This window comes from Oncorhynchus clarkii, unplaced genomic scaffold (assembly GCF_045791955.1).
Source record: "Oncorhynchus clarkii lewisi isolate Uvic-CL-2024 unplaced genomic scaffold, UVic_Ocla_1.0 unplaced_contig_780_pilon_pilon, whole genome shotgun sequence".
Lineage (NCBI taxonomy): Eukaryota > Metazoa > Chordata > Actinopteri > Salmoniformes > Salmonidae > Oncorhynchus > Oncorhynchus clarkii.
Genome location: NW_027260895.1, coordinates 90,001 through 160,777, shown reverse-complemented (window position 1 = coordinate 160,777; position 70,777 = coordinate 90,001). Strand labels below are relative to the sequence as shown.

Genomic DNA, 70,777 nt, shown 5'->3' with positions numbered 1-70,777 from the left:
ACCTAACCTCTAATGGTTTGGTGTTTAACCTAACCTCTAATGGTTTGGTGTGTAACCTAACCTCTAATGGTTTGGTGTGTAATCTAACCTCTAATGGTTTGGTGTGTAACCTAACCTCTAATGGTTTGGTGTGTAACCTAACCTCTAATGGTTTGGTGTGTAACCTAACCTCTAATGGTTTGGTGTGTAACCTAACCTCTAATGGTTTGGTGTGTAACATAACCTCTAATGGTTTGGTGTTTAATCTAACCTCTAATGGTTTGGTGTGTAACCTAACCTCTAATGGTTTGGTGTTTAATCTAACCTCTAATGGTTTGGTGTGTAACCTAACCTCTAATGGTTTGGTGTGTAACCTAACCTCTAACGGTTTGGTGTGTAACCTAACCTCTAATGGTTTGGTGTGTAATCTAACCTCTAATGGTTTGGTGTTTAATCTAACCTCTAATGGTTTGGTGTTTAATCTAACCTCTAATGGTTTGGTGTTTAACCTAACCTCTAATGGTTTGGTGTGTAACCTAACCTCTAATGGTTTGGTGTGTAATCTAACCTCTAATGGTTTGGTGTGTAACCTAACCTCTAATGGTTTGGTGTGTAACCTAACCTCTAATGGTTTGGTGTGTAACATAACCTCTAATGGTTTGGTGTGTAATCTAACCTCTAATGGTTTGGTGTGTAACCTAACCTCTAATGGTTTGGTGTTTAACCTAACCTCTAATGGTTTGGTGTGTAATCTAACCTCTAATGGTTTGGTGTTTAATCTAACTTCTAATGGTTTGGTGTTTAACCTAACCTCTAATGGTTTGGTGTTTAACCTAACCTCTAATGGTTTGGTGTTTAACCTAACCTCTAATGGTTTGGTGTGTAACCTAACCTCTAATGGTTTGGTGTTTAACCTAACCTCTAATGGTTTGGTGTGTAACCTAACCTCTAATGGTTTGGTGTGTAACCTAACCTCTAATGGTTTGGTGTGTAACCTAACCTCTAATGGTTTGGTGTTTAACCTAACCTCTAATGGTTTGGTGTGTAACCTAACCTCTAATGGTTTGGTGTGTAACCTAACCTCTAACGGTTTGGTGTTTAATCTAACCTCTAACGGTTTGGTGTTTAATCTAACCTCTAATGGTTTGGTGTTTAACCTAACCTCTAATGGTTTGGTGTTTAACCTAACCTCTAAGCCCAAAAAGAGTTTGTATTTGAAAATAACAATTTCATACCTTGATTAAATTTAGACATGATCTCATATCTCTTCTTTTAATTTGTGGGAATACTGGGAAACAGATTTTCTAAATTATACATATATTTTTGCTGAATTCCAGGTGATCTTACAGTCTTTTTGTCACAACTTCCTCCGAAGTCGGGCCCTCTCCTTGTTTCGGGCGACGTTCGGCGGTCAACGTCAACGGTCTTCTAGCCATCGTCGGTCCACCTTTCAGTTTCCATTTGTTTTGTCTTGTCTCCACACACACCTGGTTTCAATCCCATCAATTACATGTTGTGTATTTAACCCTCTGTTCCCCACATGTCCTTGTCCGGTATTGTTGATTGTAAGAGTTTGTGCACGTTATGTCTGGCGTGTGAAGGGTTTCGTCCCATTGTATTTATTTTATTGTTTTTGTTCACAGTGATTTTATTATGAAACTGCACCGTTGTAACACAGTCTTTGCCATCCTGCGCCTGACTTCTCTGCCGCCAGTACGCACGCATTACACTTTTTGACCAAAAACTAAAATCCCCCAAAACATTGGGGGTTCAAAAACATCACTTGGGACAGTTGTGGCTCGAGGCTGCCTGTTCCCAACCCCTGCTTTAATGGTTTGATCAAAGAATCTCATATCAATATTGACTAATTGGATTGTCCTGATATCAATCAGTGACCACCAGAGGTGATAGGTGATCAATAGCCATGACCCTGGATGGGCTCATCGATCCTGATTCACAGCTAAGAGAATCATGGTTATATTCCATCAATCAAGCACTTGTGAGGGTATGTGAGGGTATGGGGGTATGGACAGTAGGCTATTCAGAAATTGTCTGGTTTCAACTTCTGCATATAACACTGTTTATCACACTGCAGTGTTGTCATTCAAAAAGTGATGTGAAGCATTCCATGGCTAGTGTTAAAAACAGGTGGATGGGCAGTATTTATAAATGATCTGGTTATGACTTTTAGTTGAATATCACAGACAAAATACTAGGTAAGCACGGAAATAGAGCAGTGACACTTGCAACTTTACTACTCTGCTCCTATCTGCTCCTATCTGCTCCTACCTGCAGTGAGGTGTGGTCATTTGGACACATAATTCCAGATATGCTGCAGTGAATTTAGTTTGGGATAACTTTTTCTGTCAGCACCGCACTTAACCGACCCAATGTGCATTCTTTCCTAGTTATGTTTCCACATATCCTTCTGCCTCAGTGAGAGAATGAGAGGGAGACTCGTGTTTGTGCTAGTTTTATTTTGCCGTCATGTTTGGATTTTTGCACCGGCTGGTTATTATGGTACAGATTATGGGAGGTCAGTTTGAGGGGTTGCCATGGAGACAGTGTGCCCTGCGCTGGCGGAGGATGATTCGGCAGCTCCTTGGTGTGTCAGTAGCCTCTGAGGTGAAATAGATTTCACCTGAATAACACATCCAACCATTTACACATAAACACAGCTAGGCCTCCCTGCCTGAGAGCAGGCAGTTCAACCCACCATTCCTTCTCCACTCCCCTCTTGTTTTATTTCCATCTCTCTAATCTGTCATTTTCACACAAAAATGACATGCCGGGCATTCAGTTTGTGTTTCTGAAGTATTTGCTTATAATTTTTATCTATCTGTCTGTCTGTATCCTAGTCATCCCCCTCTTTCTGCATTTCTCCTTTTCCTCTTCATCTCACTCCATCCCTCTCTCTTCTTCTCTCCTGATGAGGTGGGTGGAAGTGAGGACATCCTCTCTCCATCTCTTTCTCCATATCCCTCACTCCTCTCCCTTTGCTTTTTGAGAGTGATATAGGCAGTCATCCTTTCATTGTCAGTCCTAAATTCTCTCATCCAACTCTCCTTCTCTCAAATGTCTCTCTCCCTTCTCCCCTTTCATTTCTATTATCACTCTTCCATTTATTCTCTCCATACCTCTCTCTCCTGTGCTCTCTGAGAGGAGTGGAGGCGGCTGGAGGGAGGATGTCATCCTGAGCATCAAGCCCACAACGAGGCTTTGAAGCTGGGTTGGACTCCACTCACTGGCTGCCTCTCCTCCCTCTCTGCCTCCGCAGCTCCTGGCTCTGGAGCTATGGCTAGGCAGGCAGGACTGCAAACGCAGCAAAAACACACAGAGAGAAAGAAAGCTAATGAAAAAGGAAAGAGGGAGGGAGCAGAGAGAAACAGAGAGCTGCTGGGCTTTTACTCAGAGCCTGTGTGGGGCCTGATTCCTGTGGAGGGGCCATCTGCTTAGAGGGAAGGAGAAAGAGAAGGGGGGGGCAGGGAGGGGAATTCAGAAAAGAGCAGTAGTAACAGTACCACACACACACTTATCTAACCTCTATTATCTAACCAGTCTCCCCAGTATCAAGACTCCTCTGCAACCAGTCTCCTCTGTAACCAGTCTCCTCTGTAACCAGTCTCCTCTGTAACCAGTCCCCCCTGCAAACCAGTCTCCTCTGTAACCAGTCTCCTCTGTAACCAGTCTCCTCTGTAACCAGTCTCCTCTGTAACCAGTCTCCTCTGCAACCAGTCTCCTCTGCAAACCAGTCTCCTCTGTAACCAGTCTCCTCTGCAAACCAGTCTCCTCTGTAACCAGTCTCCTCTGCAACCAGTCTCCTCTGCTGTGTTACTATGACAGAGGAACAGTACAGTAAACATCACCTACAGCCTCTTACCATCACCTGGTGTCCTGAGGACTCTCTCTCTACTGCTCCGTCTCACTCCACCATTATGTTACACTACTAATGGTATTAAGTGGTAATAATGCTCATTTGTGTGTGTGAGACAGAGGGTGTACTTTCATGCTCTATCCACCATGTGTTACAGTACTAAGTGTGAAGGAGTAAGCCCTTCACTACAAGGACATTGTTTTAATTGTGTCTATTGCTTTATTGGATAAAACTAAATGTATGCAGAATCCCTATCATGATAACCATTCATCATTCCATGCAATATTATAGCTGCACCTCTTCTGTGTTAATTCATTATGTAGCTCCTTATTGGATAGTTAATTGAGTTGTTGTTTGAACACAGGTGTGGTCCCTCAGACCAAATTATTGAAGGAACCGCTTTTAACAGAGAGTGTGTTATTGTTTGAGAGATTATTGTGTGTGTGTATGGTGAGCCACTGTTTTAGCCATCCGTTTTGTCATTTTTACCTGGTTTATCTTGCCCTTTTACAATAAATGTAGCATTATTGCACATCTTACTTGTCAGTCGGTTTTAAAAGCCTTATGTGCAAGAGTAGGCCAGCTGTTTCACAGGCACAAGTGATAATGATATGTGATAATGGGTAGTAGTGGAACAGCAGCCTCAGACGAAAGGTAATACATGACTCTGGAGGAGAGTCCTCTGGCCTCACTACTAGATGACTGACAGGTGACATAGTGTGTGTGTGTGTGTGTGTGTGAGAGAGAGATGGAGTCAGGGTCGTTAGACAGACAGTCGAGTGACATTGCATTACTGCTTTTACTGTCACTTGATGAATGGCCCTCTGATACAATCTATGGACGGCTCTCCCACTCAACCTTCACTTGTACACTACTGACTATGTGTGTGCAGGTGACAGGGAGAGGGAGGGAAGGAGGAGAAAGAGGGAAGGCAGAGAGATGACCATCCATCCCCATTATCCTTTTTCACTCAAGTTATTTATGCCTCACATCCGGCTGACTCTCTCCGTTTGTTTTTCTATCGCTCCCTGTCATTTTCACTTGTTCATGACTGTCCCCTCTCCCGCTTTCTCTGTTCTCTCTTTCTGCCCCGCTCACTGAGGAAATACCAGGGTCCTAATGACATGCAGAAAGGTTGAGGTAAGAGAAATACCAGGGTCCTAATGACATGCAGAAAGGTCGAGGTGGGAGAAATACCAGGGTCCTAATGACATGCAGAAAGGTTGAGGTGGGAGAAATACCAGGGTCCTAATGACATGCAGAAAGGTTGAGGTAGGAGAAATACCAGGGTCCTAATGACATGCAGAAAGGTTGAGGTAGGAGAAATACCAGGGTCCTAATGACATGCAGAAAGGTTGAGGTGGGAGAAATACCAGGGTCCTAATGACATGCAGAAAGGTTGAGGTAGGAGAAATACCAGGGTCCTAATGACATGCAGAAAGGTTGAGGTGGGAGAAATACCAGGGTCCTAATGACATGCAGAAAGGTTGAGGTGGGAGAAATAGCAGGCTATTGACATACAGAAAGGTTGAGGTAGGAGAAATAGCAGGCTATTGACATACAGCAAGGTTGAGGTAGGAGAAATAGCAGGCTATTGACATACAGAAAGGTTGAGGTAGGAGAAATAGCAGGCTATTGACATACAGAAAGGTTGAGGTGGGAGAAATAGCAGGCTATTGACATACAGAAAGGTTGAGGTGGGAGAAATAGCAGGCTATTGACATACAGAAAGGTTGAGGTGGGAGAAATAGCAGGCTATTGACATACAGAAAGGTTGAGGTGGGAGAAATAGCAGGCTATTGACATACAGAAAGGTTGAGGTGGGAGAAATAGCAGGCTATTGACATACAGTAGTGTGTGTGACACTGGTCAAATGTCAGTGATCTTATTCTCAATGATCCAGTGTGTGTGTGTAAATGACTGTGCGACACTCACTAGCAGACACACACACTCCCCTCTCGTGTTCTGGCACATCAAAAGCCTTTGGGGTAAAAGTGACACAGCGCAGTTACACACTGACCCCTGCTGCAAATATTGGGTAATACAACCAGCACATACACGACTACTTCAAACAGGAAGATGACACTAAGCATGATGTTGCATTGGAGCCTCTGGGCTGGTAAAGCTCTTGTGACATCACATTTACATGTAGGCTGTTTTACAACAGCAATGCAATTTGGTCCTTTACTTTTTTCTGGAGAACAGTGATCTGACCACTAAAACAGAATTGAAATACTATTTACTCATACTCTGCCGAGGTTAAAGCATAGCAGTGAAACAAGTTGAAAGAGACACAGACGTTCCATTCCAAACTGCAGCACACCTGCTCTCATCACCACTTGTATTGTGCTGCAGAGGAGAGTCAACCACAGCCTTTAACTCTGTGGACCAGGGCCAATGTAGTAGAGCCAGACTTCAGAACCTGTATGGGAGCTTTACCAAGACATTTCAGTCTTCAAATTTACAACCTTGGCCGGGACTCAATCCAGGCCACATCTGCAGTGTTTACCTAGAATACATTGCCTTTAAACGGTGCATTGCATAAATCATGGTTTAATGAACTGATACAAAAAACACTTCCAACACTGAGTTTTTCCATTTTAAATTATGATACAAATTTTCGCCACCAACAGAATATATATATATATATATATATATATATATATATATAGGGAAAATAAGTATTTGGTCACCTACAAACAAGCAAGATTTCTGCCTCTCACAGACCTGTAACTTCTTCTTTAAGAGGCTCCTCTGTCCTCCACTCGTTACCTGTATTAATGGCACCTGTTTGAACTTGTTATGAGTATAAAAGACACCTGTCCACAACCTCAAACAGTCACACTCCAAACTCCACTATGGCCAAGACCAAAGATCTGTCAAAGGACACCAGAAACAAAATTGTAGACCTGCACCAGGCTGGGAAGACTGAATCTGCAATAGGTAAGCAGCTTGGTTTGAAGAAATCAACTGTGGGAGCAATTATTAGGAAATGGAAGACATACAAGACCACTGATAATCTCCCTCGATCTGGGGCTCCACGCAAGATCTCACCCCGTGAGATCAAAATTATCACAAGAACGGTGAGCAAAAATCCCCGAACCACACGGGGGGACCTAGTGAATGACCTGCATAGAGCTGGGACCAAAGTAAAAAAGCCTACCATCAGTAATACACTACGCCGCCAGGGACTCAAATCCTGCAGTGCCAGACGTGTCCCCCTGCTTAAGCCAGTACATGTCCAGGCCCGTCTGAAGTTTGCTAGAGAGCATTTGGATGATCCAGAAGAAGATTGGGAGAATGTCATATGGTCAGATGAAACCAAAATAGAACTTTTTGGTAAAAACTCAACTCGTTGTGTTTGGAGGACAAAGAATGCTGAGTTGCATCCAAAGAACACCATACCTACTGTGAAACATGGGGGTGGAAACATCATGCTTTGGGGCTGTTTTTCTGCAAAGGGACCAGGACGACTGATCCGTGTAAAGGAAAGAATTAATGGGGCCATGTATCGTGAGATTTTGAGTGAAAACCTTCTATCAGCAAGGGCATTGAAGATGGAATTTCTTCCCTTCTTAATGCATTTGAGCAAATCAGTTGTTTTGTGACAAGGGTGGTATACAGAAGATAGCCCTATTTGGTAAAAGACCAAGTCCATGTTATGGCAAGAACAGCTCAAATAAGCAAATAGAAATTACAGTCCATCATTATTTTAAGACATGAAGGTCAGTCAATCTGGAAAGTTTCTTCAAGTGCAGACACAGAAACCATCATGATGAAACTGTCTCTCATGAGGACCGCCACAGGAAAGGACCCAGAGTTACCACTGCTGCAGATGATAAGTTCATTAGAGTTAACTGTCTCATGAGGACCGCCACAGGAAAGGAAGACCCAGAGTTACCACTGCTGCAGAGGATACGTTCATTAGAGTTAACTGTCTCTCATGAGGACCGCCACAGGAAAGGAAGACCCAGAGTTACCACTGCTGCAGAGGATAAGTTCATTAGAGTTAACTGTCTCTCATGAGGACCGCCACAGGAAAGGAATTCACAGAGTTACCACTGCTGTAGAGGATAAGTTCATTAGAGTTAACTGTCTCATGAGGACCGCCACAGGAAAGGAAGACCCAAAGTTACCACTGCTGTAGAGGATAAGTTCATTAGAGTTAACTGTCTCTCATGAGGACCGCCACAGGAAAGGAAGACCCAGAGTTACCACTGCTGTAGAGGATAAGTTCATTGGAGTTATCAGCCTCAAAATTGCAGTCCAAATAAATGCTTCACAGAGTTCAAGTCACAGACACATCTCAACATCAACTGTTCAGAGGAGATTGCGTGAATCAGGCCTTCATGGTCGAATTGCTGCAAAGAAACCACTACTAAAGGACACCACTAAGGAGACTTGCTTTGGCCAAGAAACACGAGCAATGGACATTAGACCGGTGGAAATCTGTCCTTTGGTCTGATGAGCCCAAATTTGAGATTTTTGGTTCCGACCGCCGTGACTTTGTGAGACGTAGAGTAGGTGAACGGACGATCTCCACATGTGTGGTTCCCACCGTGAAGCATGGTGTGACGGTATTTCGCCGGTGACACTGTCAGTGGTTTATTAAGAATTCAAGGTACACTTAACCAGCATGGCTACCACTGGTTTGCACTTAGTGGGACTATCATTTGTTCTTCAACAGGACAATGACCCAACACACCTCCAGGCTGTGTAAGGGCTGTTTAACCATTAAGGAGAGTGATGGAGTGCTGCATCAGATGACCTGGCCTCCACAATCCCCCGACCTCAACCCAATTGAGATGGTTTGAGTAGGACCGCAGAGTGTAGGAAAAGCAGCCAACAAGTGCTCAGCTGTTGGAAAAGCATTCCAGGTGAAGCTGATTGAGAGAATGCCAGGACTGTGCAAAGCTGTCATCAAGGCAAAGAGTGCCTACTTTGAAAAATCTCAAATATAAAATGTTTAATGCTTTTTTGGTTACTAGAAGATTCCATGTGTTATTTAATAGTTTTGATGTCTTCACTATTATTCTACAATGTATAAAATAGTACAAATGAAGAAAATGAGTAGGTGTGTCAAAACTTGACTGGTACTGTATATAGACTATATAGAAATATCCTCTCACTGTCAACTGCATTTATTTTCAGCAAACTTAACATGTAAATATTTGTATTTACATAACTGAACAAGTTCCACAGACATGTGACTAACAGAAATGGAATAATGTGTCCCTGAACAAAGGGGGGGGGGGGGGTCAAAATCAAAAGTGGCAACCAGCTGCATCAAGTACTGCAGTGCATCTCCTCCTCATGAACTGCACCAGATTTGCTAGTACTTGCTGTGAGATGTTACCCCACTCTTCCACCAAAGCACCTGCAAGTTCCCGAACATTGAGATCCAGGCTCTTCGCTGGCCATGGCAGAACACTGACATTGCTGTCTTGCAGGAAATCACGAACAGCACGAGCAGTATGGCTAGTATGGTATTGTCATGCTGGAGGGTCATGTCAGGATGAGCCTGCAGGAAGGGTACCACATGAGGAAGGAGGATGTCTTCCCTGTAATGCCCAGCGTTGAGATTGCCTGCAATGACAACAAGCTCAGCCCGATGCTGCTGTGACACACCTCCCCAGATCATGACGGACCCTCCACCTCCAAATTGATCCCGCTCCAGAGTACAGGCCTCGGTGTAACGCTCATTCTTTCGACGATAAACACGAATCCAAACATCACCCCTGGTAAGACAAAACCGCGACTCGTCAGTGAAGAGCACTTTTTGCCAGTCCTGTCTGGTCCAGCGACAGTGGGTTTGTGCTCATAGGCAACGTTGTTGCCGGTGATGTCTGGTGAGGACCTGCCTTACAACAGGCCTACAAGCCCTCAGTCCAGCCTCTCTCAGCCTATTGCGGACAGTCTGAGCACTGATGGAGGGATTGTGCGTTCCGGGTGTAACTCGGGCAGTTGTTGTTGCCATCTTGTACCTGTCCCACAGGTGTGATGTTCGGATGTACCGATCCTGTGCAGGTTTTGTTACACGTGGTCTTCCACTGCGAGGACGATCAGCTGTCCGTCCTGTAGCACTGTCTTAGGCGTCTCACAGTACAGACATTGCAATTCATTGCCCTAGCCACATCTGCAATCCTCATGCCTCCTTGCAGAATGCCTATGCCACATTTACGCAGATGAGCAGGGACCCTGGGCATCTTTCTTTTGGTGTTTTTCAGAATCAGTAGAAAGGCCTCTTTAGTGTCCTAAGTTTTCATATCTGTAAGCTGTTAGTGTCTTCACAACCGTTCCACAGGTGCATGTTCATTAATTGTTTATGGTTCAATGAACAAGCATGGGAAACAGTGTTTGAACCCTTTACAATGAAGATCTGTTAAGTTATTTGGATTTTTACTAATTATCTTTGAAAGACAGGGTCCTGAAAAGGGGACCTTCCCTTTTTCGCTGAGTTTATGATTCCGGCCCTTGTCTCTGTGATAAAACCATTGCTATCAGTGTTTAATGATAGTGTTATTAGATATGGTTTTGAATTGTTTAATCAAATATTCTCAATTGCTAATACTTTATGGCCTGCAGGTCACTTGGTTTGGGAAACCTTTTGGCCCTAATCACGATTTATCATCAATCGGGCTACAAGCTCCAAGCCCTAGACCCAATTCCCCTCTGTAAGAGGCAGGTGCAGTCTACACCCAGTACAATCACTTGGACCTTGGCACTAATCCTTAAGCAGTTGGCTGGGCTCCAGTGGTCACTCAGACCAGCCACAGGAGGCAGGCACAAACCCAGCCTGTACACTGACCCCACCACCCTTAATTATTAATTACACTGCTCTGATCATGTCTAGAAACGCCCGCTGCGTTGTCTAATTGCCTGCTGGGTTGACAAGGTCAGTTCTGAGACTGAAAAGCCGAAATCACACCAATAAAAAGGCGCGACTAAGCCAAACTAGGCTAATGGGGCTGGCCTCGTTACACATTCACTAGAAGTTATATTCACTATAGTTGCTGAGCCAGCACAGTGGGGTTTAGGTCGGCCCTAAAGTGTGATCCAGGGAAGGGCGAGAGGCTAGTGAAGCATCCTTATTAGGACCATAATCAGACCAAACTCCCTCAGTTATCTAGCTCCCATCTTGCTGCTGGATGGTAGACAGGGAATACCTAGCCAGTTGCTTAACCACTAGGCTACCTGCCGTCCCAAAAAGAGAGAGCAAGTGAAAGAGACAAAGATGGAGTGAGAGTCAGCTACCGTTGATGAATGAAAATCTCTGGGTTTTATACAGAGCCAGTGGGGCTCATCCTCGAAGTAGATTCTAATGAGCCGGGGTCTGTATTCACAAAGCATCTCAGAGTAGAAATGCTGTTGTCGGGATCAGTTCCAACCTCTTATTTATTAAGACTTAAAAGGCCAAACTGACCCTAAATCAGCACTCCTAACACAAGAGGCAAACAAATCCACAGACATCATTCAAGCTCTCTTTTTATTGATCAAGATGAACAGGTTTAAAAATCAGAACAAAAAAAGATCAATTCAAATCTCACTATATTTTACAGTAAGGGCTAGAGAGATCAGTCAGTGGGTGTGAGATCTGGTGGGTGGGAAGGAGAGAGGAGAGAAAGAGATGCTCCTGACTAACATTGTACAAACACTTCCCAAACTGATTTCCCAAAAAAAGTCAAACCGTGAAAGAGTGGAAACCTGACATTACAAACCAAAACAAGCACGGTTTTTATTTGTCCTAAACTGCATGAGCAACAGAACATAGATAAAAGCCTTAATGTACCATTCTACCTCAGCAGCTACTAGACAAGGTCCTTTATATCAGAAACGATGAAGGAAAGAAATACAACAGAAAACTGAATGAAGAATGTCTGGTCCTGCGCTAAAAATGTGATCTTCCAAAAAAAACAACAGGAGGACAATAGAGGGCACCTTTACACACGTGTCTTTTGTTGTGATTTAGATGTCACAGTTGTTTTAATAAGCCACTACATCTGTGGTTCACCTTGTTTTAAGCAGCGCAGAGACAGGTTCAGGGTGGAGCGACAGGTGGTCTTCAGATCTTCCTCCTCCAGATTTCCCAGCGTCCCCTGGGGTGCACAAACGGTCAAAGAGGTGACACATTAGCAAAGATCCTGGTAACACAGCTTGTAGCAGCCACAAGCTGTTATCATCAACTATACATACAGAAATCCCCCTATAGACATGTCACAGAGGAATGGTAACTAATCTAACGAACTGGAAAATAAACTAAAACTAACACTAGCAAACATTGGGGAAAACTAAATTGCATTTTTGGAGCAGGGAACATCCTGGAATTTTGTGGACGTTTCTCCAACAGCCCTTTAATGTTAGTGGACATTAGCTGACGATGGCCGCCCTGCTCTTCACACTCAGTTTGGGACACAGTATAAGGCAATAGAACTCAACTTTAAAAGCTTTAACCATCCTATTTTGAGATTATGGAACCTGCTTGATATCCCCTTTACCATAAAATGAACTGTAGACAAACCTAAACTGAGGAATGTTAGTTGGATGATAGATATAACAATCAATATCAAACATGGGCCAAAATTAAGTGTTTTCAATTAACAGCATGTAAATAATAGAAATTGGTACACTTTCAAAGTCAATGAAGTCCTGAAAGGCAGGTCCACTAATAAGTACCACATCTAATTAAACTAGACAGCTGGAGGATATCAAACAAGTTCACCTGTACCTCTTATCATCATCATCATCACTTCCTGATAATAAATACTTCAAAACAACCTTTAAAAGATGAAAAAAACACCAAAAAAAGCAAAGGAGAAACCAAAAAACAATACACATCAAGCTTTAGTCATGATAAAGAGCAGTAAGCTCACAGGCAACAGCATTCAGTAGAAATGGATGTGGGTAGAGAAAGGAGTACCTGGGTGAGTACCTGAATAGTTTGACAGTTTGATCCTTGAGGGTTTATTAATTTGCCTTTTTCTTTCATGAGGTCGCTCACTCACTCAACACCAACGCTGTGTGAGGTATGGAAGTCAGCTGCAATCATTCATTAACCCCTACCCTTCCATCATCAGCCCAATGCTAACCAACACACTGTGTTACAATACATATCAGAGAACAGAGAGCTGTATATAGAACACAATATCCATGGCAGTGGGAGAAAAAATGGTTTTAGACTGTGCATTCAGTAGGTCAAAGAAATAGTATGGATCCTTCCATATATAGCTTCACTTTACTTAAAGTATCTGTAAAATGCAGTGTGTCTATGTGTGGATACATGTCCACATTTCTAGACAAACAGTCACTTTAATTTAATTTAATTTAATTCCATAGGCTATGAAAATCGACATATTAAAAGACATGGTTACTGCCACCATCACTGAAGAGAAAAAAAATATACAAGAGGCAATACAGGCAGAAAGAAATGCTTGGATTTAAATTTAGAAGAGATTTTTGTCCAATAGACCAAATATAGAGATATATAATATGTATGCATGTATATAACCGATACAAAACGAGGGGTACCTCCAGGTATGTTTTTCAGGACTACACTGGTCTTTCCCTCTGGGCTTTGTGACCTCTGTTTCTACCTTCTTCTCTCATCATCGGTCTAGCTCCATCTTCAGTGCATACTTACGATGCACTATATCCAAAACAACAGGATAAAGATACAACATACAAATCAAAGGCAATAGAACTGAAAGTAAACAGGGGGAGAGGAGAACAGGAGGGGGAGGTTTGAGAGGGAAGATGGGGGAGGGGTGTGTGTTTTGAGAGCCAGGATGACGGGGGAGGGCGCACTTACCTGAGCCTGATCTGAGGTCCTATCAGATCAGTTTTAATTGGACTGAGTGTCACCTTCAGAATGGAGTTCGTCTTGAGCAGCCCCGTTGACCCTGGCCAGAAGGGCCAGGCCCAGAGTGGAGGCAGGAGCCTCAGTCTCCACGGGCCCAGGCTTGGCCACGTCAGAGGAAGGCTTGTCATCCTCTAACACCTCGTCCTTCTTGGAGCTGCTTCTCCTCTCCTCCGGCTCCTTACGCTCTGGGAGGGATGGAGGTATGAAACAGTCATGACAAAGACTTCTAGAGTAGGACACACTTCAGATCACACTGAATTCAGTAGGGACCATTATGGTCCAAATGTTGTTGCATCACCAGCTCAATCACAAGTGTGGAGTCACTAAACCAAACGTGGGTAAAAGGTCTAGTCAGGGATTTTTCTGCCGTTTAAATCTTTGGGCGGGCCGCCTAAGTGTTTTTCAGGCCACCTAAGTCCAATCTGTAAATTTTAGGGATGGAAACCGCTTCGGTGTAAACTTAAACGACAAACCAAATAGAGTATTTAGAATAAATAATAGGGAAAGAAATGGTAGTCTTTGAGATCTAACAATCACCAAAAGAAAAGCTAGACAGTCGAGGAGAATTTAAAAAATATGAATTTAGCAGTATTGATTTTATGTTTGAGTAAAAGAGCACCGCATTAGCAATGGCAAAATGAATAGAATTGCAAGAAATTAGCTTTAAAACAAACATTTTCTCGCAGCTCAATGGGGAAATTTGTATAACTAAGAAATTCACTTAAATTCAAACATTTCTCTACACCGCCTCTAAAATATTCTCTAAAATTCAGCCACGCCGACGGATGGACCGCACGCATTGCCACGTCCACCACCTAAGCCCCTTTTAGATTCAGAAAAAAAACCTGCTATTGCTGCAAGAAACCTGCAAGATCTGAGTTGTGATTATTCTAAATGTGTTTGACAACTTTTGTCCCATGTCTCACCTTTGTCTCTGGACGTCCTGTCCTTGTCCCGGCTGCGGCTCCGGTGGCGGTGAGACTTGCGCTCCGAGCTGCGGGACCTCTTCCTCTCACGGCTGCGGGAGCGCCGTTTCCTGTCCGAACGCTCCCGGCTGCGCCGCCTCTCCCGGTCCCTGTCCCGGCTTCTGTGGAAAAACACAGGACACAGGAACATGTTAATCCACGACACACTCAAGAGCAGAGCAGTGGAACGTTCAACGAGTGAGAGTTTTTCACAAACACATGAACTGTGATACCTGATTAACATTATAGGGCCAGGCAGAACTGTACTGGGCTGGTTAACCCCCTAAGGTCGATGTCCGCACCCCACGGAAAACTAATTAGCATAATAATAATAATAATATCTCCATAAAAATATTTCAGATTAAGGTAGAGATATGTTGTTTTTGCAATGGATGTGTCTCAATCCACTGCATCCACCTATGTTAACACTTCTGCATCTGCAGTGATGCGGTGTTTGTCAGACCATGAGACATCCCGAAAAATCACTCTTCTCGCAAAATCGTCTGTAGCGTCCGAACTACTATGACCCCTCTATGGAAAGATGAGACTGGCATGAACACGATGGTGTTCTCCGTTTTGCTCTACGATCCCCACAAGCGTCTTGGGACTCGTCAGAAGTCATTACAGCCAAACTGCCAACTTCTGTCTGTAGCATCCAAACAGTTTGGGGTACACACTAATATGTAAAAGGTGAGCCTCAAGAACATGTCTGTTGTTCTGCTCTAAGGCCTCAAGACTGGTCTGAAGGACCACCGGTACCAGTTGAAAACATTTATGGAAGTATATATGGACTGTTAATTGGAAAAAATAAGGGGTTAAATACATGTTTAAAAATAAAATAATAATCTCTCAATGTAGGACAGACACTTCAGTACAAACTACCTTCAGATGTCTTTTTGGGACCATTTGTTTTTCCATGTAGTGAATCTGTTATTCAATGCGTTTGTATAGGCTAATAGGAGTAAGGCCAAAAAATGTTTTCATCAAATATGTTTAACATTTATTTTAAGAAAGTGTGATACAAGGAGTCTTAAAATACCAAATCAAATAGCAAAATAATATTTGGTATGACCTTAACACAATTCCTTATAGCTTAGTAGACCCCCTCCCCCAGCTTAGACTCTTATGGGTTAAGCATCCACCGTAGTTGCTGGGACCGTGCTGGAAAATACCATTTGAAAGGAAAATGAACGAGCCAGCACAGTACAGTTGGGGGTCGACCTATAGTGTGAATCAGCCATAAGACTAGTCTACGTGCCATACAGTACAGTACCTGCTACGTTTGCGCTCCCTCTCCTTGCTCCTGGACCGCCGGCGTTCCCGGGAACGACTCCTCTTACGGTCCGACGCCCGGCTGGAGTGGCGGCTATTCGAGTGGCTCCTCCTTCCTCTCTTCTCCCTCTCTCGCTCCCTCTCTCTCTCCCGCTCCTTCACTCGCTCCCTCTCTTTCTCCTTCTCCTTCTCGCGCTCTTTCTCCTTCTCCTTCTCTTTCTCCTCCTCTTCCAACTTGCGCTTAGTCTCCCTCTCCTCCCTCTCACGCTCCCAGTCCTTGCTTTCTAGCTCTCCCTTGTCTTCTCCGGCGGGGTCTTCGGATCGCCGATTCAACTTCTCCTTAACAGAAAATCATTCATTCATCATTCATGATGAACAATTAAATTATATGACCGAATGTTTTTCTGCATCAGCAATATCAACATACTGGTCTTTCAAAACAGCAACAGTCAAAATGATTAAATTATACTTCCTTTTCATGGGTATTAAAGCATACAGTACAACAAATGGCATATATGGAATCTTGACAAACAAACATTGACTTGGGAGTGAACAATCCTTCAAACCTTACCTTGAGCTCCTCCACAGTGGATTTGATCTTGGCGTAGCCCATGTGCTGCTTGCCCATCAGGTGGTCATCCACCCGGGACTGGGCGTCTCCCACAATGAGGAACGCCCCGCACACCTCACACACCTCCATCTGTTTCTCCTGGGCCGCAAAGGTCTCAATCGTCTGGAATCAATCAGGATAACTTTTAGTTTTACAAGTACAGTACTTTCAACCAAAAATGCATTCCTCCCCGGGTGTTCACAGTATTGAATTCATACTAAAGGCTTACTAAATAGATAACTGAGTTGATCTCAATGCTGATGGAGTGAGAAAGAACCGGGAGTAACTCACCGAGGGGGTGGAGCTGAGCAGCTCTCGCTCATCCTTTAGCTGTTCCACCAGTTTCATCATCCCCTGGGCCTCCTCCACTCTGCCCTCAGAGCCCAACTCCTCGATCTGAACACAGTACATACAAACGGCAACTTTGTTGACATAGAAAACAACTTACTCACTCCAGAGTATGTGTCCTGCATGAATGTAGGCCTTCACATGATGGATGCATGTACACTACATTTCAAAAGTTTGTGGTCACTTAGAAATGTCCTTGTTTTTGAAAGAAAAAATAAAAGCAAACAATGTCTACACTGTATTTCTGACCAATTTGATGTAATTTTATTGGACCAAGAACTAGGACATTTCTAGGTGACCCCAAACTTTTGAACGGTAGTGTAGGGTCCATGTACAGTTGAAGTCAGAAGTTTACATACACCTTAGCCAAATACATTTAAAATCAGTTTCACAATTCCTGACATTTAATTATAGTAAAAGTTATTATAGTAAAAGTTAGGATCACCACTATATACCACTATAAACAGTTCTATTTCCGTTTCATCAGACCAGAGAACAATTCTCCAAAAAGTATGATCCTTGTCCCCATGTACAGTTGCAAACCCTACTCTGGCTTTTTTATTGCGGTTTTGGAGCAGTGGCTTCTTCCTTGCTGAGCAGCCTTTCAGGTTATGTCGATATAGGACTCGTTTTACTGTGGATATAAATACTTTTGTACCCGTTTCCTCCAGCATCTTCACAGGGTTTATTGCTGTTGTTCTGGGATTGATTTGCACTTCTCGCACCAAAGTACGTTCATCTCTAGGAGACAGAACGTGTCCCCTTCCTAAGCGGTATGACGGCTGCGTGGTCCCATGGTGTTTAAACTTGCATACTATTGTTTGTACAGATGAACATGGTACCTTTAGGCGTTTGGAAATTGCTCCCAATAATGAACCAGACTTGTGGAGGTCTACATTTTTTCTGAGGTCTTGGCTGATTTATTTTGATTTTCCCATGATGCCAAGCAAAGAGGCACTGAGTTTGAAGGTATGCCTTGAAATACATACACAGGTACACCTCTAATTGACTCAAATTATGTCAATTAGCCTATCAGAAGCTTCTAAAGCCCTGACATCATTTTCTGGAATTTTCCAAGCTGTTTAAAGGCACAGTCAACTTAGTGTATGTAAACTTCTGTAAACCCACTGGAATTGTGATAGTGAATTATAAGTGAAATAATCTGTCTGTAAACAATTGTTGGAAATATTACTTGTGTCATGCACAAAGTAGATGTCCTAACTGACTTGCCAAAACTATGCTCTGTCAGGTTGGAGGGAGAGCTTCACTGCACAGCTATTTTCAGGTCTCTCCAGAAACTGTTAACTTCTTTGGGGTAGGGGGCAGTATTTTCACATCCGGATGAAAAGTGTGCCCAGAGTAAACTGCCTGCTACTCAGGCCCAGATGCTAGGATATGCATATTATTAGTAGATTTGGATAGAACACTCTGAAGTGTCTAAAACTGTTTGAATGATGTATGTGAGTATAACATTACTCATATGGCAGGCAAAAACCCGAGAAAAAAATCCAACCAGGAAGCAGGAAATCTGAGGTCTGTAGGTTTTCAAGTTTTTGCCTATCCAATATACAGGGTCTGTGGGGTCATATTGCACTTCCTAAAGCTTCCACTAGATGTCAACAGTCTTTACAACCTTGTTTCAGGCTTCTACTGTGAGGTGGGAGAGAATGAGAGCTGATTGAGTCATGGGTCTGCCAGAAGGCCATGTGCTCAGTCAGGCGTGCGCCCGTGAGAGTTAGCTCCGTTCCCTTTCATTTCTAAAGAGAATTCTCCGATTGAAACATTATTGAAGGTTTAAGATAAAAACATCCTAAAGATTGATTATATACATCGTTTGACATGTTCTAAGAAACTGTAATATAACTTTTTTGACATTGTCTGGACCTAGTGCCTGCGCATTTGGATTACTGTACTAAATGCGAACAAAAAGGAGGTATTTGGACATTTATCGAACAAAACAAACATTTGTGGAACTGAGATTCCTGGGAGTGCATTCTGATGAAGATCAAAGGTAAGTGAATATTTATAATGCTATTTCTGACTTTTGTTGACTCCATAACATGTATCTGTATTGCTTGTTTTGGTCTCTGAGCACTGTAATCAGATTATTCCATGGTGTGCTTTTTCCGTAAAGCTTTTTTGAAATCGGACACTGTGGTGGGATTAACAACAAGTTTATCTTTAAAATGGTGTATAATACATGTATGTTTGAGGAATTTTAATTGTGATATTTCTGTTGTTTGAATTTGGCGCACTGCACTTTCACTGGATGTTGGTCAGGTGGGACGTTAGCGTCCCACGAACCCTAGAGAGGTAAACAAGACATTTGTGGAGTGGTTGAAAAACAAGTTTTAATGACTGCAACCTAAGTGTAAACTTCCGACTTCAACTGTAATTGTGCTCAATGGAGGAATGTAATGTTTTAGTAAACCCAGGCAGCTCACCTGCATGACTAGGTCCTCGATCTTCTCTGTCAGGACTGTAGCTTTCTCCTCGTTCTTCCCCACAGGACCACCAGGCCCCTGCTGGAGAAAGGTCCAGTCAGCATAATCTAACAACATTGATGAACATGACAAACCGAATACAAGGGTTGGCCTAGGTTTCCATGTTGAGTTCTGTGTTCTCTATAGTGGCGAACCTATGGGCATTGACTGAGTATATCTATATATATATTCTTACTCCTGCGGCCTGCTGGGCCTGCGACAGGGCTAGACGGGCGTGGCCCCTGCGGATCCTCCTCTCCACCTCGGCCAGGAGAGACTGCAGGTAGCGCAGGAAGTCCCTCTCATAGCCCTCCTTCATGAACCGGGAGCTCTTCTCATACCTGGTGCACATAGGGATGAAAAGGGTTATACACCTGTAATTCCATGTTATACGCTATAGACATGTGATACTAGTTTAAGGACAGCCCTTAGTCATGGTATATTGTCCATATACCACACCCCCCAGGTTTTATTGCTTAAATATACCACAGGTATAATACAAAATTACTTGTTTACCTTTCTAATTACATTGGCAACCAGTTTATAATAGCAATAAGGCCTGAAGGGGTGTGGTATATGGTTAATATACCATGGCTACGGGCTGTATCCAGGAACTCTGCGTTGTGTCGTCCCTAAGAACAGATGTAAGACGTGGTATATTCGCAATATGCCACACCCCCCTTGGGCCTTATTGCTATTATAAACTGGTTACGAATGTTATATTGGCCATATACCACACCCCTCGGGCCTTATTGCTTAATTATAACACAAACAACAAAAAGTGATGGGAAAAAAAGGTCAAACTTACATTTTCCTAAGGTTTTCATCGTGGATTTTTTCACAGGGACCCAAGTCAGACCGGGTGTTTGTGAATAATTCTGCAGGGCAGAATCCACAGAGATAGTACTTACAGGTCTGCAAGGGAAGGGAGAAAAGATAAGCCACGTCATTAGTGAGCCAACAGTTGCATGATTTTGGGAAATAAGAAGCCACAAAACCCAAAACCTCTTCAATGCCGGGCCTGCCAAAAATGTTGCTTGCAAACTGGTTGGGAAATGCAACATGGATCTTCTATCAAACATGCATCTTCAAACATTGATTAGCCTAATCTCACTGATGAACCAAATTAGTAGCTAGTGACTTTTGCTTTGGTAACAATGCCAATTCTAATATTTTTTAGAGGTAACCATTTGGCCCATCATACACACAGTGCGTTAGGAAAGTACTCAGACCCCTTCACTTTTTGTAACGTTACAGCCTTATTCTAGAATTGATTAAGTGAACAGAAAATCCCCTCAATCTACACACAATACCACAATGACAAAGCAAAAACAGGTTTAGAAAATGTTGCATAAAAATACACAAAAAAAAAATTAGAAATACCTTATTTAAATAAGCATTCAGGCCCTTCGCTATGAGACTCAAAATTGCGCTCAGTTGCATCATGTTTCCATTGATCATCCTTGAGATGTTTCTACAATGTGATTGGAGTCCACCTGTGGTAAATTAAATTAATTTGACATGATTTGGATACGCACACAGCTGTCTATATAAGGTCCCACAGTTGACAGTGCATTTCAGAGCAAAAACCAAACAAGGAATTGTCGATTGTGTTGAAGCACAGATCTGGGGAAGTGTACCAAAGAATGTCTGCAGAATTGAAGGTCCCCAAGAACAGTGGCCTCCATTATTAAATGGATGAAGTTCGGAACCACCAAGACTCTTCCTAGAGCTGGCCGCCCGGCCAAACTGAGCAGTCGGGGGAGAAGGGCCTTGGTCAGGGAGGTGTCCAAGAACCCCATGGTCACCGACAGAGCTCCAGAGTTCCTTCCAGGACAACCATCTCTACAGCACTCCACCAATCAGGCCTTTATGATAGAGTGGCCAGACGAAAGCCACTAAACATTAAAAGACGCATGACAATCCGTTTGGAGTTTGCCAAAAGGTACCTAAAGGACTCAGACTACTGATGTAACGATATGACATTTTTGGCCGATACCAATATCCGATATTTTCCTTGCCAAATAAAACGATACCGATAAGATATTTTAAATTTTAGTAGGCTTTTAAGCATTCTAGTTCAGTTAAATAGTTAAGACACACACGGACGCAGCGGTCTAAGGCACTGCATCTCAGTGCAAGAGTCGTAACTACAGTCCATGGTATGAATCCAGGCTCTACCAGATCCGGCCGTGATTGGGAGTCCCATAGGGCAGCGCACAATTGGCCCAGAGGCGTCCGAGTTTGGCCGTCATCGTAAATAAGAATTTGTTCTTAACTAACTTACCTAGTTCAATAAAAAGGTTACACACACTAACCAGAATTTAAAAAGTAAACATCAGTATCTGGTGTGGCCATCAGCTGCATTAAGTACTGCAGTGCATCTCCTCCTCATGGACTGCACCAGATTTGCCAGTTCTTGCTGTGAGATGTTACCCCGCCCTTACACCAAGTTCCCGGACATTTCTGGGGGGGGTGGCCCTAGCCCTCACCCTCCGATCCAACAGGTCCCAGACGTGCTCAATGGGATTGAGATCCGGGTTCTTCACTGGCCATGGCAGAACACTGACTTTGCTGTCTTGCTGGAAATCATGCACAGAACGAGCAGTATGGCTGGTGGAATTGCATTGCTGGAGGGTCATGTCAGGATGAGCCTGCAGAAGGGTACCACATGAGGGAGGAGGATGTCTTCCCTGTAATGCACAGAGTTGAGATTGCCTGCAATGACAACAAGCTCAGTCCGATGATGCTGTGACACACCGCCCCAGACCACGACGGACCCTCCACCTCCAAATCGATCCAGATCCAGAGTACAGGCCATCACTTCTGGTGAGACAAAACCACAACTCGTCAGTGAAGAGCACTTTTTGCCAAACCTGTCTGGTGCAGCGACGGTGGGTTTTTGCCCATAGGCGACATTGTTGCCGGTGATGTCTGGTGAGGACCTGTCTTACAACAGGCCAACAAACCCTCAGTCCAGCCTCTCTCAGCCTACTGCGGACAGTCAGAACTGTTGGAGGGATTGTGTGTTCCTGGTGTAACTCGGGCAGTTGTGGTTGCCATCCTGTACTTGTCCCGCAGGTGTGAAGTTCGGATGTACCGATCCTGTGCAGGTGTTGTTACACGTGGTCTGCCACTGCGAGGACGATCAGCTGTCCGTCCTGTCGCTCTGTCTGAGGCGTCTCACAGTACAGACATTGCAATTCATTGCCCTGGCCACATCTGCAGTCCTCATGCCTCCTTGCAGCATGCCTAAGGCACGTTCACACAGATGAGCCGGGACCCTGGGCATCTTTCTTTGTGTTTTTCAGAGTCAGTAGAAAGGCCTCTTTAGTGTCCTAAGTTCTCATAACTGTGACCCAATTGTCTGTAAGCTGTTAGTGTCTTAACGACCGTTCCACAGGAGCATTTTCATGAATTATTTATGGTTCAATGAACAAGCATGGGAAACAGTGTTTAAAACCTTTACAGTGAAGATCTGTCAAGTTATTTGGATTTGTATGAATTATCTTTGAAAGATAGCAAAAAAATAAACATCTCCTAAATTTATGTATGTCGTGAAGCTAACAGCAGTGATGCTATTACTGTGTAACTCCAGTAGGACAACATCTGAAAACTATCGCGCTTGGTAGTGTGTACCGGTGCTCGACCAGTCGGCGAAAGCCAACTACCCCACGACAGAGAACGGTTGATTGTCAAGAGCAATGAATTCCATTATCTTGGCTTTAATGGATTTTGCCTTTGAGTTGTCTCACTGAAAATGTCTTACTCTTTCAAATGACTGCTCAACTTGTTGACTGCTCGATCCACACAGCAGACATTGTGGGCTCGGTTAGGGATGCTGTGCTGCACAACATTTTACGTGGTGTCATTACATCATTACCTACATTATATAGATATGCACGACAGCTTTGACATCGGTGTGAAACTAGATATCGGGCCGATACCGATATTGGCATTTTTAGCTAATATTGGCTGATTCCGATATGTTCACCGATATATTGTGCATCCCTAACTCAGACCATGAGAAATAAGCTACTCTGGTCTGATGAAATCTTTGGCCTGAATGTCAAGCGTCACGTCTGGGGGAAAGCAGGCACCGCTCAACTCCAGAGCGCTCAGGACCTCAGACTGGGGCAAAGGTTCACCTTCCAACAGGACAACGACCCTAAGCACAGAGCCAAGAAGACGCAGGAGTGGCTTCATGACAAGCCTCAATGTCCTTGAGTGGCCCAGCCAAAGTCCGGACTTGAACCCGATCGAACATCTCTGGTGGAGATCTGAAAATAGCTGTGCAGTGAAGCTCTCCATCCAACCTGACAGAGCTTGAGAGGATCTGCATTGAAGGGATTAACTCCCCAAATACAGGTTGTAACATCATACCCAAGAAGACTTGAGGCTGTAATCGCTGCCAAAAGGTGCTTCAACAAAGTACTGGGCCACAAAAAAAGGCCACAATACTTATTTTATTTATTTATTTAACTAGGCAAGTCAGTTAAGAACAAATTCTTATTTTCAATGACGGCCTAGGAAAACGCTGGGCCAATTGTGCGCCGCCTTATGGGAATCCCAATCACAGCCGGATGTAATACAGCCTGGATTCAAACCAGGGACTGAGATGAGATGCAGTGCCTTAGACCGCTGCGCCACTCAGGAGCCCTGAAAACTTGTGTAAATGTTCGTTTTTATAAATTATTAATACATTTGCAAAAAAAATAACATTTTTGTAATTATGGGGTATTGTGTGTAGATTGAGGGGACAACAATTTAATCAATTTTAGAATGCTGTTATGTAACAATGTGGAAAAAGCCAAGGGGTCTGAATACTTTCCGAATGCACTGCATGTTACATTACTTTTTAGATGTGTACATTGTTAGATATTACTCCACTGTTGGAGCTAGGAGGAACACAAGCATTTGGCTACACCCGCAATAACAGATACTAAATATGTGTATGCGACCAATAAAATGTGATTTGACTCAAGACTCATGCAACTTGATTAACTAGCTAACGTTACATTGACAACGACATAGGTTACTAAGCTAGCTAATGTCTAACTTTGAGCCAATACAAATGTCAATGTTGACTGAAATTCGCAGCTACCTAACGTTAGTGTCTCTCCATTACGGTTTCACATTCGGCTGATGTCTGCAAATAACGTTAAAAGTACCCACTTGTTTTTATTTAAGCAAACCAGCTAGCCCAGTTGTCAGTGGACCTGTAGCTAGCCGTCGTTAGCAAACTCGTATGTTGTCTTTGGCGAAGTTACTCATTAACTACTATATAACATTATCTAGCGAGCTATATATAGTACAGGGCCAGTGTTGCTCGTTAGTTTAAATGTTGAATGCGGATTCGTGGGTCAGGGGGTTGGGCCTGAGAGGAACATGCTGTCCTCAATTGTAGCTAACGCGTTAACTTACTACCTAGCTAGCTAACACCCGACCCTGGCGGTCGTTAGTTCATAGCTAGTTAGGATGCTGTTAGCTAGCGAGCATCATGTAATGTAGCCAGCTATTACGTTTAAGCAAACACATCAATATCAACGTCAGTTTGCTAGCTACCTACCTATAAAACGACTCACTGAAAACAAGAACCGGACGAAATTGTTTCCAGCGAGCTGGCTAAAGCTAACAAAGTGGCTAACTTACGGTCTCGTGGTCCCAGCGTACGTTGCATCGTTTCTCGTCGGGGGCCAAGTTTCTGTCTCGACCCATCAACTCATCGAGTAACTGGGCTGCGGAAAGCATTTCGCGTCAAAACTGAAAGCAAAAAGCTATTGTATCTACTAAGTTAAACCATTTATTATTGCGCCAAAGAAACACAGATCCTAGTTATTTCAGATCAAAATGGCAGCCGTTCGCATTCAGCAACAGTCGCTACCCCACTGTGCATCCGTGTGCGGAACCTGAACCCGCCGCTGTATGAGAAATTACGCCACCCTCTGCTAGGATGTCCTGTAACATCCACTCTTGTTCCCCCACTAGCCCTTGATCATCATGACTCCCACATACGAGTTATTGGGCGAAGGCGTATTCTGTATGGGGGTTTATTAAGAGCCCTGACGCTTGGTCTGAAAATTAACTACCATCGCTTGCAGTGAGGTTTTAGAAGCATAAGGATCTTATCTTTAATATCACCGATATATTATATATACTGAAATATGGCTGTGTGGGAACCTTAATATGGCTGTGTGGGAACCTTAACCCTAACCCTATAAAGGTGTGTATCAATTTAACTTTTTGTTCCCACACCGCCATATTTCCATGTTTCAGTGATTGCAGATGGAAGACAGAGGCCGTGTTGGAGAGCATCAAAATGACTGCAGGCGACTGCCGACTGACTGATCTACAAATCACCTCGCACATTGATATCAAAATATTTACCCCCTATACTAACCTTGGTAGAGCTTCATACTGGAAGCTAAATAGCTCGTTATTAAATAATGATATAGTTAAGTTTGAGGTTAAAGATCTTCTGGGAAGGGCTTTTGAAGAAAAATCTTATTGCAAAATCTGGGAGCTCTTTCATTTGAGGTGTCCAAATCCCTTAGAAAATATGGTAGTAATCTTGCTAAGGCCACAAGAGCTGAGGAGGAAAAGGTGATCATTAAGATAACTTGCCTTTTTCAGAGGTCCCCAGCCAGGAGAGGAGAAGATAGAACTGATTGAGTTACAAAATAAACTGGATAATATATATAGATCCAATAAACAGGATAATATATCGAGATTAAATAAACTGGATGATATATATAGATTAAATCAACTGGATGATATATAGAGATTAAATCAACTGGATAATATATCGAGATTAAATAAACTGGATAATATATATAAATTAAATAAACTGGATGATATATAGAGATTAAATAAACTGGATAATATATATATATATATATATATATATATATATTAAATAAACTGGATAATATATATAGATTAAATAAACTGGATAAGATATATAGATTAAATAAACTGGATATTATATAGAGATGAAATAAACTGGATGATAAATCGAGATTAAATAAACTGGATGATATATAGAGATTAAATCAACTGGATAATATATCGAGATTAATTAAACTGGATAATATATATAAATTAAATAAACTGGATGATATATAGAGATTAAATAAACTGGATAATATATATATATATATATTAAATACACTGGATAATATATATAGATTAAATAAACTGGATAAAATATATAGATTAAATAAACTGGATATTATATAGAGATGAAATAAACTGGATGATAAATCGAGATTAAATAAACTGGATATTATATAGAGATTAAATAAACTGGATAATAAATCGAGATTAAATAAACTGGATAATATATAGAGATTAAATAAACTGGATAATATATTGAGATTAAATAAACTGGATAACATGTAGAGATTAAATGAACTGGATAATAAATATATATTAAATAAACTGGATTATATATATAGATTAAATCAACTGGATAACATATAGAGATTAAATAAATTGGATAATATATATATATATTAAATAAACTGGATAATATATAGAGATTAAATAAACTGGATAATATATATATATTAAATAAACTGGATAATATATATAGATTAAATAAACTGGATAATATATATAGATTAAATAAACTGGATATTATATAGAGATTAAATAAACTGGATAATAAATCGAGATTAAATAAACTGGATAATAAATATAGATTAAATAAACTGGATTATATATATAGATTAAATCAACTGGATAACATATAGAGATTAAATAAACTGGATAACATATAGAGATTACATAAATTGGATAATATATATATATTAAATAAACTGGATAATATATAGAGATTAAATAAACTGGATAATATATATATATTAAATAAACTGGATAATATATATAGATTAAATCAACTGGATAACATATAGAGATTAAATCAACTGGATAACATATAGAGATTAAATAAATTGGATAATATATATGTATTAAATAAACTGGATAATATATAGAGATTAAATAAACTGGATAATATATATATATATATAGATTAAATCAACTGGAAAATATATATAGATTAAATAAACTGGATATTATATAGAGATTAAATAAACTGGATAATAAATCGATAATATATTGAGATTAAATAAACTGGATAATAAATCGATAATATATTGAGATTAAATAAACTGGATAATATATTGAGATTAAATAAACTGGATAATATAAATAGATTCAATAAACTGGATTATATATAGAGATTAAATAAACTGGATAACATTTAGAGATTAAATAAACTGGATAACATTTAGAGATTAAATAAACTGGATAATAAATATAGATTAAATAAACTGGATTATATATATAGATTAAATCAACTGGATAACATATAGAGATTAAATAAATTGGATAATATATATATATTAAATAAACTGGATAATATATATAGATTAAAAGCAGAAGGAGCCTTTATTAGATCTAGGAAAAAAATGGATTTAGGAGGGAGAAAATAATTCATCCTATTTCTTTAGACTTAAGACATGTCTCTCGACAAATAACACTATCCAAATAACACTATTTCTACAACAAGGGCAACGCACAAGACATTCTCCAAACACCCCACAGGGCCGACATCCCCGTTATTTACAAGAGGAAGCGACGCAGGTACAGAGGACAAAGATCTGGATGCCTAGTCAGGACCCAGAGAAGGCGACTGGGAAAGATGCCGTTACAGTCAATACTACTCGCCAACGTGCAATCATTGGACAATAAATTAGACAAGGTACGATCACGAATATCCTACCAACGGGACATCATAAACTGTAATATCCTGTGTTTCACGGAATCGGGGCTGAATGACGACATGGATATTCAGCTAGCGGGATATACGCTGCACCGGCAGGATAGAACAGCATATTCCGGTAAGACGAGGGGTGGCGGTCTGTGCATATTTGTAAACAACAGCTGGTGCACGAAAATCTAAGGAAGTCTCTAGATTTTGCTCACCTGAAGTAGAGTATATTGTGATAAATTGCAGGCCACACTACTTACCTAGAGAGTTTTCAGCTATACTTTTCATGGCTGTTTATTTACCACCACAGACAGATGCTGGCACTAAGACCACACTCAGTCAGCTGTATAAGGAAATAAGCAAACAGGACACCACTCAACCAGAGGCGGCGCTCCTAGTGGCCGGAGACTTTAATGCAGGGAAACTTAAATCGGTTCTACCAAATTTCTATCAACATGTTAAATGTGCAACCAGAGGGAAAAAAATTCTAGATCACCTGTACTCCACACACAGAGACGCGTACAAAGCTCTGCCTCGCCCTCCATTTGGTAAATCCGACCACAACTCTATCCTCCTGATTCCTGCTTACAAGCAAAAATGAAAGCAGGAAGCACCAGTGACTCGGTCTCTAAAAAAGTGTTCAGATGAAGCAGATGCTAAACTACAGGACTGTTTTGCTGTCACAGACTGGAACATGTTCCGGGATTCTTCCAATGGCATTGAGGAGTACACCACATCAGTCACTGGCTTTATCAATAAGTGCATTGAGGACGTCATCCCCACAGTGACTGTATGTACATACCCCAAACACAATCCATGGATTACAGGCAACATTCGCACTGAACTAAGGGGTAGAGCTTCCGCTTTCAAGGTGCGGGACTTTAACCTTTAACTTTAAGCTTACAAGAAGTCCTGCTATGCCCTGCGACAAACCATCAAACAGGCCAAGCGTCAATATGAGACTAAGATTGAATCATACTATACCGGATCCGACGCTCGTCTTATGTGGCAGGGCTTGCAAACTATTACTGACTACAAAGGGAAGCACAACCGCGAGCTGCCCAGTGACATGAGCCTACCAGAAGAGCTAAATCACTTCTATGCTCGCTTCGAGGCAAGCAACATTGAGGTATGCATGAGAGCATCAGCTGTTCCGGGCGACTGTGTGATCACACTCTCCGTAGCCGACATGAATAAGACCTTTAAACAGGTCAACATACACAAGGCTGCGGGGCCAGACGGATTACCAGGACGTGTACTCCGGGCATGTGCTGACCAACTGGCAGGTGTCTTCACTGACATTTTCAACATGTCCATGATTGAGTCTGTAATAGCAGTTTCAAGCAGACCACCATAGTTCCTGTGCCCAAGAACACAAAGGCAACCTGCCTAAATGACTACAGACCCGTAGCACTCACATCCGTAACCATGAAATGCTTTGAAAGGTTGGTAATGGCTCACATCAACACCATTATCCCAGAAACCCTAGACCCACTCCAATTTGCATACCACCCAAACAGATCCACAGATGATGCAATCTCTATTGCACTCCACACTGCCCTTTCCCACCTGGACAAAAGGAACACTTATGTGAGAATGCTATTCATTGACTACAGCTCAGCGTTCAATACCATGGTACCCTCAAAGCGCATCACTAAGCTAAGGATCCTGGGACTAAACACCTCCCTCTGCAACTGGATCCTGGACTTCCTGATGGGCCGCCCGCAGGTGGTAAGGGTAGGTAGCAACACATCTGCCACGCTGATCCTCTACACTGGAGCTCCACAGGGGTGCATGCTCAGTCCCCTCTTGTACTCCCTGTTCACCCACGACTGCATGGCCAGGCACGACTCCAACACCATCATTAAGTTTGCAGACGACACAACAGTGGTAGGCCTGATCACTGACAACGACGAGACAGCCTATGGGGAGGAGGTCAGAGACCTGGTCGGGTGGTGCCAGAATAACAACCTATCCCTCAACGTAACCAAGACTAATTAGATGATTGTGGACTACAGGAAAAGGAGGACCGAGCACGCCCCCATTCTCATCGACGGGACAGTAGTGGAGCAGGATAAGAGCTTCAAGTTCCTTGGTGTCCACATCAACAACAAACTAGAATGGTCCAAACACACCAAGACACTCGTGAAGAGGGCAAGACAAATTATATTCCCCCTCAGGAGATTAAAAAGATTTGGCATGGGTCCTGAGATCCTCAAAAGTTTCTACAGCTGCAACATCGAGAGCATTCTGACTGGTTGCATCACTGCCTGGTATGGAAATTGCTCGGCCTCTGACCGCAAGACACTATAGAGGGTAATGCGTACAGCCCAGTATATAACTGGGGCTAAGCTGCCTGCCTTCCCGGACCTCTACACCAGGCGGTGTCAGAGGAAGGCCCTAAAAATTGTCAAAGACCCGAGCCACCCCTGTCATAGACTGTTCTCTCTACTACCGCATGGCATGCGGTACCGGAGTCCCAAGTCTAGGACAAAAAGGCTTCTCAACAGTTTTTACCCCAAAGCCATAAGACTCCTGAACAGGTAATTAAAAGACTAATCAGACTATTTGCATTGTGTACTCCTCCTGTGGTGTCTGTATGTAGCCTCGCTACTTTTATAGCCTGTCCTTTTACTGTTGTTTTATTTCTTTATTTACCTATTGTTCACCTAACACCTTTTTTGCACTATTGGTTCGAGCCTGTAAGTAAGCATTTCACTGTAAGGTTGTATTCGGCGCATGTGACAAATACACTTTGATTTGATTTGACTATCCATAAGTTAAACATTGATGGTGTTATTACAGATGACCAAAAATGTATCGCTAAATACTGTTGCCACTTTTACAGGAAATTGTATAGCTCTACATACTGTCAGGAATCCACAGATGTGTTTTTTGACTCACTGAATAATGTTCACTCTATCAGTGAAATAGAATCTAAACAGCGTGAGGAACCCATCAAAGTTGAAGAGATTATAGAGTCTATCAAACAGCTAAAGAACAATAAATCACCAAGTGTTGATGGAATTACATTAAATTTTACAAATGATTTTCTGAACAAGTGGCTCCCTTCCTATTTGAAGTCTTTTTTTTAGAGAGTATTAAAAACAATGTTCTCCCTCCTACAATGAGTCATGGGATAATAACACTGATACCTAAGCCTAAAAAAAGTGCTGCTCATCGATAACTGGTGTCCAATTTGTCTTCTTTATAATGACTATAAGATATTAGCCTTACTACTTGCAAAAATAATTAAAGAAGTCCTGGATGCAATCATCGATGAAACACAGTCTGGCTTTATGAGGAACAGACATATTTCTAACAATATCAGACTAGTATTGGGCATACGTGACTACTCAGACCTAATAACTGAGGATAGCTTCATATTCTTTTTAAGGCTATTAAGACTCTCTATACTCTCTATACAAATGGTAACAGCTCTATCAAATTGAAATATGGCACCTCACCTAGAGTTGAGTTAAAGAGAGGAATTAGGCAAGGTTGTCCTATCTCTCTGTACCTGTTTTTATTTTAACTTCTTACAAATTCTTTAAATAATAATCCTGTACAAGGTATTTCCATAGCTGGTAAAGAAATTATTATAAGCCAGCTGGCTGACGATACTACACTTTTTCTGAAAGATGCTAACCAAATTCCCATATCGATCAATGTGATGCAATCCTTTCCCAAAGTGTCTGGTCTATATCTTAACGTTAATAAATGTGAACTCATAGCTGTCAAAGACTGTGTGACACCTTCATATTATGGTATTCCAGTAAAAGAAGAACTTACATATTTATCCATTACAAAGGATCAGAAGTCTAGAGGCGTACTAAATTTTAACCCTCTTATTAAAAAACCCCAGAAGAAACTAAATCAATGGCTACAGAGGGACTTATCTTTAAAAGGTAGAGTCCTAATAACCAAGGCTGAAAGTATCTCTAGACTAACATATGGCACTCTATCTTTATATCTTGACAGTAAAATAAGCAAGGAGATAGACCAGATGCTTTTCAACTTTCTATGGAGAAACCGTACCCATTACATTAGGAAAACTGTTGTAATGAACACTTATGAGTATGGTGGGCTGAATTTTCTGGACTTTACTACCTTAAATAATAATTTTAAGATCAATTGGATAAAATAATTCCTAAGAAGACCCACTTCTATCTGGAATTGCATTCCTCATCATGTCTTCTCTACTTTTGGTGGCCTTAACTTCATGTTGGTTTGGAATTATAATATTGACAAAGTTCCAGTGAAACTTTCTGCTTTTCATTGGCAGGTTTTCTTGTCATGGTCCTTAATTTGTAAGCATCATTTTCTCCACACAGATATTATATATGGAATAATCGGGACATTTTGTATAAAAATAGTTATTTTAATATTCTTTTAGAATATTGGTTCCAAAATAAATTCCTATTGGTGAGCCAACTGGTAAATGCAGAGGGTGTTTTACTTAGTTCTAAATAATTCTTATCACGTAACACCTAAAGATTTTGGAATTGTTTTAAATGCCATTCCCTCAGGTGTTGCTTTATTATTCAGGAACTTGTCAAGACCTGACCCTCAGAGCCTACATTCCATTACCCCTGTTGACTCATCAGTAGGAAAGATTTGTTTCTCTTTTGGTCCATTCAACAACAGAGCGATACGAACCTTGTTTCAGCAGGATGTTGTATCTCTATACCTTATGTCATGCCTTATTGGAATGGATTTATTGATAATATCTGTTGGAAAAAAGTTTGGATGTTGCCACACACATGCCTACTTGTTAACTAAATTAAGGAAGTTTCCATTAAAAGTATTCATAAATATTATCCTGCCAACCACTATATGAAGAAGTTTAAGGAAAACATCAACTCAAATTGTACCTTTTGTAATGTCCACCCAGAAACAGTGTTGCATCTTTTTTGGCATTGTATTCATGTAAGGAATCTGTGGCAAGACAACAGTAGATTTATAATTGAAAACATTTATGAAGATTTTACACTATTGTGGAGAGATGTACTGCTTGGATTCTTTGCCTACGATAGAAATAAGCTGAAACAATGTTATGTAATTCATTTCATTATTCTTTTGGCCAAGTTTCATATTCACAAATGTAAATTACAAACAAAACACCACATTTTCTTACCTTACACATAAATTGAACTGTATTTTAAGACAATTAAATACTCTACTAACAAAAAAGCTGTTAGAATAATAAGTGTATGTATGTCCCTTAAGGTCCTTGTGTAATGTGATATTGTACCCCCTAGCCCAAATGTCATTTGTATATTATGTATATATACTTGTGTTCCCATGTACTTCCTGTAATGATTTGTTGTTCATAAAAAATACATTTATAATAATAAAATAATAAAAAATACAAATACAAATCACCTCACATCATAAATAAAGACTCTATATTATTTCTTGGGTCAGTCAGTCATAATTTACCCTTGATGACCCTTGAATTAGCTATCTGCATCTCTGAATGCCTGTTTGTAAATAGATGACGGATGTCACAAACGTGTTGTCACTGAAAAATACTATTGGCTGCAACTGCGTTATACCTAGTGAAAACAAGTTTACAGTAAGTGTTTTTTTTTTCATGTTGTGAAATTATGTTTATGTCATATTAAAGTAGAGGGATTTATGTTTATAGAACTGTTCCTCCGCAATTGAGAATCGATTCACGTTTAGATGGGAGTATTTGACAGCTTTGACTTCCAGAGCATAAGGAGCCTTTAAACAGAACATGCAAGGTCCTTGGACTATAAGGAGTAATGTTAGGCTGCTTTAGTCCATGTTTGGGCTAGGTCCCCCACATTACATACTTTCTGATACACAAAATCAGTTTGAAATCAAATAAAGTTGATTGACCACAACTTTGAAAAGGGTATAACTGTAAATCAGTGACTCTCACCCTTGATTATAATGCTACTAAGTCAATGAGGCCAAAGTCTACTGTGGTGTCAAGCTATAAAGTTTTGAGTCTGAAAAAATAGAATGATGATTTTGGTTGAAGACAATATAGACGATTTCAAGGGAATCCTCAAGGAGGTTTGGAGGAAGAAAATTACTTATTTGTGGGAATGAACCAAGCAAGGGTGCTGTAGGTGCTCTCAGTAAGTACTGTCCTCAATTTGTGTACTTTTAAACACACACACCAGATATTTTCAGAATATGGTCCAGAAAATCTGTAACTAGACCTGTTGGACAGCTAACTCGTTGACTCCAAAAGGAGCATACATGGACATATTGCACAAAACAGTGTACGTTGAACATTCAAACATGTATGTGCAGGGTAAATACATGTCAACAGAACACATGGGTTACTGTAACATTCATTATTACGAGAGATAATTAAAATAAATCGTATTTTGAAGGAGGAACATACAACTTTCTTCCCACTGTTGTTACACTCAAATCTGTCCCCGATATGGGAGGAATAGTTGACAGCGCACGTCGGAGCCTTTACGCAACACAGCTACAACGTAATGGACTTTTAATTTCAAAACTAATTTAAAAGAGTTGACAAGCCGGTGCAGCAACAAAATATTACATTAAACTAACCGCTGACCATTGATGGTGTCCTTTGATAAACTGTCAAGCTTAACGTTACGGACATCAACAATCTTGCTCGATCCTAGTAGCTGCAAAGCTAGCCATCTAACGTTAGTCAGTTAACGTTAGCTTCTTAGCTAACAACACTCCCCGGCTATTTTTAGTGCAATTAAGCAGCTATTTCCAGACCAAGGCGTCACCCTCTTACGACCTGTAAAGTCATTATTGTCTCCCATGATCTCGTTAAGTTAGCTAATCATTTGTACAAAATGTCAACGACATCGTTGGATAAGGAATTGCAAGAGCGCTTGAGAGAGGCGTCTGCGATTGGAGACATCGACGAGGTGCGGATTTTAGTGGAAAGCGGAGTAAATGTCAACTCTCAAAACGAAATAAACGGATGGTAAGTGTGTCTAATACATATATATATATATCAAACTTAAACACAAGTTGATCAATAATCACCCGTCCTTACATGTTATTTATCGATTGATTGTTAAAATACTGCCGGCGCAATGTTGGCAATGTGCTCTATGCAATGGCATGTCAAATGTCACCCTTTCATGCTGGCCTAAGAATAATAGTGAGTTATCCAATTATGCCTAGATGGCAATCTCCTTTAACTGCAAGTGATGCAAATATACCACCGCGTGGGTTCTCAAGTTTGACTATGATGACAATAAAAATGAACTAGTAAATAAATGTTGGGTGCAAATATTTGCGTAGGTAAAGTCGGTGAACACTGTACTTCATCTGGATCTACCTCCAGTAGCTACTTTATCATTCACAATGACTGTTCCCACATTGGCTGTTTGAGTCATCATCATGCAATGTCAATCTTTCATCAACATTATGAATCATCCCAGAGCAGATCAGAGGCTTACTTTTTTCATTGTCTCCTATTCAGGACATGTTTGCATTGGGCATGCAAGAGAAACCACAAACCGGTTGTGTCGTACCTGCTGAACTCTGGCGCTGACCAAGAGATCCTCACTGCTAAAGATGAGCTGGCTGTCCAGCTGACCTCTAAGCCTGAAATCAGAAGACTGTTAGGAGGTAAATGTCCCATCACATCACCACTCTCCCAGTTATTACTGTTTTTGTGTTAAAATTATCTTAAACATGTTCATGAAATATCTGTATAATAGCTGTATTTTGGATTAGAAGCACTAATGCCACCCCTAAGCACTAGTTCATTACCAGTGAATTGTTTTACCTGCTCATAGTTAGGGTCACAATTTGGGTAATGATCATAGATGGAGACTCCTGCCAGGACCTGCTATGTTTTGGTTTTCACAGCATGCTCTGGGCATGTCAATGTTCAAGGCTTCAATGTGGTGTCTTATATATTTTTTCACAGTTAAGGAGGAGGAAGTGCCTGAAATCAAGGAGCCTGAGTTGCCAATCATCCCAAACTACCTGTCCAACCCGCCATTCATGTACAGTAAGATGGACAACAAGGCTGAGCTCATATTGGCACAGTTGACCCAAAATGGCAATGGAGACCACTCATCAGATGACCCACACAGTGACTCAGCTTCCCTGTCGCCCACCCACGAGCAACAGCTGCCTCAGCAACCGCAGAGCCTACTCTCTGACACCCCGAGCCCGAGGGAGGGGGCCTTCATCCCATTGGCGCAGCAGAACGGAGTGTCGCCTAGCCCCGCCTCGTCTCTCACCGTCAACGGAGGCCTGCCTATGGACATCTCCATGGAGCCCCACCTGGTCAACCATGGGGAGTACCCACACTCGGTGGCCCATAATGGGGCTGTGTGCTCTCCTCCCCTGCCCTCCCCCAGCCTCAGCACCACCAGCAGTAGCAGCCAAGCCCAGGTGGCTACCGCTAACCCATCTATGACCCGGCAGCAGTCCCTCCCTCAGCAGCTCAACTGTGGCCAGGGTGCTGGGGGTAACATGCCTGCCTTCCAGCCTTTCTTCTTTACCAGTACATTCCCTGTCAATGTGCAAGGTAAGGACGTTCGCCACACTGCTAATGTTGTGGTGTTCGATCAAGCATAGATTTGAGTCAACAGCAGAGCTTTTTTGGAGCTAATCCCATTGCATGTTGAGCCTGTTTTATCACTGCTCTGCACTTTCAGACCCATTATCCAATGCTTTCTCCCCATGTGTTTGCCTGAATGTGCCCCAGATGCTGATTGTTCTCTCTACGGCATCTTACACACTGAAGTAGCTAGCGTAATCTCGTTGGTGTATTTGTGTGTCTCTCCCAGAGCTGGTCCTAAAGGTGCGCATCCAGAACCCCAACGCGCGGGAGAACGACTTCATCGAGGTGGAGCTGGACAGACAGGAGCTGACCTACCGCTCGCTGCTCCGGGTGTGCTGTCGCGAGCTGGACATCAGCACTGAACACGTGGAGAAGATCCGCAAGCTGCCCAACACCATGCTACGAAAGGTATGGAATGGCAGAGGCACGCACACGCAGGCACAAAAACACACACATGCATCAGAAGGGTGATGTTTCGGGTGGCTCTGGTACTCAAACTGGCTGGTTATAACACTAGTGGCTGAGCACTAGCACTGTGAACCCTGAGGCTGCAGCTACCGTTCCACTCCACTAACCAGCTCAATGGAGCGAGCAGGCCGGGGCAGGGCAGGGCCAGACACCACTAATAAAAGATGCAGGGCAGGCAGGAACACTCCTAGACACACCTCGATGACAGTTCACTGCTCTGTTAGGTTGGAGCGCAACGCTGTTCTGTTAGGTTGGAGCACCACGCTGTTCTGTTAGGTTGGAGCACCACGCTGTTCTGTTAGGTTGGAGCACCACGCTGTTCTGTTAGGTTGGAGCACCACGCTGTTCTGTTAGGTTGGAGCACCACGCTGTTCTGTTAGGTTGGAGCACCACGCTGTTCTGTTAGGTTGGAGCACCACGCTGTTCTGTTAGGTTGGAGCACCACGCTGTTCTGTTAGGTTGGAGCACCACGCTGTTCTGTTAGGTTGGAGCACCACGCTGTTCACCACGCTGTTCTGTTAGGTTGGAGCACCATGCTGTTCTGTTAGGTTGGAGCACCACGCTGTTCTGTTAGGTTGGAGCACCATGCTGTTCTGTTAGGTTGGAGCACCACGCTGTTCTGTTAGGTTGGAAACACTGATCATGACGGCTGCTTGATGATGGAATGATGGTCACCCATTATTACCATTTTAATAAATAATTTGCATGAGAGCGAGAGTGTGTACAGCTCTATTCTGTTCTTATGAGTTAGGGCCACAGAAAATGTTCATTGTCACAATGGTTTCAAACTTTTGGGTTGATTATAATGTTTGCAAGTTAATTGATTTGAGCTACATTTTGTTCCATGGCACACGGTAGTCCCATCTTGCACTGCATGGGTGGATTTGATATGAAAACAATGTCACCCATCCAGTTATGAAGGGAGCTGTTGTCACATTATGTAATCCCAGAACAACTGCTGACTAAGACTGACACACACACACACACACACACACACACACGTCTCTTCTATCCTCCCACTTAATGTCTGTAAGTCCTGTGTGTGATGAACCATGTTTGTACTCGATTTTGTACCGTAATCACTACAAACAATTGGACCTTTTGTGGACAATAAAGATGTTTTATTGAATGTAACTTTATTATTCCCAGGACAAAGACGTGGCTCGGCTGCAGGACTTCCAGGAGTTAGAGGTGGTGCTGGAGAAGGCTGAGGGCCTGGCACTCCTCTCTGGGGCGGGAGGCCTCACCGACAGACCCTGCTACAACATGAAGGCCTCCAGACTCACCTACTAGAGACCAACAGGATTGACACACACAGACAGACCCTGCCACAACATGAAGGCTTCCAGACTCGCCTACTAGAGACCAACAGGACAGACAGACACACAGACAGACAGACCCTGCTACAACATGAAGACCTCCAGACTCGCCTACTAGAGACCAACAGGACGGACAGACACACAGACAGACAGACCCTGCTACAACATGAAGACCTCCAGACTCACCTACTAGAGACCAACAGGACGGACAGACAGACAGACCCTGCTACAACATGAAGACCTCCAGACTCACCTACTAGAGACCAACAGGACGGACAGACAGACAGACCCTGCTACAACATGAAGACCTCCAGACTCACCTACTAGAGACCAACAGGACGGACAGACACACAGACAGACCCTGCTACAACATGAAGGCCTCCAGACTCACCTACTAGAGACCAACAGGATGGACAGACAGACCCTGATGTCCATGTGGACCCTACTATCTCTCTATTGACCGTAATAGCCACTATTGTTATTAGTCCATTTCATTGCATTATGATCCGGTGTCGTTCAGCCAGCGTTATTGGGGATTTGTTTAAACATCCTGTTGTGTTAGCTAGGTAACGTGGTCGCCCTGCCTGTCCTTGCCTTGCTCCTTGCCAGTCTGTCCCCATGCAGAGCTCGCTAACCGATTGCTCATGCATCATGTCCTCAGTTATATACTGAAGAATTTGGGCCTCCTTCCCTCTTCTCTTCCCTCTGTCCCTCTCTCTCTCCTCCCTCTCTAGTTTGTGTTGTCGGGCTACAGTGGAACATTGGCGTTGAGGGACAGTGACAGTCTTCCTAGATGGCTTAACTTATGTACTGTACATGGATCCCTTTGTACTGGGCATTAGTCATACATGTACTGGGGACTTGTCTCCTGGATGATGAGGGGGTTGAGAAGAGTAGAGGCCATTTGAACAGCTCTTCTGATATACAGCCATGGCTCTTATTAGTCCAACATGGGCGGCTTAGTACAATGTTGCGACACAGCTGACTTGCACACAGCAACATGCAGTACTGCCGCTTGCTTAGTGGGCATAGCAGGTGGCTGCCAACGTTCCAACTGGCATTCACACCCATGCTGCAGACTGCACACACACACACTCAGTCATACTCCCACACTTCAGTGATATTTCCAGTTTTTCCTTCAGTGGTTGCCCATGTTATCACACTACCCTGTTTATTTGTTCTTAGGTGGATGCCTGATGGAGCTCTTAACAGAGATGTTGCTTTGTGCTGCTGAGGTTTGATCATCTAAGAGGGAGTGGGTGTGAGTGTTGTCTCTTGCCAATTGAGAAGTTTTTGTTAGTTTCGTAGAACTGTTTATGTGCTTAGTAAGCAAACAGATGCTTCAAGTTTCATCCGTATTGTTAAGACAATGTGTCTGTTTCTTAAAGAACTCTCTTCGTCAGTTGGAAGATAACTGCCTTCTAACAGATGCTATGGTTAGCTAGCTCCACAGACACCGTCTGGATATCAATCAAACACCCAATGTGGAACAATTCTTCATTGCTCCTGCTCTATGAATTTAGTTTTATTCTACAATGTTAACTTGCTGAAACAAAACTCATTTAGATTAACATGTATTGGGTGCAGGGGCAATATTGAAATGTTCTACAGTTTGGTTGAATGTTTGTGTGTGAGGGGTTATTTTCAATGTAACAGTTATTGGGTCTAATATTCAACTGACACTTTCAGCTGTGAATGAATTGAATGGTAGACCGTTCCTATAGAGTTCAGGTATTATTGATTTAAGCAGAATCCGCTAGGTTCACTCTAGGGGAAGTATATTCCCAGCTCAAGTAGGGGTTCCCCTAAAATGAGCATTTTAAACTGTTTCTGGATCGCTTCACTTAAGATACTTCCATTTACTGTGATTAGATCAAAACCAAATACAAACCTAGCCAGAAAAATAGTCTGGTTCTCCACAATAGATTATCTATCATAAATGTCCTATTTTTGAATTGCTGTATGAAATGTTTTTAGTGTTTTCCGAGTGAACTGAATGACGTGGGCAAAGGACAGTTTGAAAGGATGGTTTCTGTTTCATAAGTTTGACACGGCTGTTGTGTTTGAGTTCTTCCATAACACGTTTCCCAGCCATTCTCCCTGTTGCTTCTATCATACAGTGCATTTGTCATAATACACAAGATCACACTGCTCTGTGAGAACATTTTAAACACATAACCTACATTAACATGTAAGCTAGCTAGAGATCAAATGTTAGCTCTTGAGGGGTCCCCAAGTTTAACCTACTGACATTTGACTTTTGTCAAGTTGTGGTGTTTGCTACTTCTTTGTTTGAGTATAAATGACGATTCATACACAAGAACACAACCGTTAGTATTGAAGAAGAATGAGAGTGCATTGATTGAAAAGATTACTGCTGAAAATGCTTTATGACAAACACATTTACTCATAGAGGAATACTAAGATCCTAACATGCCCTATCAGTCATTTATGCTGGTTAACACTACAGAAGTTTATAAACAATCAACAGTCAGTTACTAACAAAGGCGTTAATAGTTTACAGTTCAAATGTATACCTTAAGCTCTGGCTGTCTTAGTATGTTTTAATGATTATATATTTTTATTCATTTGTCATTTCCTTTTTTAACGAGAAATGTCTTTAGTTTGTATCGATGCCTACAAGTATGGAACGTGTTTATCAATGGGGGTGAAAGGGAAGGTATGTTGCAGCTAGGATGAAACCAAGTGTAAAGCCACAGTATCTACTGTGTTGAATGGGTTGAGTGTAAATGTTGAAGAAATACAAGACTAACTTGAACATGTCAAATGGACTCTCCAGAGAACGTTGTATTCTTAACGTGTGCCACGAGACCGAGAGGTACCTGGTTGAACAAGCTGAATGATGATGTTTGAAATGCCTACGGCCATTTTGTGCCCAGTGAAGGAGCACCAGTGTTCTAGAATGTTCCAGAATGAATACTAGTTCTGTGAAATGGATGACTAACATTGTACTGATTGATTGCTCATGTTCTAGAGGAAGAATACAGTAACTTTACCTATGCATTCAGAGTCTGATATTTTTATATGTCCTGTGTACCTTTGATAAATTCCTAATAGGCACTGTTTAACTTGTGTTTGATTGTGAAGACCTGTACCTGTTCTTTGATAAAGCATGGTGGGTAACTTGATCAATCTGTCCTTTTGTCTGAAATTGGTGGTTATATCAAAGGATCAGATGGTCATTATGAATATGGCAGAGAACTGAATTGAAGCCTCCTCTGTTTCTGCTAAGATCCACTAGAGGGTGTAGATAGGTCAGTGTTGACATGAATCAACCATGCCAATGCAGTGGTGTAACTGTTCACTGCCTTGCTCTCCTCCCAAAGTAAATCATTTCAAATGAAACATGCTTTAATTTCATCCAAAAAGCATGATTATGTGGAGCTTTAAAATTGTTTAACTAGATTGATTTGAGAGTCTGAATGTTATTACAATAGGATACACAGTGTACAAACCATTAGGAACACCGCCCTAATATACTGTAGAGTTGCACCCCCTTTTGTGCTCAGGACAGCCTCAATTCATTGGGACATGGACTCTACAACGTGAAGAGCTTTCCACACATGTTGACTCCAGTGCTTCCCACAGTTGTGTCAAGTTGGCTGGATGTCCTTTGGGTGGTAGATCATTCTTGATACACACGGGAAACTGTTGTCTGTGAAAAGCCCAGCAAGGTTACAGTTCTTGACACACTCAAACCGGTGAGCCTGGCACCTACTACCATATCCTGTTCAAAGGCACTTACATCTTTTGTCTTGCCTGTTCACCCTCTGAATGGCACACATACGCAATCCATGTCTCACTTGTTTTAAGTCTTAACAATCCTTATTTAACCTGTCTCCACCCCATTCATCTCCACTGACTGTAGTGGATTTAATAACAAGTGACATCAATAAGGGATCATAGCTTTCACCTGGATTCACCTGGTCAGTCTATGCCATGGAAATAGCAGGTGTTTCTGATGTTGTGTACACTCAGTACATCGTGTAGATACCTCTGAAAACATGATTCTGCCTGGTTTAAGAGTTGATGCAGATGGCTAAAGAAGAAGACTAGCTCAGTGTAGTGTCAGACGAAGGTAGAAAACCTACAGAAGCACATCACTTTAGTTCACACACAATTTAGGAGTGGAAAAGTTTAAACAGCCTAGTCATCAACCAATCTCTTCATTTATTCCAGTCCATTGACAGTGGCAGTTTGGTCAACAACAAAAAAATACAATTTTATTTAACAATTTAATAATACATAACATCAGTAAAATAGTTTTTTAGATACTGGGGTACACGATGTTATGGGCCAATGTCAGCTTACGCTGCGGGACCCTTTTATCAACTGATAGCCACAACATGAGCCTGATGACTAAGATTCAGAATGACCCTTGACATTTTATTTGGAGCTGTCTAACTTGTTTTTGGTGAAATTGGGGGAGCTACTGTACCAGTTAGTGCATGCATAATCAAATTGATGCTTCACTAACGGTGATGAAAGTTTTTTCAAGGTCCCTTTATCTAGAAACGTGGCTTTTGGTGACCTTGGTAACCAGAAACAAGCATGGGATTTGTTTTCCTTCCTACCGTGGCTCAGTGGCAGGCAGACCTTATTCCTCTCTCCAGTCTCACTGGTGAAGCTCCAAGAGAATGATTGGATGTGTAGATTGACCTCAGGGACTTTGACACAACATAGCTGCTTCCCCAAGTACAGGTGGGAGTGGGGTCTCAAAATAACACAGCTGCTTTAGTCGGAGTGGAATCTCATAACAAAAGCTAGAACTGAACAGCCCTAGGTGAATGGGGCAGAAATCCTACAGGTGACAGGAGCAGAAATCCTTTAGGTGATAGGAGCAGAAATCCTTTAGGTGACAGGAGCAGAAATCCTTTAGGTGACAGGAGCAGAAATCCTACAGGTGACAGGAGCAGAAATCCTTTAGGTGACAGGAGCAGAAATCCTTTAGGTGACAGGAGCAGAACTCCTTTAGGTGACATGAACATAAATCCTTTAGGTGACAGGAGCAGAAATCCTTTAGGTGACAGGAGCAGAAATCCTTTAGGTGACAGGAGCAGAAATCCTTTAGGTGACAGGAGCAGAACTCCTTTAGGTGACATGAACAGAAATCCTTTAGGTGACAGGAGCAGAAATCCTTTAGGTGACAGGAGCAGAAATCCTTTAGGTGACAGGAGCAGATGTCAGATGTCTTTAGTGGCTGTTCCTGATAGTTAGTTGTGTACAGTTTTGTTTTCAGCCGGTCCACACACACTTGACCCTGCACACAATGTCTGTATAAGTGTTGACATGTACTATAAAAGCCCATGTTCAAGAGTGCAGGAATGTTATTATGTTCTCTTCCTAATTTAAAGAACACAAACAGTGAGTAAGCTATCGCCACACTGCCCCCAAATATGTGCGAAGTGCACAAGCTGGTTGGAAAAGGAATGAAAATATTCCTCATGTGGTCAGCAGATGTTTTAAGGCCTGCTCAACTGACACAAGAGCAAGGCACTAGTTGCGTAATACCAACCGGCTGGAAAGTGACACTTAACGGAGTGATATTTGTGTGCTGACGTGCTCGTAGGTGTGTGTATGTGCGTAGGTAAGTAGGTCTCTGTATGTTTGTTTGTTTGCTACATGTCTAGCCGCTGTCTGTTTGGTCAGGGCGGGCGGATGTGTGGGAGTGTGTGTGTCATCGTGTAGTTAAGTCTATGTACCTGGGTGTTTGACCTTCATACATGTTCTGTGTGTGTGTGTGTGTGTGTGTGTGTGTGTGCGTGTGTGTGTCTGCACACGTGTGCCATGTCTAGCCATCATGTGTCTGGCCTCCTCCCTGGGTCAGGGTCTAGGAATCAGCTTAGGCTGCTGCTGAGGCTGGACGCGTTCCTCTCCTTTGTCTTGGTGTCAGACACTTTAATACGATTAGAACCAGCAATAACACCTTCATTGTTTTTTTAACAGCCCTCAGTCCCTACCCAGACAGAACCATCTGCAAAGCCAGTGGCTGGCTCTTCCATGGCCAAGGCTCCTAAGTGCTTTTAGGGTCAGAAACTTTGGATATGTTCCTGGCAGGAACGGAGACAAAGGGCGACGTTACTCACAGGTACCTAAAGCGATGGGTTTGGACTGTGGCCCTGCACCATGGTTTTCGTGCAATTCGTGCCGTTCACCGGGGGATAAAGCACAGCGCTACTTAGCTGTTGCACAAATGCACATACAACATTGTAAACCCACTGTAAAAAGAAAAAAAGGCAGGATTGGAAAAACATTTCAGGAACATTCTAAGCCCGCTGTGTATTTCTGAGAGCTGGTACATCACAGTGGGAAATAGGTGCTGTACTGGTCACAGCTTCAAGGAGATAATCAGGTATTACTGCATCGCTAAACTCTTAGAAAAAAATGTGCTAACTAGAACCTTAAAGGGTTCTTTGGCTTTACCCATAGGAGAACCCTTTGAAGAACCATTTTGGTTCCAGGTAGAACCCTTTACACAGAGGGTTCTACATGGAACCCAAAAGGGTTCTCCTATGGGGACAGCCGAAGAACCCTTTTGTATAGCTTGGTCACAGGTCATTTTCTGGTGGATAAAAATCATAGAATTAGATGCTGATTCAAAAGTCAGTGTAGGCAGTGAAGCCCTTGACCAGCCCTTGACCGAGGCAGGCTTTGACCAGCCCTTGACCGAGGCAGGCTTTGACCAGCCCTTGACCGAGGCAGGCTTTGACCAGTCCTTGACCGAGGCAGGCTTTGACCAGCCCTTGACCGAGGCAGGCTTTGACCAGCCCTTGACCGAGGCAGTCTTTGACCAGCCCTTGACCGAGGCGGGCTTTGACCAGCCCTTGACTGAGGCAGTCTTTGACCAGCCCTTGACCGAGGCAGTCTTTGACCAGCCCTTGACCGAGGCAGTCTTTGACCAGCCCTTGACCGAGGCAGTCTTTGACCAGCCCTTGATCGAGGCAGTCCTTGACCAGCTTCATTTTGATTAACAACACATCCCCATATCCCCATCTGTCAGACTGCAACTCAAAGATGCCAATTATTGGAGGTTTGGTTGAACTGAACTAATTGTTCTTGATTGTATGCTAATCTATCCTTTGTCCTGTGACTCAGTATTCTATAAATTCTATTCACTATCTAATATTGTCCTGGCAAATGTGTAAAATGTTCCCGTATTTGAGAGGGCAGGGTGGCGAGAAGGGAATCTAGGTAGGAACAGATTAAGAACAGATTCAGTATCAGATTTAGGTGTTTTCTCAGAATGACAGATCACATCCCACATCACCCCATCTGGACCTTATTGGCTTGAGTTGACCAAGGGAAGAGGGCTTTGTGTGGTGGTTGTGATTGTATTGCTGGTTACAAATCACACTATGTCAACCTGTGAAATAACGCAATTTGGGGAATTTTGAAATAGTGTCTAGTTTTCAGTGAGCTATATTTCATTATGTTTATGGCTTTCAGCTTTTTTACTTGTAGATTGATGGAGTACTGCCAGCAGGGAAAGACAGTACGAGAAAACACCTCACACCCCTGTTTATTTTAACAGGAAATAAAATCCTTTGTAAGAACACCAAAACACACAGGAACTTATAGAATATTTATGTGACTGTTTTATTATCATGTCTCCATACTGTGAAATTGCGTGGGTTTGGATAAGATTATATAAGAGATCAAAAAAACATTGTGCTTGTTTTGGACAAGGTTCAGAGAGGCTGCAAAGTCCTAACAGAAGGTCAAAAGGACTGTTTGCAGACAAGACATATAGGCTGAATGCAGGGAGGGTGTCAGAGTGCTTGGAGGGGGTTCTCTGGAAAGCGTTATTCAATATGTGACATGTTTTCAAGCCTTCATGTGTCAGCATTGGTGGGAATGTTGGGGTCTCAACCTCCCAGGGGTGAGGGCTGGAGGGGGAGGCTGGGGGTGAGGAGGCATCAAACCGTCTGAATGCATGTTGTGAGAAAAGGGATCACTTTGTACTGTTGCTCAGATTATGGTAGTGTGTGTGTGTGTGTGTGTGTCTAAATATGCGTGTGCACTTGCGCGCGTTAGTGTGTTAGCTTGTGTTTTAGTGTGTGTGTGTGTGTGTGTGTGTGTGTGTGTGTGTGTGTGTGTGTGTGTGTGTGTGTGTGTGTGTGTGTGTGCGCAAGCGATCACACACTTTGTATATACACATGTATGAGTGTGTTTGTGGAATATATGAATGTGTGTGCATACATGTGTGGAGTCTGTATGTGTGTGTTTATGTGTGTGAGCAGCAGGTTGCTAGTCTGCCAGTGTGCCTGGTCAGTGGGTCAGTGAGGGCTCTGACTGAAGTTAGAGCTGCAGGGGCCTGGGCCTCTTAGACACAGCAGGGACTCCACTTGGAAGGAGACTGGATGGAGAGAGACTGATTTAGATTTACACATGCATACAGACCACTCAATCCATGTCCCATAGAATGTTGGGTTGACAGCTATGGGAAAGATCCTGTTGTACCTCTGTGTGTGAACATCATGGACCCTCTCTCTTTCAGAACTAACCACAGGACGGCTCATAGTAATGGCTGGAAAGGAATACATGGAATGGTATTGAACACATCAAGCATCTGGTTTCCATGTGTTTGATACCATTCCATTTACTCCATTCCAGCCATTGTTATGTGGCGTCCTCCCCTCAGCAGCCTCCCGTGGAACTAATGTTCAGAACAGTGATAGTAGATGGGCTGAGAGGTCTCGGAAAAGGGAAATTAGGCAGAAAGGGAGTTGTTCTTAAGGTAGGCTGTTCCTTTGCGACACTTCAAAACATTGTGTACTAATTTCTTCATTGAGTCCTCTGTTGACTGTTTATAGCGTGTCATGCCAAGGTTCTGTCAGTGTTATACAGGTCTTATGACAGAGGATCAAGGTGTTGCTGATGTTTCCATAATCATGAGGCATATTCATCAGTGGCCAAGTAGGGAGATGTGTGAGCGTTCTCCAGAGTTCAATACAAACCTTTGACCCCAGGATGACAAGCAGAGTTGGGGAGTAACTGGTTACATGTAAATTACATGTAATCTGATTACATAAAAAAATAATAATAATGTAATCAATTATGTTACAAGCAAAAATATTGTAATCAGATTGCAGATACTTTAGAAAAAGAATAGACGATTGCTTCTTGGATTACTTTAAAATTCAGAGAGGATGTTTGTGAAAACAAATACATTATGCCATCTATCTGTTTTCTCAATGATATTCAATTCAGCATTGAAAAAGGAGCAAGTTTAAGTTTGTTGCAGCTGAGGGAGTCTGATCACACGTCAGAGACGACTATGATGACACACCAAATGCATTTGATGGATCATTTTTGTCTTCTTCTAATGCCTCTTAAAGGTAAAGTAGTCCAAAAGTAGCTGAAAGTAATCCGATTATGTTACTGAGTTTGGGTAGTCCAAAAGTTAAGTTACTGATTAAAATGTTGGACAGGTAACTAGTAACTGTAACTGATTACATTTAGAAAGTAACTTACCCAAGCTTGGTGACAAAATACTGTGTCTGTGAAAAATATCACTGGGTATGGTGCCATCACCAGGAGACCCATAGTGTGACCCATTCATACAGTATAGTACGACCTACAATAGTCATCATAATTTAGTCAGTGCTTATATTTGTCCTATTTCACACATGTACAAGTGTGTTTTATATGCATGTGTGAATAGGAAATGTGTTTTGCATATTACAACTCTGTGAATAGGAAATGTGTTTTGCATATCGCAACTCTCCCTGAGACACCCTTGGAGAGTGGGGAAAACCATTGTCTATGGCGACCCTGGAGATTTTAGGGTTAAGTCCCTTGTTCAAGAGCACGTCCCTTGTCGGCTCTGGGATTTGAACTAGCGACCTTTCGGTTAGTGGCCCAATGCGCTAACTGCTAGGCTACATTCCACCGAGTATCATATAACCTACAGTAGCAGGAGAGAAGTCTCAGAGCAAAGATCTCCAAGAATTCGACCCTTGCCTTCCCCAGGCAAGTATTATGGATGTATTAAGCTCATTCCACATGGTTTTACTGATTCATCTCTGAAGATGTAAACCCACTCCTGGGAAAGGTTGAAAAAAGCACTATGCAATGTGTTCAATAAGGCCATATTGATCCAGATAGTTAACTGTTTAGATATTATTATCCAAATACCTACATGTGTATCAACACAAGAGTAAATATTGTGTTAATATAAAAATACTTGTATCAGTATGAATATAATTTGTTTTTATGTTACCACAGTATGTTTTCCACATTTACAGTACTGCATAGTGGGCTACAATGAAGGTGGTCCAACTATTCACACAAAGGGGGAAAAGGTGTCAACACGCGCCTTGCGCACCACACGCGCACAGCACAGGTATTTTGCCGGAGGTCCCTGCTCGAGCCTGCTGCTGCTACGGACTTTTTAATATTTTCATCAGAACTGTAACTCGCCTGGGATTTGCTGTCGGGGTAGACTAGCCACTGTAATTCATGTAGTTAGATTTTAAGTAATAGGGTTCAAATACCACCTAATCTCTCCAGACTATTAAACGTTGCGGACTGACGGAGTTCTTCACTGCAGCAACACTCCGCACTGACCACACGTCTTCCTGACCGTTTAATCACATTTGACTTTACATTTCAACTTAATTTCTCCCTTTGGCTTTGTCATTTATGACCATTTAATAGTTTTGCACTCATCGGGAAAATTTGCTAACTTCGACGCTCCTCGGATCTTGTTTTATTTCTTCGGGATCCTTGTGAAAGTCCCGTTACGCGCTGGATATGTGGTGGATGTTGTTTCCTCGATGGATCTGGTTTCTCTTTGGACAGTGCTACGTCTTGCTCCTGATCATAGACAGCTGTGTGAGGGTGAAAGCGATGCCAATGTCCATGCCCAACAAAGTGGTGTACTCTCACGCGGGCATGTGCCCCAACGAGATGAACCCCAACCTGTGGGTGGACGCCATGAGCACCTGTATGCGCGAGTGCGAGTTGGACCGGGTGAGTTTCTGGGATCAGTTTTCCTCGCGGGCTGGAGACAAATAGGGGACACTTTAGTCTGTCAAAAGTTTCTCTACATAAAGTTTCTGCAATTTAATTCATGGAATGAAAGGTGGAGATAAGTGGGACATGCGCACTGCGCACTGTTTTTGGCCATTCAAATTCATTTGTGACCACATTGCCTCTGTTGTTTATTCCTGAATTTCTCTTTGAATTAGATTGAAGATCTCCTCAATCAGATACGTGTTCATAGACTACAGTTTTTGGAAATAGCAGACACTGGTGTATATGCCCACAATATTACATTTGTTGTCAACAGATTGTTCACCTAGACAGCTCAATAATTCAAACCAGCAACCTTTCAGTTACTGACCCAACACTCTTAACCGGTAGGCTACCTGACCATACCAGTTACTGACCCAACACTCTTAACCGCTAGGCTACCTGACCATACCAGTTACTGACCCAACACTCTTAACCGCTAGGCTACCTGACCATACCAGTTACTGACCCAACACTCTTAACCGCTAGGCTACCTGACCATACCAGTTACTGACCCAACACTCTTAACCGCTAGGCTACCTGACCATACCAGTTACTGACCCAACACTCTTAACCGCTAGGCTACCTGACCATACCAGTTACTGACCCAACACTCTTAACCGCTAGGCTACCTGACCATACCAGTTACTGACCCAACACTCTTAACCGCTAGGCTACCTGACCATACCAGTTACTGACCCAACACTCTTAACCGCTAGACTACCTGACCATACCAGTTACTGACCCAACACTCTTAACCGCTAGGCTACCTGCCACCCATGAATATTGAATCTAATAACTTTTAATTACTCTGCATTATGAGATATTGAGAAGTAAGCATGTAAAATGTATAGCCTACAATACCAACCTCACATTGCATAGTATTGTTTCATTACATTAGAAAGTGCATCACTCTCAAGTTCCTTAACATCCTATATGTTCCCTGAGTGCATAATGAACTGAAACATGCTGATCCTAACAGAACACCTCCCATGTATCCCCTATCACCCCCAAGGACTGTGAAAACTTTGAGAAATGCTGCAACAACGTGTGTGGGAACAAGAGCTGTGTGGCGGCGCGCTACATGGACATTAAGGGCAAGAAGGGGCCGGTTGGCATGCCAAAAGGGGTCAAGTGTGACAAGTTCATGTGTACGCAGCAGGGCTCCGAGTGTGACATCTGGGAGGGCCAGCCCGTGTGTAAGTGCCGGGACCGCTGTGAGAGAGAGCCCCACTTCACATGTGCCTCAGACGGTATGACCTACTACAACAAGTGTTACATGGATGCAGAGGCCTGCTCCAAGGGCATCTCTATCTCTGTGGTCACCTGCAGGTAAACAGGAAACATCTATGTATAGACTCCCATATTAATCACATGTTAACAGAAAAGTTCTGAATAGACTGCGGTGTTTACTGTTTTGTTGTGCTATGACTGCTTTGTTATGTTGATATCCATCTCTATGGCAACAGGAACTGAAAATGAATAGATGGGATTCTGAATTATAACTGTAGACATAATAACCCTATATTTCTGTATTTGTATGAGATCTGTATTCCTCTGTAGTTACACAGGAGTAATGCTCACTCAATCTAGCGTTTCACTTAGCTTTTGTTTTATGCATTTGAGTTTCTTGTACCAACCTTTGTCTATCACACACCCAGCTCAAGGTAGATTACATTACTGTGGTAACTCATCTATTCTTCTCTCTCTGACATCACCTCTGCAGGTACCACCTCACCTGGCCAAACACCAGCCCGTTGCCCATGGAGACCACCCTGCGGCCAACCACTGCCCTCCTTGAGACCACCCCCCCGGCTGACATCCATCCTCCAATGATGCTCAGCAACCCCACTCAGCAGGCTGTGTTCGTGGGCGAGACAGCCAGCTTCCTGTGCGAAGTGTCAGGTAAGCCCAGTCCGGAGGTGACCTGGGAGAAGCAGCTGGAGGGCAAGGAGAACACAGTGATGAGGCCCAATCACGTGCAGGGGAACGTAGTGGTCACCAACATCGGCCAGCTGGTCATCTACAATGCCCAGCAACAGGACGCCGGCATCTACACCTGCACGGCCAAAAACCTGGGGGGGTCTGTGACCTCCCACTACCCACTGTCGGTGATCCAGAGAGACACAGGCCAGAAGGAGGGTGAGGTAGGGAATGCCACCAACCCATTCCCATTCCCCGCCGAAGAGTGCCTGAAGGGGCCGGACAGTGACGACTGTGGGGAGGAGAGCATAAGCTGGTACTACGAAGCCAAGAGGAACAATTGCTTCACCTTCACCTACAGCCAGTGCAACAAGAACCGCAACCACTTTGACAGCTACGAGACATGCATGTTGTCGTGCGGGGCAGAGCTGTCGGCTCCCTGCTCTCTCCCCAGCCTGCAGGGACCCTGTAAGGCCTACGAGCCCCGCTGGGCCTACAGCAGCACCCTCAAACAGTGCCAGTCCTTCATCTGGGGCGGCTGTGGAGGCAATGAAAACAACTTTGAATCCAAAGAGGCCTGCGAGGAGATGTGTCCTTTTCCGAAGAACCATAACTGTAAGATGTGTAAACCGCGGGGCAAGATGGTGACCAGCTTCTGCAAGAGCGACTTCATCATCCTGGGGCGCGTGACAGAGTTGCCTGAAGAACAGGACTCGGGCCACGCCCTGATCACCGTGGAGGAGATCCTAAAGGACGAGAAAATGGGCCTCAAGTTCTTCGGCCAGGAACCCTTGGAGGTGACCTTGATGAACATGGACTGGAACTGCCCATGCCCCAACATCACCATGGCCAACGGGCAGCTCATCATCATGGGAGACGTCCACAACGGCATGGCCGTGCTGCAGCCCGACAGCTTCGTGGGGAGCTCCACCGCACGCAGGGTCAGGAAGCTCCGAGAGGTCATTCACAAGAAGACCTGTGATTTTCTCAAAGAGTTCCCAACAAACCAGTAGTTACTCTCTGAGAGATCCCCACTATCCTGTACAAGAGCTGTCTATATCAAGAAAAGCAAACTGGTTCTAGCATCCAGTAGTAGCTATTGTCTGAGATTTCCCCACTATCCAGTAGGGAAGATATCTAGAAGAGTAGACTGGGACTTTTTCAAAGTTTCTTACCATTCAGTAGCCGGATGATGGCTTTGGTTGATTATTGCTTTCTCCTTCTCCTAAAGGTGGGGACTGAACCAATACCTTAACACTGATCCGACAAGCTGTTTCCCTACCCATGACCTTCTCTTTAGTTTCCACAGAAGACACATTTTGTTTGCATTTTGTCATATTTTCCACTGGCTATCTCCTTCACTCAGATGTTCCCCATATACAGTAGATATCTAGAAGATCCATGACTTTCTCAGATGACGGCTGCTGTTAGCTGATTCCAGATTCTCGTCTCTCTCCTTCACTCTGAAGTTTGGACATTAAGTGTTGGGGCTCCTCTGTACTATGGAAATGGCTGGAGGTACCTGTATATTTAAAACAACGACAGATTTATACTTTGTGTGGATTCACTTTCTGAAAGGAGAGCTAATTGTCCGTATATAGTACTGTAGTGGTGACTTATATCAAGCGCTTACCTTGGAAATATTTTAGTTAAACTAAAATGGCTCTTTGAATAATATTTTTAATTCAAATGTTTTATCTTGGTATGAATGTACTAATGCCTGACAGATAGCTAAACTCTGTGCCTTGGTTAATATGAATGTTATATTATGTTGACTTAAAGTATCTATGCTATCCTGAAAGAGACATTTTGTAATATATATTTTGAGTGCTTGAGCTCACGATAATGTCATGTAAAGCTCGTGGATCAAACAACTCCTTTGATTCCACTAGAAACCACTTTGTAGTCCATGATTGCTTATACAGTATATGAACTTCTGTTCTTAACATCCTATTTATTTTTTATCCCCTCCTTTTAGAGCTACACCCAATTCAATAATGGACAGACTTATGTTATGTTATTTTGTAAATCCAAATGATAAAGATGTTCATAACACAATGGTAAAGAAATAAAAATGAACCTTTGAAAGAATATCCACTTCTTATCTCTGTGTTGCGCTATGCTTCTATACCTGTAAAATGACTGACAGCAGGTGTCTGTCTGCCAGTCTGTCTGTCTGTCTGTCTGTCTGTCTGTCTGTCTGTCTGTCTGTCTGTCTGTCTGCCAGTCTGTCTGTCTGTCTGTCTGTCTGTCTGTCTGTCTGTCTGTCTGTCTGTCTGTCTGTCTGTCTGTCTGTCTGTCTGCCTGCCTGCCTGCCTGCCTGCCTGCCTGCCTGCCTGTCTGTCTGTCTGTCTGTCTGTCTGTCTGCCTGTCTGTCTGTCTGTCTGTCTGCGTGTATTTGTATGTTCACAGGCAAGCGTAATTGTGCATGTGTGCGTGTCATTTTCTAGTTTATACCAGCCCCCTATCTTCCTCCACCCCCTTTCCTCATCCCCCCTTCACATGGAGGGCCAAGTTTGGCATTAAATCTGGAGCAGGTCACATTCCATCCCAGCTGTGAAGGGCTGCTGAGCCCAGGGGGACGGAGAAGAGAGCAGCCTGGCCGGCCCTGTGTTGTGTCTGGGTCTGGCTGGGCCCTCCATCCTCCACCCACCACCCACTGGCCCTCAGATCTTTCATGTGTGAGGGGCTGACGGAAGGGGGGAGGAGAGGGGGAGGAAAGGATGTAGGCCATCTCTCTCTCACCCTCGGCTGGACACATCTGTGTAAAGGGGCTATGCGGAGGGGGGAGAGGGGGAAGTGAGGGGTTAGATGAAGGGGCCGTAACGGGAAAGCAAAGTGGAGTTGGGATGGAGTGATGCATGCTCTCTCTCTCTCTCTCTCCATCAGATGGGCACCCTGCAGTCTGTCTCTCTCTCTCTCTCCATCAGATGGGCACCCTGCAGTCTGTCTCTCTCTCTCTCTCTCCATCAGATGGGCACCCTGCAGTCTGTCTCTCTCTCTCTCTCTCTCTCTCTCTCCATCAGATGGGCACCCTGCAGTCTGTCTCTCTCTCTCTCTCTCTCTCTCTGTCTCTCTCCATCAGATGGGCACCCTGCAGTCTGTCTCTCTCTCTCTCTCTCTCTCTCTCTCTCTCTCCATCAGATGGGCACCCTGCAGTCTGTCTCTCTCTCTCTCTCTCTCTCCATCAGATGGGCATCAGATGGGCACCCTGCAGTCTGTCTCTCTCTCATCTCAGCGCTCCCTCTCCAGCCACGCTCTGACCCGACGCGGGGGGAGGTGATAGGCCCACAGACAGGGCTGTGTTTAAAGCAGAATTTGAACTTTTGACTTGGCTGGCTGGGCTGAAGCCAGGGCTGGAGGCTGGAAGTTGGGACTGGGGTAAAGGGAAAGATCTAGAGCTAGGATGTAGGGCTGGAGATAGGGCTTAGGTTGGGGTAAAAGGCTGAAGCTGGTCTCTGGGCTAGGGTATAAAGCTAGTAATCTGGGGTTAGGGTCTGGAGCTGGTCTCTGGGCTAGGGTATACAGCTAGTAGTCTGGGGTTAGGGTCTGGAGCTGGTCTCTGGGCTAGGGTATAAAGCTAGTAGTCTGGGGTTAAGGTCTGGAGCTGGTTTCTGGGCTAGGGTATACAGCTAGTAGTCTGGGGTTAGGGTCTGGAGCTGGTCCCTGGGCTAGGGTATAAAGCTAGTAGTCTGGGGTTAGGGTCTGGAGCTGGTCCCTGGGCTAGGGTATACAGCTAGTAGTCTGGGGTTAGGGTCTGGAGCTGGTCTCTGGGCTAGGGTATACAGCTAGTAGTCTGGGGTTAGGGTCTGGAGCTGGTCTCTGGGCTAGGGTATACAGCTAGTAGTCTGGGGTTAGGGTCTGGAGCTGGTCTCTGGGCTAGGGTATACAGCTAGTAGTCTGGGGTTAGGGTCTGGAGCTGGTCCCTGGGCTAGGGTATACAGCTAGTAGTCTGGGGTTAGGGTCTGGAGCTGGTCTCTGGGCTAGGGTATACAGCTAGTAGTCTGGGGTTAGGGTCTGGAGCTGGTCTCTGGGCTAGGGTATACAGCTAGTAGTCTGGGGTTAGGGTCTGGAGCTGGTCCCTGGGCTAGGGTATACAGCTAGTAGTCTGGGGTTAGGGTCTGGAGCTGGTCCCTGGGCTAGGGTATACAGCTAGTAGTCTGGGGTTAGGGTCTAGAGCTGGTCTCTGGGCTAGGGTATAAAGCTAGTAGTCTGGGGTTAGGGTCTGTAGCTGGTCTCTGGGCTAGGGTATACAGCTAGTAGTCTGGGGTTAGGGTCTGGAGCTGGTCTCTGGGCTAGGGTATACAGCTAGTCTGGGGTTAGGGTCTGGATCTGGTCTCTGGGCTAGGGTATAAAGCTAGTAGTCTGGGGTTAGGGTCTGGAGCTGGTCCCTGGGCTAGGGTATACAGCTAGTAGTCTGGGGTTAGGGTCTGGAGCTGGTCTCTGGGCTAGGGTATACAGCTAGTAGTCTGGGGTTAGGGTCTGTAGCTGGTCTCTGGGCTAGGGTATACAGCTAGTAGTCTGGGGTTAGGGTCTGGAGCTGGTCTCTGGGCTAGGGTATAAAGCTAGTAGTCTGGGGTTAGGGTCTGTAGCTGGTCTCTGGGCTAGGGTATACAGCTAGTAGTCTGGGTTTAGGGTCTGGAGCTGGTCCCTGGGCTAGTGTATACAGCTAGTAGTCTGGGTTTAGGGTCTGGAGCTGGTCCCTGGGCTAGGGTATAAAGCTAGTAGTCTGGGGTTAGGGTCTGGAGCTGGTCTCTGGGCTAGGGTATACAGCTAGTAGTCTGGGTTTAGGGTCTGGAGCTGGTCCCTGGGCTAGGGTATAAAGCTAGTAGTCTGGGTTTAGGGTCTGGAGCTGGTCCCTGGGCTAGGGTATAAAGCTAGTAGTCTGGGGTTAGGGTCTGTAGCTGGTCTCTGGGCTAGGGTATACAGCTAGTAGTCTGGGTTTAGGGTCTGTAGCTGGTCTCTGGGCTAGGGTATACAGCTAGTAGTCTGGGTTTAGGGTCTGGAGCTGGTCCCTGGGCTAGGGTATAAAGCTAGTAGTCTGGGGTTAGGGTCTGGAGCTGGTCTCTGGGCTAGGGTATACAGCTAGTAGGGTCTGGAGCTCTGGGGTTAGGGTCTGGGGTTAGGGTCTGTAGCTGGTCTCTGGGCTAGGGTATACAGCTAGTAGTCTGGGGTTAGGGTCTGGAGCTGGTCTCTGGGCTAGGGCTAGGGTATACAGCTAGTAGTCTGGGGTTAGGGTCTGGAGCTGGTCTCTGGGCTAGGGTATAAAGCTAGTAGTCTGGGGTTAGGGTCTGGAGCTGGTCCCTGGGCTAGGGTATACAGCTAGTAGTCTGGGGTTAGGGTCTGGAGCTGGTCCCTGGGCTAGGGTATACAGCTAGTAGTCTGGGGTTAGGGTCTGGAGCTGGTCTCTGGGCTAGGGTATACAGCTAGTAGTCTGGGGTTAGGGTCTGGAGCTGGTCTCTGGGCTAGGGTATACAGCTAGTAGTCTGGGGTTAGGGTCTGGAGCTGGTCTCTGGGCTAGGGTATACAGCTAGTAGTCTGGGGTTAGGGTCTGGAGCTGGTCACTGGGCTAGGGTATACAGCTAGTAGTCTGGGGTTAGGGTCTGGAGCTGGTCCCTGGGCTAGGGTATACAGCTAGTAGTCTGGGGTTAGGGTCTGGAGCTGGTCCCTGGGCTAGGGTATACAGCTAGTAGTCTGGGGTTAGGGTCTGGAGCTGGTCCCTGGGCTAGGGTATACAGCTAGTAGTCTGGGGTTAGGGTCTGGAGTTGGGGTTACGGCTGGGGTCTGGAGTTGGGGTTACGGCTGGGGTCTGGAGTGGGGTTACGGCTGGGGGCTGGAGTTTGGGTTACGGCTGGGGTCTGGAGTTGGGGTTACGGCTGGGGTCTGGAGTTGGGGTTATGGCTGGGGGCTGGAGTTGGGGTTACGGCTGGGGGCTGGAGTTGGGGTTACGGCTGGGGGCTGGAGTTGGGGTTACGGCTGGAGTTGGGGTTACGGCTGGGGGCTGGAGTTGGGGTTACGGCTGGGGGCTGGAGTTGGGGTTACGGCTGGGGGCTGGAGTTGGGGTTACGGCTGGAGTTGGGGTTATGGCTGGGGGCTGGAGTTACGGCTGGGGGCTGGAGTTGGGGTTACGGCTGGGGGCTGGAGTTGGGGTTACGGCTGGGGGCTGGAGTTGGAGTTACAGCTGGGGGCTGGAGTTGGGGTTACGGCTGGGGGCTGGAGTTGGGGTTACGGCTGGGGTCTGGAGTTGGGGTTACGGCTGGGGGCTGGAGTTGGGGTTACGGCTGGGGGCTGGAGTTGGGGTTAGGGTTGGGACTGGGGTAGGTATGTACTAGTTGTGTTGGGGCTTGATCCGAGGCTGACACTGTGACTGGGACTAGATCAGAAAGAGGGACAGGGAAATAAACGATAAAGAGTCAAGAAGGTTTTCCCAGGGTGGGCCCCTCACCCGTCTGCCCCCTCGGGCCCACACACAGCACAGGGCCGACCCCTGACCCCCTAAGCTGCTAATGAAAAAGAGGCCAGGAGGAAAAGACCACTTTCCTTATGGGCTGTTGACAAGTGTTACGTACGGAACTAGTCAGGACCTAGACAGAGATGTCAGGCTCAAGTTCACTTTGAACCCACAGACCAAACAGACCATAATAACACAAGATCTGCTTAGAGGCACACACATCTCTTGGTAGCCATGGAAACAAAATCATGGCAACTTTGAAAACACATTTCTGGCAATAGATTATTTACAAGATGGATGCATTCAAACTAGGCTAGTCTTATATGCTCTGATGAGAACCTCTCTGATTTCAGCCTGAAAATGCTTTACACATTATTTGACTCATTCCTTAATATACAGATCATATTTATTGTGTTTGGGTATAGGCTACAGTTTTAAAAACATTAACACTGTAATGCAGTTTTTTTAATCTGCTTTATTCTAGGTAGAAACACTGACCCCTGTTGATGATGTAGAGGATTTACATGTCAGGGACACAAGACACAACTGCTACAGGTGTTACAATGTGGTTCACTCATCTTTTACCAATCACATCCAACCTGGATCATCTGATGATTCTTAAACTGACTGATTCGGAAGAAGGACATAACGAGTGTAGGAATATTTACATCCAAAGGATTTCGACCATGACTCATGCTATCAAAGGATATTCAAATGGATCCTTCAATCATCATTTCTCAGTCAGAAGAAATTGCGAGGTATCATGCAATGATGTCATAGCAATGATATGAAGCAATGGATCTCTGAAATCCTGGCAAAATCATAATAATGACGATGATAGCAGAAAACCTGCTCTGGATCCCCCTAGCAGAGTCCAGCTTAACGTAATAGCCATTGCAGTTAGCCCAGAACACACACACCGTTCCATTTGGTGAATAGTGTTGATGACATAGCGGGAGTCATCCGTCGAAGATGAGAGGAGTTCTGTTGCCAGGTAGTTCTGAGTCTGAGACCTTGAGAGAGAGAGAGAGAGAGAGAGAGAGAGAGAGAGAGAGAGAGAGAGAGAGAGAGAGAGAGAGAGAGAGAGAGAGAGAGAGAGAGAGAGAGAGAGAGAGAGAGAGAGAGAGAGAGAGAGGGTAGATAGAGAATAAGAGAGACAGGATGAGAGAGAGAGAGAGTGAGAGAGAGAAATGGAGGGAGGGAGGGAGGGAGTGAGGGTAGATAGAGAATAAGAGAGACAGGATGAGAGAGAGAGAGAGAGCGGAGAAGAGAGAGGGGTAGATGGAGAGACAGAGGGTGAGAAGGGGTGGATAGAGAATGAGAGAGTGATAGAGCCTCTCTTGAAAAAGCCAAACCTTGACCCAGAAAATATAAAAAACTATCGGCCTCTATCAAATCTTCCATTCCTCTCAAAAATTTTAGAAAAGGCTGTTGCGCAGCAACTCACTGCCTTCCTGAAGAAAAACAATGTATACGAAATGCTTCAGTCTGGTTTTAGACCCCATCATAGCACTGAGACTGCACTTGTGAAGGTGGTAAATTACCTTTTAATGGCATCAGATCGAGGCTCTGCATCTGTCCTCGTGCTCCTAGACCTTAGTGCTGCTTTTGATACCATCGATCACCACATTCTTTTGGAGAGATTGGAAACCCAAATTGGTCTACACGGACAAGTTCTGGCCTGGTTTAGATCTTATCTGTCGGAAAGATATCAGTTTGTCTCTGTGAATGGTTTGTCTGTCCTCTGACAAATCAACTGTACATTTCGGTGTTCCTCAAGGTTCCGTTTTAGGACCACTATTGTTTTCACTATATATTTTACCTCTTGGGGATGTCATTCGAAAACATAATGTTAACTTTCACTGCTATGCGGATGACACACAGCTGTACATTTCAATGAAACATGGTGAAGCCCCAAAATTGCCCTCGCTAGAAGCATGTGTTTCAGACATAAGGAAGTTGATGGCTGCAAACTTTCTACTTTTAAACTCGGACAAAACAGAGATGCTTGTTCTAGGTCCCAAGAAACAAAGAGATCTTCTGTTGAATCTGACAATTAATCTTAATGGTTGTACAGTCGTCTCAAATAAAACTGTGAAGGACCTCGGCGTTACTCTGGACCCTGATCTCTCTTTTGAAGAACATATCAAGACCATTTCAAGGACAGCTTTTTTCCATCTACGTAACATTGCAAAAATCAGAAACTTTCTGTCCAAAAATGAAGCAGAAAAATGAATCCATGCTTTTGTCACTTCTAGGTTAGACTACTGCAATGCTCTACTTTCCGGCTACCCGGATAAAGCACTAAATAAACTTCAGTTAGTGCTAAATACGGCTGCTAGAATCCTGACTAGAACCAAAAAAATTGATCATATTACTCCAGTGCTAGCCTCCCTACACTGGCTTCCTGTCAAAGCAAGGGCTGATTTCAAGGTTTTACTGCTAACCTACAAAGCATTACATGGGCTTGCTCCTACCTATCTCTCTGATTTGGTCCTGCCGTAAATACCTACACGTACGCTACGGTCACAAGACACAGGCCTCCTAATTGTCCCTAGAATTTCTAAGCAAACAGCTGGAGGCAGGGCTTTCTCCTATAGAGCTCCATTTTTATGGAACGGTCTGCCTACCCATGTCAGAGACGCAAACTCGGTCTCAACCTTTAAGTCTCTACTGAAGACTCATCTCTTCAGTGGGTCATATGATTGAGTGTAGTCTGGCCCAGGAGTGGGAAGGTGAACGGAAAGGCTCTGGAGCAACGAACCGCACTTGCTGTCTCTGCCTGGCCGGTTCCCCTCTTTCCACTGGGATTCTCTGCCTCTAACCCTATTACAGGGGCTGAGTCACTGGCTTACTGGGGCTCTCTCATACCGTCCCTGGGAGGGGTGCGTCACCTGAGTGGGTTGAGTCACTGATGTGGTCATCCTGTCTGGGTTGGCACCCCCCCCCCCCCCCCCCCCCCTTGGGTTGTGCCGTGGCGGAGATCTTTGTGGGCTATACTCAGCCTTGTCTCAGGATGGTAAGTTGGTGGTTGAAGATATCCCTCTAGTGGTGTGGGGGCTGTGCTTTGGCAAAGTGGGTGGGGTTATATCCTTCCTGTTTGGCCCTGTCCGGGGGTGTCCTCGGATGGGGCCACAGTGTCTCCTGACCCCTCCTGTCTCAGCCTCCAGTATTTATGCTGCAGTAGTTTGTGTCGGGGGGCTGGGGTCAGTTTGTTATATCTGGAGTACTTCTCCTGTCCTATTCGGTGTCCTGTGTGAATTTAAGTGTGCTCTCTCTAATTCTCTCTTTCTCTCTTTCTTTCTCTCTCTCGGAGGACCTGAGCCCTAGGACCATGCCTCAGGACTACCTGACATGATGACTCCTTGCTGTCCCCAGTCTACCTGGCCGTGCTGCTGCTCCAGTTTCAACTGTTCTGCCTTATTATTATTGGACCATGCTGGTCATTTATGCACATTTGAACATCTTGGCCATGTTCTGTTATAATCTCCACCCGGCACAGCCAGAAGAGGACTGGCCACCCCACATAGCCTGGTTCCTCTCTAGGTTTCCTCCTAGGTTTTGGCCTTTCTAGGGAGTTTTTCCTAGCCACCGTGCTTCTACACCCGCATTGCTTGCTGTTTGGGGTTTTAGGCTGGGTTTCTGTACAGCACTTTGAGATATCAGCTGATATACGAAGGGCTATATAAATAAATTTGATTTGATTTGATTTAGAGAGCGAGAAAAATATAGAGATAGAGATGGAGAAGCAATAGACAGAACCAGAGAGGGAGAGGGAGGGAGAGAGAGAGAAAAAGCAAACGAGAGAGATAGAGGTGTGGAAGGGTGAGAGAGAGGGAGAGAGAGTGTGACCCACTTCCGGTGCAGGTGTTTGATCTTGGTTGACACTGAGCACACAGCAGGAATGACTATCAACACACGTAGCTGACTGAGATGGCCTCCAAAACAGAGCAGCACTCCACAACACTAAGATCAGACATCTCTGTCTTTCTCACGCTCTCTTATTGATGGATGTGGCGATAGAAATACATCTCTATAGCTAGTTGGACTTTGAGGAAATCTATGTCCTTTCGGTTCGGTGCCTCTTTCAATGTAAATTGTTTTCTTGCATTGCGATCAGACATTGTGAGCTGTGATACAGCCATGCCAACTGGTAATGAGTCCTCTTGTCCACTTGATGGCAGTATAATATAATCTATCCTTAGGCTATTAAATACTGTTCTCACACACAGGACCAAAAGTCTCCTCAGATATTTACTATACTATCACAACATACAATATGCAAGCAGTCCATCTACTGGTATGTTATTTATTTACATGTCCTGAACTCTGCTTAGGGACACTGTCCTGTACATGTTTCTCTTATTTATTTACATGTCCTGAACTCTGCTTAGGAATACTGTCCTGTACATGTTTCTCTTATTTATTTACATGTCCTGAACTCTGCTTAGGAATACTGTCCTGTACATGTTTCTCTTATTTATTTACATGTCCTGAACTCTGCTTAGGAATACTGTCCTGTACATGTTTCTCTTATTTATTTACATGTCCTGAACTCTGCTTAGGAATACTGTCCTGTACATGTTTCTCTTATTTATTTACATGTCCTGAACTCTGCTTAGGAATACTGTCCTGTACATGTTTCTCTTATTTATTTACATGTCCTGAACTCTGCTTAGGAATACTGTCCTGTACATGTTTCTCTTATTTATTTACATGTCCTGAACTCTGCTTAGGAATACTGTCCTGTACATGTTTCTCTTATTTATTTACATGTCCTGAACTCTGCTTAGGAATACTGTCCTGTACATGTTTCTCTTATTTATTTACATGTCCTGAACTCTGCTTAGGAATACTGTCCTGTACATGTTTCTCTTATTTATTTACATGTCCTGAACTCTGCTTAGGAATACTGTCCTGTACATGTTTCTCTTATTTATTTACATGTCCTGAACTCTGCTTAGGAATACTGTCCTGTACATGTTTCTCTTATTTATTTACATGTCCTGAACTCTGCTTAGGGATACTGTCCTGTACATGTTTCTCTTATTTATTTACATGTCCTGAACTCTGCTTAGGAATACTGTCCTGTACATGTTTCTCTTATTTATTTACATGTCCTGAACTCTGCTTAGGAATACTGTCCTGTACATGTTTCTCTTATTTATTTACATGTCCTGAACTCTGCTTAGGAATACTGTCCTGTACATGTTTCTCTTATTTATTTACATGTCCTGAACTCTGCTTAGGGATACTGTCCTGTACATGTTTCTCTTATTTATTTACATGTCCTGAACTCTGCTTAGGGATACTGTCCTGTACATGTTTCTCTTATTTATTTACATGTCCTGAACTCTGCTTAGGAATACTGTCCTGTACATGTTTCTCTTATTTATTTACATGTCCTGAACTCTGCTTAGGAATACTGTCCTGTACATGTTTCTCTTATTTATTTACATGTCCTGAACTCTGCTTAGGAATACTGTCCTGTACATGTTTCTCTTATTTATTTACATGTCCTGAACTCTGCTTAGGAATACTGTCCTGTACATGTTTCTCTTATTTATGTATTGTCTATGTGCTGCTAACCTAACGAAGCAGGCGTAAAATAAACGCCTGAAATCCCCTACATACATACTGGTCTTGACGAGAAGAAAACAAACTGCCGGGGGAGGTTCTCTTCTGCAATGTTCAACCAATCCAGTAAATGTGGAGGAGGAGTTTAGATGGAGTGTCACCTTGTTAACTTCCGAAAGAGGAAGTTGGGTCACAGGCTCTCTTTCCATTCAGCTGAAAACCCGAACATGTTGGGGACTCAGATGCAAAGGGCAAATATTGATAGGCTCTTAACACGTTTAAATCACAGGCAGACATTTTCTATCTTTTAGCATTGTAAGGAGTCCTTGTAATGCCAGGATGAACTAACCAGATCAAGCATTTTGGACCTTTTGATATGAGCATGAATTATAGCAACAGCTATTGCAGAAATCTCCACTCGCATCAATACCAAAAAGCATTCTTTCTCCTTCTGCCCTTCCGTTAACTTCCTGTCCTCTCCTCTCTTTTCTTAAACTGCATAAGGCGGCATCGTCCAATCAGGTCCCTTGTTTCTGTCCAAACAGGGAGTATTGTTGTCTGATTGGCTGTGGGTTAAAATGACACATCTGCCAGTAATGTGTCTGTTTCTAGAGCTCTACGTGGATCTTTGTGACTGTCCATGGCTGTGGAACATGTGGGTTTGAGCATCAGGCTGCCGATGTGATTCAGGGTCAGATGGGATCAGAACTGCAATGTAATACTGAATGTCAATCTGTTTAGGTCTCCCTGTGTTGCCATGGGCATTGGCCTATCTCTAACTTATCTCTGTATCTCTTATCTCTCTCTCTGTTGCCATAGGCCTCTCTCTCTCTCTCTCTCTCTCTCTCTCTCTCTCTCTCTCTTCCCCCTCTCTCTCTCTCTCTCTCTCTCTCTCTCTCTCTCTCTCTCTCTCTCTCTCTCTCTCTCTCTCACACACCCTCTCTATCTCTGTCTCCATCTGGTGTCACTCCATCATACTCTAACCCAGTGAAAGAAACAGTTATGGACACTTACAGACCGTTGAGTGTGTGCACGTGTGTGTGTGTGTGTGTGTGTGTGTGTGTGTGTGTGTGTGTGTGTGTGTGTGTGTGTGTGTGTGTGTGTGTGTGTGTGTGTGTGTGTGTGTGTGTGTGTGTGTGTGTGTGCCTGTGTGTGTTTATGAGTGGCACTGGCACATTGATACCTATGGGTGCCATTTGTGGGATATTCTGGCTGGTGGCTTGTGAAGGTATTCCTAGGGAGATTGAACGTGAGTGGTAGCATCACAGACGAGACAGTGAAAAGTCCCCCGGGGTCACTATCAGAGATATACAACTGCTTTGAAGGTGTGGGGCTCATTTAATCATGTATAGAGAGAATTTGTCAGGTTATAGTAGTGATGCTAGTAGTCATGTATCAAATCAACAAAGTGTTTACACTGACAGGCAACATCTAATGTTCTCTATAACTTGATCAGTTGTGATATGATATTATTATGTAGTTCTGAGAGTGTGTACATACAGAATGTGTGTGTAGTCTCTTCACCGCGGAGTCACATCTTACATCAAAGATGGGTGATTTATTTGCTTGACTATTCCATTGATTACTTTATCCCTCACAGGTTACCACAGTCCTCTCTCCTTCCTCTCTCCTCCCTCCTCCCTCCTTCCACCCTCCTCCCTCCTCTCTCTCCCTCCTCTTTCCACCCTCCTCCCTCCCTCCACCCTCCCCCTCCTCCATCCTCCCGCCTCCCTCCTCTCTCTACCCTCCTCTCTCCTCCCGCCACCCTCCTCCCTCCTCCCTCCTCTCTCACCCTCCTCTCTCTCCCTTCTCCATCCTCTCTCCCATCTTCCTCCTCTCTCTACCTTCCTCTCTCCTCCCTCCACCCTCCTCCCTCCTCCCTCCTCCCTCCTCTCTCGCCCTCCTCTCTCTCCCTTCTCCCTCCTCTCTCTCCCTTCTCCCTCCTCTCTCTCCCATCTTCCTCCTCTCTCTCCCTCCTCCCTCCTCTCTCTACCTTCCTCTCTCCTCCCTCCACCCTCCTCTCTCCACCCTCCTCTCTCACCCTCCTCTCTCTCCCTCCACCCTCCTCTCTCCACCCTCCTCTCTCACCCTCCTCTCTCTCCCTCCTCCCTCCTCCCTCCACCCTCCTCTCGCTCCCTCCTCCCTCCACCCTCCTCTCTCCACCCTCCTCTCTCACCCTCCTCTCTCTCCCTCCACCCTCCTCTCTCCACCCTCCTCTCTCACCCTCCTCTCTCTCCCTCCTCCCTCCTCCCTCCACCCTCCTCTATCTCCCTCCTCCCTCCTCCCTCCACCCTCCACCCTCCTCTCTCTTCCTCCTCCTTCCACCCTCCTCTCCCTCGCTCCTCCCTCCACCCTCCTCTCTCGCTCCTCCCTCCTCTCTTTCCCTCCTCCCTCCACCCTCCTCTCTCTCCCATCTCCCATCTCCCTCCCTCCTCCCTCCTCTCTCTCCCTTCTCCCTCCACCTCCCTCCCTCTCCTTCCTCCACTGTCCACCCTTCTCTCTCTCCCATCTCCCATCTCCCTCCCTCCTCCCTTCTCTCTCTCCCTCCTCCCTCCTCTCTCTCCCTTCTCCCTCCCTCTCTTTCCTCCACTGTCCACCCTCCTCTCTCTCTGCATATCACACTCCACAACCCATCTGTCCCATTCTCTCACTCACTGAGAGGAACAGTGAGAGGGTGATGGAAAGAAGATTTGGGAAAAGAGATAAAGGGTAACAAGAGAAGAGAGAGGGGGTATAAAAGGAGAAGGGGTAATAGTAATACATAGAATGTTAACGTATGATAAAGGGAGATGGAATACGCAATACTCATATTCAAATACAGGTAATATCTCTAATGTCTCTCCCACACACTGTCACACAGATACGCTGTGTCAGATCGCCCACACCAGATAGATATGCATGTGTTTGATTGATATTGCTGGCAGAGATTGGGCAGGGATTCATTTGGGATTTTGCATTTAGATAGAACTCCAGTCACAGCCCATCTGTGAAGATCTTTCATGTCTGATGGAAGCCAACTACACACGCAGCACTGTCAATGTTTCATCTATTCATATGAACACGCATGCACACCTACACAGTAGATCTAACAGAAGGCAACCTTAGTAATGCAGCCCAGGTCAAGATTTAATACCCAGTAATAGAGAGAGAGAGATAGCCATCCCACAGGAGAGAGATAGAACAGTGAAACAACTCAGCCATCCCACGGGAGAGAGATAGAACAGTGAAACAACTCAGCCATCCCACAGGAAAGAGATAGAACAGTGAAACAACTCAGCCATCCCACAGGAGAGAGATAGAACAGTGAAACAACTCAGCCATCCCACAGGAGAGAGATAGAACAGTGAAACAACTCAGCCATCCCACAGGAGAGAGATAGAACAGTGAAACAACTCAGCCATCCCACAGGAGAGAGATAGAACAGTGAAACAACCATCCCACAGGAGAGAGATAGAACATTAAAACAACTATCCCACAGGAGAGAGATAGAAGAGTGAAACAACCATCCCACAGGAGAGAGATAGAAGAGTGAAACAACCATCCCACAGGAGAGAGATAGAACATTAAAACAACCATCCCACAGGAGAGAGATAGAAGAGTGAAACAACCATCCCACATGAGAGAGATAAAACAGTGAAACAACCATCCCACAGGAGATAGAAGAGTGAAACAACCATCCCACATGAGAGAGATAGAAGAGTGAAACAACCATCCCACAGGAGAGAGATAGAAGAGTGAAACAACCATCCCACAGGAGAGAGATAGAACAGTGAAACAACTCAGCCCACAGGAGAGAGATAGAAGAGTGAAACAACCATCCCACAGGAGAGAGATAGAAGAGTGAAACAACCATCCCACAGGAGAGAGATAGAAGAGTGAAACAACCATCCCACAGGAGAGAGATAGAACAGTGAAACAACCGTCCCACAGGAGAGAGATAGAAGAGTGAAACAACCATCCCACATGAGAGAGATAGAACAGTGAAACAACCATCCCACAGGAGAGAGATAGAACAGTGAAACAACCATCCCACAGGAGAGAGATAGAACAGTGAAACAACTGTCCCACAGGAGAGAGATAGCAGAGATATTTAGAACACATTATTCTAATCCCCCACAAACCAATTTCAGGGAATTATTTGTTGAAATCCCAAATCTTTTCAGTTTCGGAAGAGGAATCCTCAGATAGCCTTCTAGTGCCCAGTGAAATTGGTTTCTATTCATGACTAGACTGTAGGACATTGATGTAGCTGTACATTCTCTTAGCAGATAAAAGTAGAAAGGGGGAGAGAGAGATCAGAGAGTCGGTGAGAGAGAGAGGAAGAAATCATTTCTAAGAGAAAGAGATTCAGAAAGAAATAGAGAGATGTTTACTGTTAATTTTTATTGTTTTTTAAAAACCTTTGTTTATTATCTACTTAACTTGCTTTGTTAATGTTAACATATGTTTCCCATGCCATTAAAGCCCTTAAATTGGAATTGAATTGAGAGAGAAACAGAGCGAGAGAGAGACAGAGAGAGCGAGAGCGAGAGCGAGAGAGAGAGAGAGAGAGACAGAGAGAGAGAGAGAGAGAGAGACAGAGAGAGAGAGAGAGAGACAGAGAGAGAGAGAGAGAGAGAGAGAGAGAGAGAGAGAGAGAGAGAGAGAGAGAGAGAGAGAAACAGAGTGAGAGAGAGACAGAGAGAGAGAGAGAGAGAGAGAGAGAGAGAGAGAGAGAGAGAGAGAGAGAGAGAGAGAGAGAGAGAGAGAGAGAGAGAGAGAGAGAGAGAGAGAGAGAGAGAGAGAGAGAGAGAGAGAGAGAGAGAGAGAGAGAGAGAGAGAGAGAGAGAGAGAGAGAGAGAGAGAGAGAGAGAGAGAGAGAAAGAGAGCACAAGAGAGGGGAATTAACATTTAAATAAGTGCTGTGTGTTATTCTGTGTGACTGGCTCTCTGTCATAGCTCCCTGCCAAAGAATCCATAATCAGCCCAGCTCACGATCTCATGGAACCACAGCACTGTGACGTACATATACGTCTCGCTCTTTATGACTCACAAGCACACACACACACACACACACACACACACACACACACACACACACACACACACACACACACACACACACACACACACACACACACACACACACACACACACACACACACACACACACACACACACACACACACACACAGACAGACAGAGGGAACTGATATCTGTATGAAGTCAGAGTGGCAGTGTGGCAGTGTTTATCTACCACTACCTGGCTAGTCTTATCAGGAACACTGCACCATGGAGATGACAGCCTAGAATACTGAAATGTTTTTCATTGTTTGGTTATCTCATACAGCTCTGGTGTATATACCTGAGTGAATGCTTGAGTGTGTGAGCATGCTTCACTGCGTCACTGCATTCGTGTGTGTGTGTGTGTGTGTGTGTGTGTGTGTGTGTGTGTGTGTGTGTGTGTGTGTGTGTGTGTGTGTGTGTGTGTGTGTGTGTGTGTGTGTGTGTGTGTGTGTGTGAGAGAGAGCCAAGCCCCCTCTATTGCCAGGCGTGACTGCGTCTGTGTACCCTGTCGTCAGCACCCTGCCTGCCTGCCTCTCTTCCTCTCCATCAGCACAGTAAGCCCTGTGCCCGTCTACGTGCCACTAACAAGGTTTCCATCCAACCTTTTTATGTAAGTAAATTAATTACATGTCGGATAAATATGTCACGACGGGCCTGATGCAAATTTCTCAGTAAACTTTCCAAACGTCGACAAAACAAAATATGCTAGACATGGTGGGATCTTACTGTAAAATTAATTATGCGAGAAAGGGTGGTGAAAACGGCTTTGTCGCAAATATTGATATAATAACCATCATATCGAAGTAAAGTTGGAGTCACGCAACGATATGTTGTGTGGTCCTCCCACTACAACTCTGGAAAGCATGCAGTTTATTAGGCTACGGAGGAAATAAGTGAACCTCACAGGGGTGTGAAGCTTGATGCTCCTTTCCTATAAATGTTGAGGGTCTGATTCTGGTGACATGATGATCGATGCTTGGCTGCTGTTTGACAGATAAAAATAATCTCATATGTAGCCTACTCACACTGTTTCTGCTATCGTTGGCTAGAGCGAACGTGTCACGACCCGAGGTGGCACGTTCGCTCTAAAAGGTCAATCAACCAGTAGCGTTGAAAATGCGATGGAAACCCATTTAACTTGTGTTTTTTATTTGGCACATGGGAATGTAACCACAAAATGTATTTTTATGTGAACTAAATCATCACGCACAGACTTTTATTCACAACATGGCAATTCGATGGAAACACATCTCTGGTGGGAAAATGTGTTTTTAAGCCGATTGTAATATATTCACATGGAAATCTGTCGCCAAGTGGATGGAAGCCCAGCTGCAGTAAAGTCTGGTTCATCCTGTTTTTTTCCTTGGGGAAATGGGTCTTCCCAGCTTGAAGACATCAGCATCAGAGATCAGTGTAGAGAGAATGTGTCACACCCTGATCTGTTCCACCTGTCCTGATCTGTTCCACCCCCCTCCAAGTGTCGCCCATCTCCCTCATTATCCCCTGTGTATTTATACTTGTGTTCTCTGTTTGTCCATTGCCAGTTCGTCATGTTTGTCAGGTCAACTAGCGTTTTTCTCAGCTCTGGCTTTTTCCCAGTCAGTCCTTTTCTCGCCCTCCCCCCCCCCCCCCTCCTTATATATTCCCTATATGGCTCTGGTCAAAAGTAGCGCACTATTTAGGGAATAGGGTGCCATTTGGGATGTAAACTAAATCCTATGACGTGTAAGGGATTCCTCAAGAGATCATGACTAACATGAGCAGAACCCATGACTAAGCTATAACATGATTATGTCATTTCATCCTATCAATGCACAAACAAATAATATGATTATTGACTCACCAGTCTGAGTCACATACAGAGGACTGTAGTCAGTTAAGTTGTTATTATGATCACTTAGAATGTGGCCCTGGTTCTTGTTATATTCCTGGCTTGACAATGTTTACGTCCCAAATGGCACCCTATTCTCTTTATGCTGCGCTACTTTTGACTGGGGCCCATAGCTCTCTGAACAAAATAAGTGCACTGTATAGGGAATAGGGTGTCATTTGGGACATAGCCAGTGGCATAAACCTCATGGGCAGAGCATTCTATTGGAAATACAGGCCTCTGTTTGCTGATAGTCGTGATGACATCACATGTCTTGTTGGTGTGGCACCAGTGGGGCCAATGAGATGGATTGTTGCTGTGAGGTGCTCTGTGAATGGCCACTAGGGGGAGTATTAGCTCACTGAG

General features: G+C 44.0%; 3 protein-coding genes across 5 annotated transcripts; 2 read left to right on the top strand and 1 right to left on the bottom strand.

Annotated features, from left to right (window-relative positions):
• Positions 1 to 11,321: 11,321 nt before the first annotated feature.
• LOC139402148 (luc7-like protein 3) lies at positions 11,322 to 25,281 on the bottom strand. Of its 3 annotated transcripts, none has more exons than XM_071146230.1 (10): positions 25,040 to 25,281; positions 20,196 to 20,302; positions 19,584 to 19,728; positions 19,349 to 19,429; positions 16,848 to 16,952; positions 16,518 to 16,679; positions 15,948 to 16,282; positions 14,636 to 14,796; positions 13,659 to 13,894; positions 11,322 to 11,949 (listed from the first exon to the last, which is right to left on the bottom strand). In XM_071146230.1, exons 1-9 carry the CDS (start codon positions 25,136 to 25,138, stop codon positions 13,692 to 13,694), a joined length of 1,398 nt encoding a protein of 465 aa, XP_071002331.1. In that variant the 5' UTR covers positions 25,139 to 25,281; the 3' UTR covers positions 11,322 to 11,949; positions 13,659 to 13,691. The 3 variants fall into 3 exon arrangements, with proteins under 3 accessions (XP_071002331.1, XP_071002330.1, XP_071002332.1); XM_071146229.1 differs by having other exon boundaries at positions 15,948 to 16,285; positions 25,040 to 25,245; XM_071146231.1 differs by having other exon boundaries at positions 15,948 to 16,285; positions 19,349 to 19,426; positions 25,040 to 25,138.
• Positions 25,282 to 34,590: 9,309 nt separating this feature from the next.
• On the top strand, positions 34,591 to 38,833 carry LOC139402149 (ankyrin repeat domain-containing protein 40-like). Its single transcript, XM_071146232.1, has 5 exons — positions 34,591 to 35,118; positions 35,623 to 35,771; positions 36,076 to 36,684; positions 36,947 to 37,128; positions 38,338 to 38,833. Exons 1-5 carry the CDS (start codon positions 34,985 to 34,987, stop codon positions 38,479 to 38,481), a joined length of 1,218 nt encoding a protein of 405 aa, XP_071002333.1. The 5' UTR covers positions 34,591 to 34,984; the 3' UTR covers positions 38,482 to 38,833.
• Positions 38,834 to 49,018: 10,185 nt separating this feature from the next.
• Positions 49,019 to 53,304, top strand: LOC139402146 (WAP, Kazal, immunoglobulin, Kunitz and NTR domain-containing protein 2-like). Its single transcript, XM_071146226.1, has 3 exons — positions 49,019 to 49,502; positions 50,560 to 50,876; positions 51,271 to 53,304. The coding sequence occupies exons 1-3, from the start codon at positions 49,284 to 49,286 to the stop codon at positions 52,478 to 52,480; spliced, it is 1,746 nt and encodes a 581-aa protein (XP_071002327.1). The 5' UTR covers positions 49,019 to 49,283; the 3' UTR covers positions 52,481 to 53,304.
• The last annotated feature ends 17,473 nt before the right edge of the window (positions 53,305 to 70,777 follow it).

What these genes read in the sequence shown, in the direction of transcription:
- LOC139402149 (XM_071146232.1), top strand. Translation starts at nt 34,985, where the DNA reads ATGTCAACGACATCGTTGGATAAGGAATTGCAAGAGCGCTTGAGAGAG. An exon ending in CAAAACGAAATAAACGGATG is followed by an intron (nt 35,119 to 35,622) that starts GTAAGTGTGTCT and finishes TCTCCTATTCAG; the next exon opens with GACATGTTTGCATTGGGCAT. An exon ending in ATTCCCTGTCAATGTGCAAG is followed by an intron (nt 36,685 to 36,946) that starts GTAAGGACGTTC and finishes TGTCTCTCCCAG; the next exon opens with AGCTGGTCCTAAAGGTGCGC.
- LOC139402148 (XM_071146229.1), bottom strand. Translation starts at nt 25,138, where the DNA reads ATGCTTTCCGCAGCCCAGTTACTCGATGAGTTGATGGGTCGAGACAGA. An exon ending in TGCTCAGCTCCACCCCCTCG is followed by an intron (nt 16,680 to 16,847) that starts GTGAGTTACTCC and finishes GATTGATTCCAG; the next exon opens with ACGATTGAGACCTTTGCGGC. An exon ending in CCACTGTGGAGGAGCTCAAG is followed by an intron (nt 16,286 to 16,517) that starts GTAAGGTTTGAA and finishes TTTTCTGTTAAG; the next exon opens with GAGAAGTTGAATCGGCGATC.
- LOC139402146 (XM_071146226.1), top strand. Translation starts at nt 49,284, where the DNA reads ATGTGGTGGATGTTGTTTCCTCGATGGATCTGGTTTCTCTTTGGACAG. An exon ending in GCGAGTGCGAGTTGGACCGG is followed by an intron (nt 49,503 to 50,559) that starts GTGAGTTTCTGG and finishes ATCACCCCCAAG; the next exon opens with GACTGTGAAAACTTTGAGAA. An exon ending in ATCTCTGTGGTCACCTGCAG is followed by an intron (nt 50,877 to 51,270) that starts GTAAACAGGAAA and finishes TCACCTCTGCAG; the next exon opens with GTACCACCTCACCTGGCCAA.